This window comes from Juglans microcarpa x Juglans regia, chromosome 4D (genome assembly GCF_004785595.1).
Source record: "Juglans microcarpa x Juglans regia isolate MS1-56 chromosome 4D, Jm3101_v1.0, whole genome shotgun sequence".
Lineage (NCBI taxonomy): Eukaryota > Viridiplantae > Streptophyta > Magnoliopsida > Fagales > Juglandaceae > Juglans > Juglans microcarpa x Juglans regia.
The window spans coordinates 29,491,738-29,563,826 of record NC_054600.1 but is presented as its reverse complement, the minus strand read 5'-3'; the positions used below and the strand labels follow the sequence as shown (position 1 = coordinate 29,563,826).

At 35.5% G+C, this 72,089-nt stretch overlaps 5 protein-coding genes across 8 annotated transcripts in view; 3 read left to right on the top strand and 2 right to left on the bottom strand.

Moving 5' to 3' along the window:
- LOC121261337 (amino acid transporter AVT6A-like) overlaps positions 1-6,647 on the bottom strand; it is a 7,716-nt gene extending 1,069 nt beyond the window's left edge. The window contains exons 1-4 of the mRNA XM_041163659.1: positions 6,130-6,647; positions 2,365-2,517; positions 1,403-1,606; positions 278-743 (exon numbers count right to left, since the gene is read on the bottom strand). Of these exons, the coding sequence (XP_041019593.1) occupies positions 278-743; positions 1,403-1,606; positions 2,365-2,517; positions 6,130-6,529 (1,223 nt within the window). The 5' untranslated portion in view covers positions 6,530-6,647. The remainder of the gene's footprint in view (positions 1-277; positions 744-1,402; positions 1,607-2,364; positions 2,518-6,129) is intronic.
- A 17,433-nt stretch (positions 6,648-24,080) lies between these two features.
- LOC121260665 (squalene monooxygenase SE1-like) lies at positions 24,081-28,987 on the top strand. The gene is given in 9 exon segments (XM_041162611.1): positions 24,081-24,470; positions 26,341-26,452; positions 26,565-26,739; positions 27,116-27,284; positions 27,487-27,705; positions 27,950-28,097; positions 28,100-28,224; positions 28,345-28,623; positions 28,738-28,987. Coding segments are annotated over 9 exon segments (1,602 nt in total). The 5' UTR covers positions 24,081-24,233; the 3' UTR covers positions 28,876-28,987.
- Positions 28,988-34,264: 5,277 nt separating this feature from the next.
- On the bottom strand, positions 34,265-41,189 carry LOC121260637. 2 transcript variants are annotated; one of them, XM_041162578.1, is made up of 7 exons: positions 40,741-41,189; positions 39,527-39,568; positions 38,373-38,501; positions 37,072-37,307; positions 36,030-36,066; positions 35,145-35,202; positions 34,265-35,043 (listed from the first exon to the last, which is right to left on the bottom strand). In XM_041162578.1, exons 1-7 carry the CDS (start codon positions 40,870-40,872, stop codon positions 34,967-34,969), a joined length of 711 nt encoding a protein of 236 aa, XP_041018512.1. In that variant the 5' UTR covers positions 40,873-41,189; the 3' UTR covers positions 34,265-34,966. The 2 variants fall into 2 exon arrangements, with proteins under 2 accessions (XP_041018512.1, XP_041018513.1); XM_041162579.1 differs by lacking the exon at positions 39,527-39,568 and having other exon boundaries at positions 40,741-41,184.
- A 1,367-nt stretch (positions 41,190-42,556) lies between these two features.
- LOC121260647 (probable pectin methylesterase CGR3) lies at positions 42,557-47,366 on the top strand. Of its 3 annotated transcripts, none has more exons than XM_041162593.1 (7): positions 42,557-42,718; positions 42,910-43,076; positions 43,217-43,256; positions 43,436-43,477; positions 44,516-44,890; positions 45,520-45,575; positions 46,838-47,366. In XM_041162593.1, the coding sequence occupies exons 2-7, from the start codon at positions 42,960-42,962 to the stop codon at positions 46,988-46,990; spliced, it is 783 nt and encodes a 260-aa protein (XP_041018527.1). In that variant the 5' UTR covers positions 42,557-42,718; positions 42,910-42,959; the 3' UTR covers positions 46,991-47,366. The 3 variants fall into 3 exon arrangements, with proteins under 3 accessions (XP_041018527.1, XP_041018528.1, XP_041018529.1); XM_041162594.1 differs by having other exon boundaries at positions 42,594-42,788; XM_041162595.1 differs by having other exon boundaries at positions 42,594-42,817.
- Positions 47,367-70,074: 22,708 nt separating this feature from the next.
- On the top strand, positions 70,075-71,995 carry LOC121260651 (1-aminocyclopropane-1-carboxylate synthase 3-like). Its single transcript, XM_041162598.1, has 4 exons — positions 70,075-70,221; positions 70,434-70,565; positions 70,679-70,839; positions 70,970-71,995. Exons 1-4 carry the CDS (start codon positions 70,081-70,083, stop codon positions 71,946-71,948), a joined length of 1,413 nt encoding a protein of 470 aa, XP_041018532.1. The 5' UTR covers positions 70,075-70,080; the 3' UTR covers positions 71,949-71,995.
- The last annotated feature ends 94 nt before the right edge of the window (positions 71,996-72,089 follow it).

The window sequence follows — 72,089 nt, the reverse complement described above, 5'->3', positions numbered from 1 at the left end:
AGAGTAAACAACCAAATTGAAAAAGCTTATAGCATGGCTATAAATATAAACTAGATACTCCTTTCCTTTTATCTATGTGACTGAAAATAAGCACAAATATTTATTATTAATATTATCTTTCTAAAATTACATATTGTTTAGTCATAACGTTAAACCCGACAGTCTTCAATTTTTGGTCCATCTATTAGCTAAAAGGCAGCAAGCATTTGGATGATCTTCAGTCAACCACTGCTTCATGTGATGTAATAAGCAAATCAACATGGTTCCTTTTGCTTACCTAAGAGCAACTGCGGCTGGAAAGATGAATCCAACAGAGATGGCAGCTGTGGCTCCAGTGAACTGAAAGGCATCCCAAATACTAGGCACAAAGTTGGCTCCAACAAAGATAAGACCCATGAGAACTGCAGTTACTGAGAAGAATCTCCGCTTGTCAAGTGAAATGGGAATGGCATAGGGAAAAAGGAGACCATCTAGGTTGAGGCGAAGAGAGAAAAACACAATTGGAAATACAAGCATCAGGTGGATGCCATAGCTGACCCTAACCACATCATCAAGTAATGAGCTATATGGTATTCCAAGATCACCATCAAAATTGGCAAGAACATCATCTAATGTGTGATCCCCAAAAAGAAGAAATCCAAAGAAGCTGGTAGCAATGTAAACAGATGAGCATAATGTGAGTGACGCTCGGACTATTGACTTCATTTGGGAGGGATCCCTTAGCTCATTCTCTATTGGATGAACTGCAAAATGCATTTGAGCAAGTAAACAGCCCAAAGGTTAACACAATGACGCAATAAATTAACATCAATTAGATATCTTCTGCATATTGCTTTCACAAAAACAAGCCATATAGCTTTCACCACCTTTTTGTGTGTTTGAGTGGTGCTGTTGACAAGTCAAAGTTATAGACCATAAGGATGAGTGGTTATGGTTGTAAATGTCGTAGGAATGGCAAACCAAGCCAGGCACATCATCTCATGTCAAACTATTTGAAAAACCATTGTTCCCTGAAATAAAAGAAGTGTTTTTTTCGTCCTTTAAAAAAAAAAAAAAAATGGAGGAGTGGGATATCATTTTACACTCTATATAAACTCACATGAGCCTTTTTGCCATTAACAGGTTGACATGCCTTCTCAAACAGAATGCATCTAGAAATCTTTTGAAAATCCTTTCAAATGATATTAATGGATTCAAAACAATTCTATATTAGCTAATAATAATTTTTTCGTCCATTATAGTGTTAAAAACATATAGCCCAGGAGTCTAGCTAGGAATGAAATTTGAGTAGTTAAGAAGGTAAAAAAAGGAAAAAGAAAAGAGCAGGATCAACCCCTAATATTAGTTTGTATTTTGAAGGCAGTGTTGAGTAACTGCTATAAAAGTTATTGTCAAAACTTACTATTATGGTGGCAGATATAGGCAGTGACAAGAATTGGGATAGTTGTAAAAAGCTTCCAAAAGGATGCCTGGTTAACAAGTTCAGGCATCATACGAGGCATTTTCATGCTCCCATCCATTATTTTAACGATTGCTACTCCCGCTGTGATTGCCACAAACACAATGGCCAAACCCACTGACAAAGCCGAAGTGTATCTCAAGGAATCTAACATCATCAATAAGATATAAACGCACAAAAATCAATAATATTTCTCACAATTGTTAGAGCAGCTAATAACAAAACCAGAAAGGTGACTGCACTCTACACCCAGAAATAATTCTGCAAATTTATATAAGCATGTTCTACAATCATATATCATATTGTAGGAACAAGTGAAGAAACTAATGCAACTCCCTTTAACTGTGTACTCTGTCAAGTTTAGTAGAGTTATAAAGGAACTCTATTGGCAGTTCTACTTGTGCACTTGGATGGGAGTGATACGAGTATGATAACTATGTAACATATGTCAAAAGATTTTGACCCAATTGTAAGGCTAAGGTTGTGTTTGGATAGACAGTTCAGATGAGATGAGATGAAATGTTTTGAATAATAGTTAAATAAAATATTGTTAGATATAATTTTTATTATGAGATTTGAAAAAGTTGAATTGTTTATTATATTTTTGTATGGGAATTTTGGATGAGATGAGATAAGGAGGTTTGTGTATCCAAACCCAGCCTAAGAAGCCAAAGATCAGCTAGCCAGTGGCAAATTTGCTTTATGAAGAACAGGGTAGTGTCTAGCAATGGCCAGGTAAAAAAACACCACATGAGATAACAAGAATGCACGCTTTCATTCAAGAATGGAAGCAAATTAGTAACATATCAGGCATAGCATACTAAAAGGCGTCGAGAATCAAGTGCCAAAGATGAGAGAATGTAAACAAATGCGAGCATGGTTAATCATAAAAGGTGGAGACCCACCAACGCGCTTGAATGAAACGAGAGGAGCAAAGACAAAGAGCGTAGTGACAAGCAGTAAGGAGAAGCGTGTGGTCCACCAATGCTGACCAAACCATTCTTCCACCAAACCCAAATGCTTCACCCCATCTGACCATGTCCCAGATAACACATCACCTGCACATAAATGCATAATTACTAAATGTATATAAAAATGAAAAACAAATTTTTCCTTAGTGATTATTTTATATGCTGATCACATTCAGAACAGATATGACACTGATGAACTATTGACATGGTATACCATGAGGGGTTTAGAGCAACTGTTTGGAAACATGTTAACCAGCTAGGCTATTGCACCTGGCATAAGTTAGCATTGACCTCCAGAAGCTTAATTATAAAACTAACCTAAACCTGTTGACGACATGTGAGATGCTTGGATGGATGGAAAAAGGGAAAGTGGAGGTAACGCCTTAGCACTGGTAGTGGCTCCTCTATCTTCATCTTCATCTTTAAATTTGAAGAATATGTCTTTAAAATCTTCCACATTGGTTTATCTATCTTCATTTTTATCCATAGCTATAAACAGTACTTCTTCAAATTTGAAGAAGCACTGTTTTAGGCTTCAAACATTAAAAATAATGTTTTTTCTCTCTCTATCCGAACGACTCCTCTCTCTCTCGCGCGTATTTCCTTGAAAAGTCTCCCTCATTCCTTTCTCGCTCTCTTCTCTTCGAAACCCATTTCAACCGAAAGTCTTCCTCCTTCTCTCTTGCTCTCTTTGCTCTCTTCTCTTCAACAAACCCATTTCCCTCGAAAAGTCTCCCTCCTTGCTCTCTCTGCTCTCTTCTCTTCGACAAACCCATTTCCCTCGAAAGTCTTCCTCCTTCCTCTCTCTTCTCTCTGCTCTGCTACACCATTGCCCAAAACAAAGCTCAAGTGCACCACGGGGCTGTTCCTTCATCAACGACGGCCTCTTCTCTTGCCTAGTACTTGATTTCGTGTGGCTGTTTGGAAACCCTGGAGAAGGTGATTTCGTGCAAGCCCCTTGTTTTGATTTCACAAATTGTTTTGTGTGATTTTCCCTCATATGGAATGTGTGATTTTCCCTAATTAGAGTTTTTTTTTAGGGTTTTTTGTGTGATTTTCCCTGATATTGAACCGAGAATAGGGATACATAGAGTCGTGTAACTTGGTTCTTGGGTTTTTTAGATTGTACATGTCTCTGTACATGCTGGTTATTTCTCGTGAAAAAAACTCATGAGTTGTATATGCTGTCTCTAAAAATTTGGGATTTGCTTCTTGTGGTTTGCAAATGAGAATGTATGCTAATTACCTACACTGATTGATATGATTTTTTTTTGTTCTCTGCCCTTTCATTGCCAAAATAAAGAAAACTACTCTGTATAATGTGTCTATCATGAGAATGTGGTTTTTTAGATCCTCCTCGAGCAAAACGCAGCCTTGTTTCATGTGGGGTTGGTTGGTTTATCTCTGAAATTGTGGTGGGGGATAGCCTTTTGCTTTCCTCTTTTTCTTGCATTGACTTATTCTAATCCAAATTCACACAAATAAAACGAAGGCATATTTAGACAGATTCACTTTTTCTTGCTTTCACTTTTTCTTTCTTCCTCTGTTTATGTATGCCTTTAGACAGATTCACACAAATAAAACGAATGCATATTTATGTTTTTCCCATGTGCACTGCATACATACTCTATTTTTTTCATGTATTTTGTTTTTTCCATGTTGCATACATACTTTTTCTATTGTACAAAGAGAACCAAAAACATAACTTTAACATGGATCATTGTTGGAATTTATTGAGGCACCAACCGAAATGGCAAACACACATGGACCTCCTAAAAAGAAAAAAAAAAAATGGGACAAGTTCAGGTATTACTCCAAACTCAATACCTTTAGGGGAAGACATGGAAAATGTGTCCGTCGATTGTGAGAGACCTCTGGGCAAGAAGGTTGAAAAAGTAAGAGAAAAAAAAGAAAATGTAACGAAAGACAAAATATAGTAATTAATGAGGCTTTAAACCAAATGAAAGATGATAGGAGGACTTCTATGATGGAGAGAAGAGAATCACAATTGAAGTATGAGAATGAAAGATCTGAGTTACTACTTCTTAAGAAGAGAAAACTTGAGTTGGAAATTAAGACTGAAAGAGAGAGATCTGACTTTAAAAAGAGAAAAACTGATATGGAAATTATGAACTTGGATATTGATTCCATGAATGGTTTGCAGTAAGAATATTTCCATAATCTTCAAATGGAGATCATTGAGGAACAAAGGAATAAGGCTATATCTCGTACATAGTTGTATGTTTGTACGATGGTATTTTGTAATTGTTTTGATTGTGGTGGCATATTTTGGGTAATTTTTGTATTGCTGGTTGCACCAAATTGCATCATTTTTTTGTGGAGCTGGTGGTTGACATATGGAGCTGTCTAAGTCCAACTTTATGTTGTTCAAGTTGTATTAAAATCAACTTTGTGGATTTTCTGTTAAGTTGATTTTGATACATGAGGTTTAAGGATAAATCTGTATGGAATTTCTTTTGGTTGGAAGTTAAATGTGTATGGAATTTATTTTGGGGCAGTTGAATTTGTATGTAATTTATTTGGGTAGTTGAATTTGTTTGGAATTACATTATATTAAGTTGTGAATTTGTATGACATTTATTGGACTTGGAGTTGAATTTATTTGAGTTGGATGGTCTATTGAGTTTTTTTGCCTTCGGGTAGTGTAATTTGACTTGAATTTATTGGACCATCCACATTAACAATAGACCATCTAGATGCACAAAATAAACCATGCAGATTTATAGGAAAAAAATTATAAAATAATGAATATTTTACTATTATTTGATTTAAAGATGCATAATCCAATGTGGGACAAGTTCTTCATATGCAAAATCAATCTTCAAAAGATGTAATTTTATATATGAAGATGCATAAACCACTACCAATGCTCTTAGCCATAATCTTTCACACACTGATATCAACCTATTTCTATTCTCAGCGATACATATAATGTGGTCAAACGAAAATGTGAAATCATGACACATAGTCACAATCACCTGATCAAGGGTGGGGCTTGTCATGATACTTGTCAAATAGTAACACCTACCATAAGACTCAACATACTTATGAAGCTTCCCCTATAACACTGAACCGGTAAAATCAATAAGGCCAACTAGGAGCTCATATCTAAACCGATATATATATAATAAATAAATAAATAAATAAATAAAAAACAAAACAAAACTAGGAGCTCATAATTCAAGAAGGCTATATAGATGAGTTGAGATGACCCAGTCCAAACTTCATAATCTTCTCGAAGGTTGAGTAGACCTTCTGATATTTCCTTGTTTTTTGATTCTTCTGATCACTCAGATTATCATTTTTGTCCACAAGCAACTTACTCCTTCGATACATTATATTTTAACAATTCTCGGTTACGCCCTCTACTGGCACGTATGGGTAATTGCATTTATTCTATTCTTGTAGCTAAAGTCCTTACAGGTGGTTCATTTATGCGGTTGATGCCCCACTACTGACTCTCTGTTCAAATCAATTCTGGTTTTACTTAAGACTAATTGCGAATCCCAAAACATACCGTTGAACAGAATTTCCGAATTTAGCGTCGATACTACCAAGCCAAACCCTCCAGGCTTTCGAAGTCAAAGGACCCAATTCGGAAACCTAAAGCGAAGATTCAACAAAAAAGAAATGTCTACAATCACGAAAGAAAATCAAATTTAGGACAAAGGTCCGTACCGATTATGATCATGTAGACAACGAGCATACCGATATTGTTAACCACAATGCAGACCTGCAAGATAGTCCGCCCGGCCACGCCGAAGGCGTCGCCGACCACACCCGAATACGTGGTTGACTTGGAAGCTCGACTGAACCTGAGGATCATTTCGATGGACGAATCCGTCAACATAGCACCCAAGACAATCATGATCAGTCCCGGAACCAGCCCTAACTGCTTGACGGCGGCGGGGAGAGCCATGATACCTGCCCCGACGATGGTGGTGGCGAGGTTGAAGACGGCGCCGGAGTACGACGCACCGTTGAAACCGACCTCGTGGTCGTCGTATTTCTGTGGGGAGAGGAGAGGTGTACGAGGGTTGCGGCGGTGCTTCCGTTCCGAGGAGGGTAGAATCGTCATTTTCTGACGGATTAGCCGTTCTCAGAGAGAGAGAGAGAGAGAGAGAGAGAGAAGGTGGGTACTGTATTTTGGGTGGAGGAGATTTGGGAACGGACTTTTTTTTAACGTTATTGAAAGGGAAAGATGTTCACGCGGGAGCCGGCGTCTACAAACGACCGTCCTTTAACCGTACATTACAAGCAATCATGGGAACTAGACGCGTGGATAAAAAACAAAAAAGTTGATATAAGCCAGAAAAGGTAGTTGATACAAGTCGTTTTTGGGTTGGGTATGGCTTCGAGGTTCCCGTCAGTTGGAGGTCCGTTCGTGTTGCTCACGACAAAAGGATAGCCCTTCCTACGTGACCAAGCTGTCACTGTAGCATAAGGAAATCCCATAGGGATGTCAGATGTGGACACCTAAGACCTAGCCGTCAGCATTGTGTCCGACTTCAAAGGTACGATGATGCTCGGTCGCGGGTGCCTCATTGTGTCGATTTGATGTTTGGGCTCCCACATTAGTACAAAGACGATGCCCCATCCCTTCGAAACCTTCAAAGGTCAGCTGAAGATATATAGGAGGCAACAAAGCAAACCTTAGGGCTTAGTATGTTACGGAATGGTAGGCAGATATCCTATTAATTTAGATATAACTAAAAGTACTTTTTTAAAGGTACCATAAAGAAAATTTAGATATCCTATTAATTGAAGTGGTTCTTCGAATAGGGATAGAGGGGAAAATGCAGCGACGTGATCTCACTTAGATGGGCTTTGACTAATGAAGCAGCACTTGAGGCCCAAACCAAAAAAAGTAAAAACATGTGGCTCCATACACTATATAGATGCCAAGACAAGTGATCCCAAGCATATATATTATATATATATAAATGTATAATATATATATATATATATATATGTATGAATAATATTACATACAATAGCATAAATGCAGCACAATCATTTCAAAAAAAAATGTGATATATTATTAAAAAATTAGTTTTTTTTTTCATATGAATCTCATATGTATTTACTTTTTTTAAAGAGATTGTATTGCACTTGTACATTTCACGATTGTATCATTTCTCATACGAGATTCATGGTGTTCACGTCTGAAGATATTGAACATTTTTGCATGAGAAAACCCTCCACGAATATAAGAAATAAAATGGGCAAAAATAAGTGGGTCGATTGATGGTAATTTGCAGAAAATGATGGCTTCTTAATGAAGTTTTGTTGTCGGGAAGAAGGGCCTTAAGCTAGTTATAAGAACATATACGACTTACAGAGAACATAGTCAAAACTGACAAGCATTGTGATCAACTTCCTCGTCGCTAAACCAAAAATTTCTCTCCCTCATTATTAATTAGAGCTTTTACTTTGATTAAATCTAGCTTGGAGCCCGGATCTGAATGTGAAGCTTGGCCCTTACAGCAACACTTCGCAGGGGCATTTCTACACACACACACACACACACACATATATATATATATATATATGTATATATGATGGAGTGAAGGTGTCCCCTTCTGCTGCATATATATGATCTTCCATCCGATATCAAAAAGACCGCCGTCGTCCATAAAATTGTGGATCGAACATTCCGAGTTTCCAACTCTGACTACTTGAAAACAGTAGGACAACGCTTCCGGTCTTTTCAGGCCTCAAACAGATGATGAATATCTAGTTAAACAAGCAAGAGACATTTTCGGACCTTTGCTTTAATTTGGAGTTTAATGTCAAAGAACAAGTAACGCTTCAGTGGATGATGATCTTTTGAGTTACCAAGAACCGCTTCCATAGCCTTTACAATTTACAACTAATGATAATCGAAACCTTTAAGCCAGTAGAAACAGCAACGAAAACGACGTACTATAACAAGTTTGTCCCTATAGTGACGCTACATTTAGCTCAATAATGTTATATCGTCGTTCTTTATGACTGTTCTGCTCCCGTTGTTAACCACTCGCATATGAAATATCATGCAACGGCAACGCAATAATATTGACTAAAATTAAATAGACTTTCCAATCTTACCTCGTTGGACATGAACGGAGCCAAATCCGGCGCGGAAGCGGCCAAAATTGCGGAGGCTGTGGCTGGACCGACGCCTTTGGGCACCGGAAGCTCGAACTCAGCCTCTGAGACATCAGGAAGAGATTGAAATGCCTTTCGGAGTACCGATTGGGTTTCGTTCGTGGAGTATTGGTATTGGAAAGAAATTTGCTTTTCGACCGGCCCTTTTATTGTTGGTCCGAGTTCTAGCTTCCAAGGCCATAAAACGCAAACCAACATGGTCCAACTCTCGAGCCTTGACCCCTTCCTCATCGTAAGTAAGCCTTCGCTGAGGATCATTCGCTTTTTATTCTCTTTTCAATTTATCCATCAAGTTGTTTACATCTTTATGAGTAACTAAAATTTGAATCTTATAAATTAAATTAAATGATGAATATAGATAGTGTATGGTGTAATGGCTTTTAAATAATATTACTACTCATCTTTATAATTCGGATCCTAGAGCGTCTTTGATCTTATTTGTTGTACATAGTTTTGGTACTTAGATTATTATCCAAATAATACAATATTTGCAACTCTTCAAAACATTGGGTAAATTAAGGTAGCTGTCACGTGTTTTATTTTGAAAAAAAAAAACACTTTGATATCTCTTGATATTGTAAGATGAATACAGTTAATATAAGATCATTCAATAAATAAATATAGATTATTTCAAAAGAAATAAGGATAGAAAAATTTGTTTCTCTCATAATTTCTACTTTTATTCCATCATAAAATAAAATTTCATTGAGATTCAATTATTTTGTATTCTTATTTCAAAACCATTGTAATAGAATATCACTTCGATCATGAAATAATTTAAGCATGTATTAGGTCGGGGATATCTTGTATCAATCATTTACTCATATAATCTAATCGTTAGATATTATAGATAGAGTACATTGGAAGTGATATTAATTTTAGCATCAAATATTGGGTTTGATGAGGTGGTTCTACGGACTTTTCCGTCATCGTTGTTCATCTCATATGGTAAAAATTGAAATAACATTCATATATTTTACAGTTTAAATACTGAAAAGATTTGAGAAATAAATTTCAATTTTTATACTAAATCCAACCCACTCTAGGAGGGTGGGGATATCAATATCGCCCCTACAACTGCAATTCACGACTGGCCTTTTAAAGCCGACCATCAAAACACTCGAAAGTTTTCATACGTGGGCATACAAAGATACAAAGAGGTGCCCATTATGCACGCTCCTTTTACGTAATATATATCATGATCAAGCATAGGGCTGTACAAGAACTCAAAAAATCGATCGGGATTGACTCACACCGGCCGTTGGAGCTCAGAATTGATCGAAACTAATAGGGAACTGGCCGGCCGGTGGCGGTAATTTAACAAAACCGACGTCGGCCGGTTCAGTTTCGATTTAAACCAAGAAAAAATCGCTAAACTGACTGACGTTATATACTTATTTATTTTTTCATATATATCGTTCTGAAACAATGTCGTTTTGCTTCTGTAGTTTAAAAAAAAAAATTAAAGGGCGCCGTTTCTACTTAGGGTTTAAACAACTCATGCTCCAGTCTCCCTCTCTACTTCTCTTTTTTGAGCACTCATTTTCATACTTCTTCAATTTTCATTATCTCCACTCTCCAACGGCAGCGGCCCAGCCTTCACATCCCTTCGACAAACGGTGTAATCTTAGTGTTTATAATCACACTCTAATTCTGTCCTCCTCACAGAGTCCACCACGTGTTAAAATAAATCATTCCGGAGTCTACCGTATTTCGATATATTTTTTTTTTTTTAAGGTATGATTTTCAATTTATGTAATTTTATCAATGTTAAACAGCTTAGCAATCGATCCGGTCACGGTCGGAGGGTTTCAAAAAATAAAAATAAAAAAAATTCCCAGAGAAAGAGAGATGGTCGGTTTTTATTTTTGTACAAAACCAAATCGAGGGGATCGGTTTTCAACCCATCAAGCAATTAATAAATTTCCTAATAAATTATACCGCCGTCTACTTCAAGATTTCCATGTAGCAGCTGGCAGATGCGCAATCTGGTGTCCTTTACATTTTTTTTTTTTTCCCCCAGATGTTTGTGAAGTATTTGGTCTATAATTGATAACGATCCGACGGCAAATAGCTGTGACCTGCTATGGGATACAAATTACAATCCTGAATCCCGGGACCATGGGCAGATCCGTACTCACATATTAATTTTAAAAGGTACATATCGATAAACTTTCCCCCATTGGCAACCAGCCTACGTTTTCTCACAGTGTTGTTTTTGCATACTCTCGTCTCGCTTCCAAAAAAAAATAAAAAACAACTGGACCTGACGTGGATATCACCCACACCGCACCAGTCAATTCGGGCAAGTTTTTGTTTTTTCTAGATATCATTTTCGTTATAATTTTAATTCAGACGTTACATAATTTGAAGTAATTTATATTGAAGATATATAGCGTGTGATATTATATATTTGTTTACACTTTACACCTCCTCTGGGATGCAAGTAATTATGCATTATGCATGCCCGAGGAACGTATAATATATAATTAGGTTCAAAACCAGGTTTTGAAAAATAGTTTTGTCACAATAATATTATATAAAAATAAACTAATAAATTGAAGTAGATTGATGTAATACATTAGATTATAAAATTATTTTTATTATCAAATAGATTTAACGTATCATATGAAATTATGTCAATTTATAAATTTTCTTTTATAAGATCTATTTGTAGTTATAGCACTCTAAATTTTATATAAGCTTTTTAGATTCAAGGACGTACGCCTAATTATGTCTTACATACATGATCATGAAAATAATATTCTCTTAGGGTGGTATTCTACATACCCAACATAGATTAATAAGAAGATTAAAAAAAAAAACGTAGATTAATAAGAATGACAACTAAATGTCGCCTCTGATGTCTCTCTATTTTAGAAGAGAACTCTGGTGAGGAATATGCCTATTGCAAAAGCACCAATCAATTGCATGGGGTTTTGGACAAATATTGATGTTAATGTCACTTTCTCTTGGTCTATGTATAGATCTAGAAATTAAAAGAACAAGGGAAAAGGACAAATGCATAGCTGGGAATATGTTTATATGAATGAATTGCCTTTTTTGTTTCTTTTCTTAAACTCTCTTCATTCACTTGCCTTCATGCTATATATAAGCGCCTATGAATGCAGCTAGAAAAATGTTGATGAATTTATTTTTTTCATGAAAGATTTCTATTCAATCGTACGTCGTCCATAACATTGATAAGTGTTTGAAATATTGCATCAGATTCCATAATTATAGGCTCCTAAAAATCATTGTTTTGTACGTTTTGAAGGGAACATGTGAGCTGCCACGATAGTTCCTTTTATCCCACCCTCCAATTTTGCCTAGTGCAAACTCTGGTTGCATTCTTCAGCCCTCTCATAAGAATGGAAAATATTATTATTCTTCCTAAATAATTATATATTCATGTCTATATATCTCCTTGTAAGCCTTATTTTTTATTTTAAAAAATCAGTACCCTCCCAATATATATAGTGCCTCCAAATTAGTCCGCGAGTCAGTTGACCAAATACAGAGATGATATTGGTTGGGATATGTAATGGAACTATCTTAATCGCCAAACAGTCTCAACGTTTTCCGTCGGAACATGCGTGCACCAGCATCAATATTCAATATTTCGTGTACTCCGCGCGGAATGCGCCCCTAACCAGCACGCGTGATGCGTGGAATGCATGGACACGGCATGTGTGAAAACAGTGAGAAAACATCTCCGAGAGAGAGAGAGTAGGTAAGCTCGATCGCAATGTCCTTCGCTCCATTCAAACTTCTAGATTGGCTGGTACTGCTTTCATCACCCTCTGCACGTTTGACCAAAACAATGAAAAAAAAAAAAATAATAATAATAATATTATTATTGATGTTATATTTTGCAGACCTGGATAACTTCACACTCTTGATATACAATGTGAATTATTTAGAGTCCCGATAGTATTCCAGTACGACTGTAAGGTGGCGATTCGTACGTTCGTGGCGATGAATGGAAAATAAGTGCAAGAAAACTAAAGAGATATGACACAAGATTTATGTGGTTTGACAATATGCCTACGTCACGGGGTTTGTGGAGAGAAGTCTCCAATATAATATATATCTATTTACAATCACTAGTAGATCCTCATGTCTCACTGTCTAGAGAAGGTTGTACCTCTTTCTCAATATATTTCCATTGATTCTCTATTGATCCGTCTGTTCATCGTCCCAATCTCCCTATTTTATTAGCCTCTAATCACTAAAAATCCCTTCTCCTCTATGTTGTCTGAGCCTCTTCTTTTATAGGCTTGCCTGATTCTCCTACTGTACATGCCAACCTGCTATGAGTTGGCAGATCTCCCTTACGTGAACACTCTTCTTTCTTCTTCTGACCATCTGCCACTTTACAGCCTTAATATCTCTCTTGTCTCCCTATCCCCACAGACATTTGCAGCCCTCATGTCTCACTCATGTCCCTTCTTATCTCTTCATGGTCTCCCTTTTTGTCCTTAGTAATGACTTGATGGGCTGGGCCCTAATTTTATGGGCTATGGATATTTTTTTTCCCCTCACAGAAGCCTGCTAATTTTTAGCACCATTTTGGGGCTGAAAGTTATAAAGAAAAATTACTGTCTCCCTTGATTCCTCAGCTTTTCTTCACTCCTATTTTCATAATATCTTTTCGCTCCTATTTTCTCAAATTTTTAATGAGAATTTCTTACCTGGATGGGTACGTTGAAGGTGAACGAGTTTACGAACTTATATCCAGCGTTTTAATGAGTATGCATATGTTGTGAGCGCCCAAATGGTGCAGGAGATGGACTCGACCGCGTAATAGTGCGAGCGTGGAGCTCGAATAGTGCAGGAGATGGACTCGACATCATAATAGTGTGAGCGCGGAGCTTGAATGGAGCGGGAGGGGACTCGACCGCGTAATAGTACGAGCGCGGAACTCGAATGGTGCAGGAGATGGACTCGATCGCGTAATAGTGCGAGCGCAGAGCTCGAATGGTGCGGGAGATGGACTTGACCGCGTAATAGTGCGAGCCTAGAGCTCGAATGGTGCGGAAGATGAACTCGACTGCGTAATAGTGCGAGCGTGGAGCTCGAATGGTGCGGGAGGTGGACTCGACTACGTAAAGCGCGAGTGCGGAGCTCCAATGGTGCGGGAGATGGACTCGACCGTATAGTAGTGCGAGCGTGGAGCTCAAATGGTGCGGGAGGGGACTCAACCGCATAATAGTGCGAGCGCGGAGCTCGAATGGTGAGGGAGATGGACTCGACCGCATAATAGTGCGAGCGGGGAGCTCCAATGGTACGGGAAATGGACTCAACTGCGTAATAGTGCGAGCGCGGAGCTCCAATGGTGTGGGAGTGGACTCGACCGCGTAATAGGGTGAGCGTGGAGCTCGAATGTTGCGGGAGGTGGACTCGACCACGTAAAGCGCGAGCGCGGAGCTCGAATGGTGCGGGAGGTGGACTCGACCGCATAATAGTGCGAGCGCGGAGCTCCAATGGTACGGGAAATGGACTCGACTGGGTAATAGTGCGAGCGCAGAGCTCCAATGGTGCGGGAGATGGACTCGACCGCATAATAGTGAGAGTGCGGAGGTCGAATAGTGTGGGAGACGAACTCGACCGCATAGTAGTGCTAGCACGGAGCTCGAATGGTGAGGGAGATGGACTCGACCGCATAATAGTGCGAGCGCGGAGCTCCAATGGTACGGGAAATGGACTCGACTGCGTAATAGTGCAAGCGCGGAGCTCCAATGGTGCGGGAGATGGACTCGACCGCATAATAGTGTTAGCGCGGAGCTCGAATAGTGTGGGAGATGAACTCGACCGCATAATAGTGTGAGCGCGGAGCTCGAATGGTGTGGGAGTGGACTCGACCGTGTAATAGGATGAGCGCAGAGCTCGAATGTTGAGGGAGGTGGACTCGACCACGTAAAGCGCGAGCGCGGAGCTCGAATGGTGCGAGAGGTGGACTTGACCGCGTAATAGGGCGAGCGCGGAACTCGAATGGTGCGAGAGCTGGACTCGACCGCGTAATAGTGCGAGCGCTGAGATCCAATGGTGCGGGAGATGGACTCGACCGCATTATAGTGTGAGCGCGGATCTCGAATGGTGCGGGAGATGGACTTGATCGCGTAATAGCATGAGCGTGGAGCTCGCGATAGTCTAGTGACTCTTTTTGTTTGATGGAGATTCGATCTCTGATGGAGATTCTGTTTGATGGAGATTCTATCTCTTATGGAGATTCCATTTGATGGAGATTCTGTTTGATGGAGATTCCATTTTATGGAGATTCTGTTTGATGAAGATTCTATCTCTAATGGAGATTCTGTTTGATGGAGATTCTATTTCTGATGGAGATTCCGTTCGATGGAGATTTTTGCACGAAACTCGACAAGTCATTTAGACTGCGTTGAGTATAGTTGTTAGCAGGTCAGAGCTCATGGCTCGGTTTTTGTGCTTTTTACTTTGTGGATTGACACTTATAGGTTGGCAGAGCCCGATGGCCCTACTCCCTCACCAACACGTTCCCTTTTTTTTCTTTTTACACGAAACTTGGCAAGTCATTTAGACTACGTTGAGAATAGCTGTTAGCAGGTCAGAGCTCGTGGCTCGATTCCTGTGCTTTATACTTCGTGGACGATTTAGAGACTGGACTTGTTTCTGATAGGTCAGGCGGTTCTTGACCTTTCGCTCTCGACAGTTCGTTCCAATGATAGAAATAACTTTGTTAGTATAAACATAATTTCACACAATTTTTTTGAGTAACGAACCTGGAATTGTTGATTAGTCAAGGAGTGTCCGTGCTCGCCTACGCAGCAGTGCAGAGCAGAATAGCGCAGCAGAGCCGAGTCGAGCAGGAAAACTAATCCGAGTAGAAAATCTGAACTGAGCAGGAAATCCAAGCCGAGCAGAATAAAATAGTGCAACAGAGCAGAATATTCGAGCTGAGCAGAGAAGCCGAATCGAGCAGGAAAACTGATCTAGCAAAAAATCCAAACTGAGCAAGAAATCCAAGTCGAGTAGATAAAACGAATCGAGCAAAAAAATCCGACCCGTGCAGAAAAATCCGATCCGAGTAGAACATTAAAGTCTCCTGCCAATTTGTGCAATTTCCTCCAGTACATGATAGATGTAGCTGTGTGACGGTTTTCAAGTAGGTGCTTTGTGTAATGAAGTGTATGCTCCCGCATGGTGATCGCCAAACAATAGTTTTCCCGAGCTAAAGGATTTGCACATATATTTACCAAGCTGGGGGAGTCCGTTCATGTAGCAGCTGAACTGAGTAGTTCGTGCATGTGGTCACCTCTGTTTACGTAGCTTTACCGAGCTAAGTAACCCCGTGTAGGTGGTTACTGAGCTGAGGAGCCGAGCAAGTTGAAAGACCTAGCTGAGAGACACGTGCATATAACTTCCGAGCTGGTGGGCCTCGAGTAAGTGGTTCTGTTTTGAACTGGTGGGCTGCTGGAAGTTCCCGTGCAGGTTCTCTTCGTGCAGCGGTTTCCGAGCTGAGGAAAGTCCGAGTTGGGGCTTCACGTGCAAGTAAGTTTCCGAGCTGAAGAAAGTTCGTGCATGTTATTTCCTCAGTGCATGTATGTTATCGAGCTGAAGGATCCGAGTAGGTTCTTCCCGTGTAGTTCTTTCCGAATGGTTGAACCCCTGTAGGTGGCTACCGAGCTGAGGAGTTCGTGCATGTGTTCTCGAGCTGAGAATTTCCCATGCTGAGTCTGCCGAACTGAGTTTCATGCAAGTTTTGTTGCCTCTGTGCATGTATTCCGGGCAGGTGGGTCTTCATGCTAGTGAGTGATGCCGAGGAGAGGACTGCCATGGTTGTGGTGGATCATGCCGGTGGTCATTGTGGTAGTTGGTTGTCGCCACTGTCCCCTATGCATGGGTTCAAAACCATCTCGGGTGCACCAAACGGTGTATCCGCAGGGTTTTTTTGCATGCGGCTATTGCTGGAGGTGTGGTAGGACCCCATGTTTTGTAGCCCATGTCAGCCACATGTCTGCCAGCCGTGCCAACCATGCCCATAGCCCATGCCATGGGCCAGCCTAGACCACCAAGGGCCAAAACATGTCACTGGCCACATTGGCCATGCAAAGCCTTATCATTTTATCATTTTTATTTATTTATTATTTATTTTATTTAATAATATTCCAATGGACCTATTGAGGGTTTCCACTTTGTAATCTCTATAAATAGGACCCTTAGGCATTAAGTTAAGAACTTTTGATCATTTGACACTTTTTCCCATTGTGGATGGTTTAGGCTTGTTCTTGTGAACACTTCGGTATTTTTACACTTGGGCTACTTGGGTGACATTCATGAACCCCAAAGAGAGGATAATCACCTTGCAATTCTTTGAATAGGTGTTGTTTCATCTATCTATCTTTTGATTATTATTTCATCATCACATTGAAATCCGTTGATAGGTGTGATTCTATTTTTATTCAATATTTGAGGTTTATTCAACTCTTGTGAAATCCGTTGATCAATTGTTGAATTATTATCATTTGATTCATTTAAGTTCTTAAGTATTATTACTTTTGTTCTTGGATGTTCTTCATTGAGTTCTTGATGTTCTTTTCATTGTTGCTCTTCCAATCCATCCAAACCTAATTTTCGACCAACCCAAGTGTTTGTCCATTTTCCATAAATCATTTGCTCCATACACTTTGCCCTAGCCGTAACCCACTTTCCTTATTAGTCACATTCAAATTCGGCAATCACTTGCCTTATTGGAATTGCCCTAGCCGCCCACTTCACTTCCCATATTAGTGTTCCTATAATTTAGGAACCTTAATTGCCATCATCTTTTCATTCTCTTATTTACCATATCCGGCCATCATAAGCCTTCCCTCCATCAAACCCTAACCGCCCACCTCAAGGACTATAAGGAAACTCATTCCTTTTAGGAGTCTTGACTTCCTCACATTCAAATTCAAATTCCAATTCAAATCCCTAAACTCAAGGAACCACTCTTACCAAATTCAAATTTAAATTCAAATTCAAATTCCTAAACTTAAGGAACAATCTTAGACTTATTCAAACTCCATCTCATCTCCATAATCCAATCCCTTTAATCTCTCAACTTCTTCCAATCCTTCTAGTCAACCAAAATCATCTTCCAAAACTGAACCACCCTAACATTAAGGGTGAACCAAACCCAAAGTCGGCCAACCCTAGACACCAAACCCTAGTCCCATTCATCCACATCATCCTCAAACCCTAGCAACTCATCCTAGACTCCAACCCTAGTCCATCTCTTCCAATCTCGAAATCCTCCATAGTTACCACACAAAACCTTAGCTGCACTACTCCATTAAAACCCTAATCATCATTCAAGAGGCCCCAACATCAAGGGCAACCTTCAAGCCGTCTACATTGCATCAAACACTTATAATAATTATCCTTTAGAACACTCATTTCATCATCATCATCATCATTCCATCACTCAAACACTAAACCTTCATCAACCTAGGAACTCTTCATTGCTATTATTGTTCAAAGACCAAGCAAGAGGGCAAGGTCACTCGGTCATCATCCTCACCAAGGCGAATTCGTGGACTTAGTGTTTAGGAACCGGACCGGGGTCCCTAACAAGGTGGCCGCTGAAGCTGTCGCGGAGGTGGTCAGCAGACCACCTGGTTGCCGCCGTAAATCCCTTTGTGCCATGACAATTTTTGGGTTGTGAGCCCCTTGTCCCGCGCAAGCTGCCCAAGTGGTCTTTTTGTCGGAGCAGCCGGTGACTCTCTGGAAAAGACAGTCGGGGCCGGTGAACCACATGGTGGGCGCTGGCCCCGCTGTGTCGCGACTGGGCTTTAGCCTGCTCTCCGTGTGCATGGCGTGGTGCGCACGAGAGCACTGTTCACAACCCCCTTAGTGGGGGCCGTGGCTTCTAGAGCCAGAGACCGCCGGCAGTCCAGGCGGCGACCACCGTCAGGTGACTGGGCTCGTGGCGCCACGTCGCGAGCTATGGGAGCGCTAGACGTCGGGCCTTGTGCACACACACAGTGCATGGTGGCCTTGCATGCGAACGTACTTGCATGCATGTGGACGTGTGCGCTCATGCACTGTGCACTCAAGTGCACAATGTTTTATCTGAGCACTGTGCAGGTTTGAGGAGTGTTTGTGTGCTACTGTGCATTAAATGCACAGTATTCACTTGTAATGTCCGAGCAAGTAATTTCTACGCATTTGGTATTTACAGGGCGTTTTAATCTTGCACGGTTTATTGGAATGAACGGAGTGCAATAGAGCTCCGTTCTTCACTAGGGCATGTAAAGATTTACTTGCCCCTTTATAAATGTAAACATTTAAAAAAGTTGAGAATACTTATATGGAGGAAGCTTCCTTCATTATTTGAAATTTATTCAGTGCACTTCATTATTTGAAATTTATTCAGTGCACTGGAAAATCATCATTCTTCCACCTTTATTGCATCATTTTTCTGTGTTATCATAGGCCGTTCGTTAGCTCTTCCTTCCATTGCTTCAATTTGTTCTTCTCCACATCGCGAACTCTAAGAGTGTGTCGTTGCCGACCTACGAATGACACATTGGTTATGGGACAACAAATATCCCACAGACGACGCCACTATTGATGTCGTGTTTCGCGGGCCTAGGCAACTTCACACTCTCGGTATACGATGTGAATTATTTAGAGCCCCCGGTAGTGTTCCGGTGCAGCTGTAAAGTGGCAGTTCGTACGTCTATGGTGGTGAATGAAAAATAAGTGCAGGAAAAGTAAAGAGATATGACACAAGATTTACGTGGTTCGGCAATATGTCTACGTCTATGGGGTTTGTGGAGAGAAGTCTCCAATATAATATATATCTATTTACAATCACTAGTGGATCCTCATGTCTCACTGTCTAGAGAAGGTTATACATCTTCCTCAATATATTTCCATTGATTCCCTATTGATCCGTCTGTTCATCATCCCGATTTCCCTATTTTATCAGCCTCTAATCACTAAAAATTCCCCATCCTCTATGTTGTCTGAGCCTCTCTTTTTATAGGCTTGCCTGACCCTCCTACTATACATGCCAGCCTGCCATGAGTTGGCAGATCTCTCTTACGTGAACTCTTCTTTCTTCTTCTGACCCTCTGCCACTTTACAGCCCTAATATCTCTCTTGTCTCCCTATCTCTCCTGATATTTGCAACCTTCATGTCTCACTCATGTCCCTTCTTATCTCTTCATGATCTCTCTTTTATCGTTAATAATGGCTTGGTAGGCTGGGTCCTAATTTTATGGGCTATCGATATATTTTATGTATCTTGACTTGATCACACGCAAATGACAAATGCTAGTATCCGTCTGAACCGATATATAGTTGTGTGTGGAACTTCCGTGAACAGATCACAATAGACAGCGCTGCTTTCAAGAGGACTTGACTGCAATATGCTTGACAAAATGTGCTTGTGGAAATCTTCATCGTGATCATCATCATCGCCGTTTCAAAAGCTTAATTAATTTTTAAGTGGCTCTTACCTACCAATTAAGTCCATTACTTTATTGAGCAGTCAACTTCGTGGAAATGGAGGTAACTACTTTGATCATTGACTGACTCATCAGGGCATCTACAGCTTCCCCACGGCTAAGTCAATTGCGGTTGCTGTGAATTAAAATTGGCATCCAAAACTTGAAGTCGGCCCTGCATGCATGCGATATTATTCACATTATATATATGGGGGAATGTCAATTTCCTATATATATATAATTAATTAATTAATGACCCTGTGAGATTCACCTTGTTGATTTATTATTATTAACACGTGACTAGCTATTGCAGGTTACAAAGTCAACGATGAAAAATTACATTCTTCATATTTCACAAGATAATTAGGGGATCAATTAAAAATGTTACGCATGTTGTTTCTGATAAACGTGCTCTTGCTATAAGTTTCATGTTATTAGCCTTCTTAGCAGTGCATATATATTAGAAGACTAATGATACGCGTACAATTTTTATTATTATTGTTTGTATAAACATATTTTAAATTAAAAATATTTCTATAAAACGAGATTATAACTTTTATAAGTTAATTTATAAAAGTGTGTCTCATTTAAAATAATGTTGTAAAAATAATTATATGTGTATCGTTAATACTCATTGTAAATGGCAAATGATTTATTTCTTTCAATGTTGTTTGCATAAAATTTTAAGAAATAAAAGTTAACGGTTGAAAATGAATAATATTATACATAAGGAGATGAGACTTTCCAAAATCCCTAAAATATTATACCATACACATTAGAATCTAAGATCACCTAAACGCTGACGGTTCATCTCCAAGAAATTTGCTTGCATCGTGCCAAGTTGCATCCTAAATGTTAAGCATATATATATATATATATATCTAACAATGCAATTAATGAGTAGAAACGTCGACCCTGTTAGATCGAGACGTTTTCAACCGATCTGAACTCGCAATGGCATTCAATGCAAGTAATCTATGGGCGCTATCCATGCTATCCGTTTAATTAAATGAATCGGATTAAGAGTCACAACTATATATACAACAAGTGATACAAAATTAAAGGTTAGGACTGATCGATTTGAGTTATTTAGTTAGATGAAATCAAATTAAGGCTCGTTTGGATAGTGAGATGAGAGAATTTAGATGAATTGAATAAAAAAATATTATTAGAATATTATTTTTTAATATGATTATTCTTGATGTCGTGTTTCGCAGCCCGAGCTGTACCACGGCAACCAAGCCCACAGAACCTGCATCTGAGGGGAAGAATGGGCTCTAGTGACTTTTGGGATCACTTCAATGCCAAAGTCAGTAAAGAATACTTAGGTGATGAAGAAAGCTTAGAGAACTGGGAAAATAATAAAAGGTTCAAAGAGTCTTCTTGTGGGAGAGATGACTGTTATTTATACCTGGTTTGGACCAGACTACCGATGGAGACCGTGGGGTGTTAGGTCATGTTTGGGTCAGACTTGCTACCACTCTCATGTCATGACAATGTGTCAGGTTGTGGCTCAAACTATCAAGGGAGATTGTGGCGTGTCAGGTCGTGCTTGGGTCAGATCTGCTGCCACCCTCCGTCCTACTTTGGTAGGGTGTTAGGTCGTGTTGTGAGCCATCCTACGGTACCTCTGGCAGTACGTTGTTGCTTGCTGGGTTCCTTGATATGCATTGAATGCGACGTGTCTCGAGCCTAGCATACCCACGATCGGACATGCCTAGCTGTCTGAGTCTAGCGGCGATAGCCTACAATGTACTTTATGGCAGGGCTCGGCAGTTTATCGAGTCCCAAGGCGATCACTACCCTAGGGTGGGCTTCTTAGCGTGGCCGAGCTTGATGCCAAAACTTTCCCTAATGGACCTATGGCTGTGGACTCAGTGCTCGATTTCCCGGTTTGAACTTCTGGCCTGCTTTGAGTCCCCACGACTCGATCTCTTTGAGCCTGAGTCTCTCTCTCAGAGGAGTTCCTCACAATTATTGTTTTGGAATTTGAAAATTGAATTGTTTATTATATTTTATATGAGAATTTAGAAAAATTGTAATGCTGCGATGAGATGAGATGGGTTGAAATTATTTTTGTATCCAAACGATTTTCAGTTTGCAGGCCAGTAGTTTTGCAACGGGCTGGTTCTGAAAATAAAACCCAACAAGAACAAAATCGTGTTGGTAGTTTATTTGGGCAGCACTACCAGCTAGGGGTGTAACCGGTCCGGTTCGGTCTGGTTTTGGACAAAATCTAGGACCGAACCGGTATGTACCGATTTTTCATTTTTTAAAACCGATTACGCCCCGGTTACCCTCCTAAACCGATACATCCGGTTTCCGGTCCGGTCCGGTCCGATTTTCCTGTTTTTTTTAAATGTAAAAAATATATAATAAAGTGTTACTTCTTATGATAAAATGTTATTAATAATTTAATATATATTATGTTTAAAACATATGATCAATAAAAGTTTAATCTTAAATTTTCATCTTTAAAATTAAACTATTATTTTATAAATTATAATAACATTATCTTATATATAATTATATTAATAACATATAATCAAACAAATTATAAATGTTCATATTTGAGATTAACATTTTATGTTATAATTTAAATTATAATATGAAATTATTTCATATATGATATATAATTATATATTATATATAAAACTTATATATATATATAAATATTTTGTATAATATATACAATTAATTTATATATATATATATTTTTTCAACCAGTCCGATTTCAGAAATTACGGAATCGAAACCGGATCGATTCCGGTCAGTTTTTATAATATAAGAACCGATTTTAGATCGAATCGGTTCAAAACTAGACTTATCAATCCGGTCCGATTCAATTTGATTCAATTTTTTAATTTTTCAATTTAAATTTACGCCCATGCTGCCAGCACATGACCATATTATCTCCGCCTCTTGATTAAACACCCACGGTTTTCTTCTCTGCCCCTTGATTAAACACCCGCGGCTTTCTTTAAATAAAATGGAGAAACCTAGAAAAGTTGGTTTTCCATGAGTCAAGTATCTGTCAGATCACCGGGTCATCATGATATTGGGCAAATGTCCAAACACTAATTAGGTAGATATTTAAGTCAAAAATAAAATTATTATTACAACGACATGACAAAATGTCAAAAATTATGTAATCATCTTACAATTCTCTTAATTCCAGAGTTGGAGAACTTTTAATAAATCTTACATAAATTATTATTAAAAAGATAAAACCTCATTGTGGACGTCTTGTCACATGCTTGGAACACATTTGGGTTTGAGTTTAGAATTTTAAAAATACTTTTATCAATCTAAAAGTTATTTTTAAAAATATTATATTTATAAAAACGCCTTAAGCATGTAAAAAAAAAAAAAATTCGAACTCTACTTTTTAAAAAGAAACTAAAATGAAGTTTTTATTAAAAAACTTATACAGATAATTGTATATTTTTTTAAAAATTATTGTCACTAATTTTAAAAACGCTTTAAATGCATATTTATGAAATAGTAAACAACTTTTTCATGGTAGAACTTTATAGTAAAACTCTACCATTAAAAGAATTATTATAAAAAACTCTATTTACTACAACAATACCAAACAACCACTTAATGAATTTATTATTAGAAATACAGCAATGAACCTCTTACATTTATATTATGTAATAGAATAATTGGTCGTATGAACCCGGGACTTTGCTTGATTCTTGCTTGGGATAGTATTTATTTATTGGGTAAGGGAGACTCGTATTTTATTTCGTGGCTGCTAGGGGGGGGGGGGGGGGGGGGGGGGGAAAGTCACGTGCAGTAGTAAAAAATAAAAATGGGCCATGCCACCCATTTTGTGGGGGCGCATCTTAACCCAAAACACCGGTGTGGCGCAATTTAGCAGAGAGAGCAGACGTTGAGCTGTGACCTGTCCTCGTGAGTGGCATGTCCTGTATTTAAAGACGCACATTTGTCCTGAAAATTCTCGTGTTCTGTTGATTAAAGGGGAAAGACAGAAAGCACAGCCAGCGAGGGTAGAGAGGAGAGCATCGAGCAGGGAGGGAGAGAGAGAGAGAGAGAGAGAGAGTGTGTGTGTGTGTGTCTGCCGTATACGTGTGAGAATCCTGGTGTTGTGGTGTTCGTGTCCGAGAGCTCGCCTGGGTTCGCATTTGGAAAATGGTAGATCAGTACGCGCTCGGGTTGATCTTGGCCTCGGTGTTGGGGTTCGTGGTGTTGTACAATCTGATGGCCAAGAAGAACCGCATCAGAGTTTCTTCGGAGGCGAGAAGCGAGGGCGTGCAGACCGTCACCACGACCACCAACGGAGAATGCAGATCCATTGAAGGCGACGTCGACGTAATCATCGTCGGAGCCGGTGTCGCCGGCTCTGCCCTCGCTCACACTCTCGGCAAGGTGATTATGATATTTCTAATTCTCAGATTTATTTTCTCATTTTTTTTTTTCATTTGCTTTCGTGCAGTTTCTTGTCAACCAAACAGAGTTTCTTGACTATTTACGAGGAAAATCGCTCTTGAAATGTGCCAATAGTTTCGGATTCAGATTTTCTTAATATTAACGTTGAGGAATTCGTTTCTCTAAAAGAAAAAAGATACAAAAAAAAAAAAAAAAAAACTATGGCCTCTTTGTATTGTCCTCTCCGATTCGCAACTCGTACCTTGCGTTTCTCTTTTCCGATGGTTTAGCTAGTTTACAGATACAATACGTTGATGAATCGGTGGTTTTTTTATGTGACACTCTTGACTGAATTATAATTTTCTAGACATGTAGCTCTTTAGAAAAATCATAATTTGTAGTTTTCACTTCTTATGTATGTTCTTCTTTCATTGGGAGGGAAATTTCAATATTTAGGTTCTATATGATCAAAAAAAAAAAAAAAAGGTTCTATATGTTCGGTAAAATATGCTTCAAGGTATGCGTTCTGATTAATTAAATGAATTAAGTGATTGCAGACATGGAGTCTGTGTCGTGGCTTCCTATTTGTTCTCTCAAGAGTTTGTTGAGTATTTCCGTCTCCATCACATATATTTATTGCAGTTATTTTTGGCTAGCTCGTTCCTTTTCCGTGTGGTTGAAAATTTCAAATCTGTGAGAGATATGGCTTTGAAAATTAGAATCGTGCGTTCATAGACGTAATAAGTTTTATATTATTTCTTCGTTGATCTGATCAATTCCACAATTTTATTGTAGTTTATATTCTCAAACCTAAAAAAAGAATTAATCTTTTGAGTGCAACTTTTACTTGGTCGGAGTCCAGTTTTAGGCTAAACGTTATTTCATACACACAGGGCCGTGAATCTGCTGGTTATCAGTGACTAATAGATTTTTTTTTCTTGGTGGGGAGTGGGGACTGACTTGTCCGAATGAACTATTAATGGTAGAAGACACTTTGTCTCATTGCGGTAGATTTGAATTTGTTATACTTCGAAATTGGAATGCTCTTCAAGAGTTTTTGTTTCTTCGGAGCACAAAGACAAATTGGACTTCTAATGCAGGAGCCATCTTTCTGTCTCATTCAGTCACTCTTCTATTTCGCCTGCTATTATCTGAGATGCTGACTTTACAGGGCTATATACATGTATACGACGTGAATCATGCTTTGAAATTAAGCTATGTATTGTTTTCCACGGATTAAGATATCTCAGAGTTCCTGAACTGTAGGGGATCCTAATCCGATATCTGTAACCCACTACTTTCTTATACGTATCAATAGTTCCTTATTACCATGCAACTAACAGAGTACCCGTGTGAAGTGCGGGTTAAATAACAAAAAAGGTATTTGATTTATATATTAGAAAAATAGTCATTGAGAATTGTTGAAAATTAAAAAGTATTGATTTTTACATGCTTATAAACAAAGAAAAGTTGGAATAAATAGTATTTTAAATTCCTCGGTATTTTCAATAACCTAGTGCCAAATAAATTATTAGAAGCTAAATGACGATTTGATAATCATATGAAAAGAAATTTTTTTATTAATGTTGCTAAGCATGAAAAAACCTCAAGGCCTCCCAATGTAAGTGTTCTATTTTCATTATATGCGCCCCTAAGTTGGTCTCCACATTCATGCTAACATATCTTGGTTTTTTACTCTAGCCATTAATTATACATGGTTGAATGTAAAATACCTCAAATTGGATTGCCTATTGTCATAGAATTTTGCGCAATAAGAACATCCAATCATAGATAGTTTTTCTTTTTAACCAATAAAAAGGTTCCCCAGCAAAGCAATTTTCCGGTATTGATTTGTACTACAAACTTGCAGGATGGACGTAAAGTTCACGTGATTGAAAGAGATTTATCGGAGCCTGACAGAATTGTTGGAGAATTGCTACAACCTGGAGGCTACCTCAAGTTGATTGAGTTGGGTCTTCAAGGTAGATTTAATTTAAGCTTTATTGTGTGCAGAAATAAGTAGTTCTCCTCCAATTATTTTCCTCCAATTACAGAGGAAATCAGTTATTGATCACGTATCATTTCTAACTGCAGACTGTGTGGAGGACATTGATGCTCAACGAGTGTTTGGTTATGCTCTCTTTAAGGATGGGAAAAACACCCGACTCTCTTATCCCTTGGAGAAATTTCACTCGGATGTTTCTGGAAGGAGCTTTCACAATGGCCGGTTCATACAGAGGATGCGGGAGAAGGCTGCATCCCTTCCCAAGTATATAACTCATAATCCTTTAGAGTTTTGCACAAGATGTTTATATATTTACTCCCCTTCTTTCAAATGGTTGCTGCCCATTGTGTATTAAGAATTGGTACTAAGAAGTTTTGCATGCCTATGGCATTGAGGATTTCAAACACATCTGTGAATTTTCTGATGTGACTTTTTAGGTTTTCTAGTGATTTGTTTTTCCATTTGATAGTTCACTTGGTTAAAGTTTGCACTGAGCCTTTGTAATAGATTGTATGGTCACATTTCGTTGCTTTGGTGTCATGTTATAGTAACTATCTAACATGTCATTGTGTTAAAGGATCATTCAGGTTATCATATTTTGTTCTCGTAAATTCATGCGTTCTTTTTCAATTTTTTCCAGTATACGATTGGAGCAAGGAACCGTTACTTCTCTGCTTGAAGAAAATGGAACAGTTAAAGGCGTGCAGTACAAGACTAGAGATGGAAAAGAACTGGCAGCACATGCACCTCTAACCATTGTCTGTGATGGCTGTTTCTCAAACTTGCGTCGCTCACTTTGCAATCCTCAGGTATGGTTTCTTATCACTCTTACCTGTAGAGCAAAAAGACACACCTGTAATTGGAAATTGGTTTACATTTTCTGTCAATTAGCTAACATCTTAAAATTAAGTTATCATTGTCATATGCATGCGTCGCTTGAGAATCCGCATCATCCTGTTTATAACAAGTAGTTTATAGAAACTTAAGTCGTGTATCTCTTTTCTTCTGCAGGTTGATGTGCCCTCTTCCTTTGTTGGTTTGGTTCTGGAGAATTGTGAACTACCTTATGCAAATCACGGGCATGTCGTGCTAGCAGACCCTTCCCCCATTTTGTTTTATCCTATTAGTAGCACAGAGGTTCGTTGCCTGGTTGATGTACCTGGACAGAAAGTCCCATCTATTTCAAATGGTGAAATGGCAAAGTATTTGAAAACCATGGTGGCCCCTCAGGTACATAAGTGCTCCACTTGTTTCCATTTTTTTTTTATCAGCCTTTATATTGTTATTGGGTGTTACATTGCCAGAGTTTTACTCTGACTTGTTCTTGATGTACGTTTAAGAAGTTAGATGCTCTGATACTTATAAAAAAAGAAGTTAGATGCTCTGTCACTTATAAAAAAAGAAGTTAGATGCTCTGTTACTTATAAAAAAGCAGTTAGATGCTCTGATTGACCAAGTGACATTTATATTGCAGGTTCCCCCTGAAATATATGATTCTTTTGTAGCTGCCGTTGATAGTGGTAACATTAGGACAATGCCAAACAGAAGCATGCCAGCGGCTCCACAGCCTACTCCTGGAGCCTTGCTGATGGGGGATGCATTCAACATGCGCCACCCGTTAACCGGGGAGGAATGACTGTGGCATTGTCAGATATTGTTGTGCTTCGGGATCTCCTCAGGCCTTTGCGAGACCTAAATGATGCACCCACACTCTGCAAGTATCTTGAATCCTTCTACACCTTGCGTAAGGTTAGTTGTAATGATGTGCTGCTTTTAAAGGGTTTTTTCTATTTTCTAGTTTTTTTTTTTTTTGGCCCATGGAAGTTACTCCCAAGTGAACTTATCATCACTTTATGTTTCAATTTGCAGCCGGTAGCATCTACAATTAATACTTTGGCGGGGGCCTTGTACAAGGTCTTTTGTGCTTCACCTGATCGAGCAAGGAACGAAATGCGCCAGGCTTGCTTTGATTATTTAAGTCTTGGAGGTGTATTCTCAACGGGACCGGTTTCTCTTCTCTCGGGGTTGAACCCTCGCCCATTGAGCTTGGTTCTCCATTTTTTTGCCGTTGCAGTTTATGGTGTTGGCCGTTTATTGGTGCCCTTCCCTTCACCCTCACGCATGTGGATTGGAGCCAGATTAATTTCGGTTAGTACTAGCTTCTACTCTTTCCTATATCTACTCTCTCTGTGCACAAACACATATCTGAGCGACTAGATTGTATTTTCTTCTCAGTTCTGAAAATTGAGTTTTCTCTTGCAGGGTGCATCAGCAATCATCTTCCCCATTATCAAGGCAGAAGGAGTGAGACAGATGTTCTTCCCTGCGACCGTTCCAGCTTATTACAGAGCTCCTCCCGTCAACTGTCAAGCGAGATCACTAAAACCAGATGCCATATAGGGAATTGTAAGCCAAAACTAGCAAATTTGTACTAGAATGTGCCTTCCCTTCTTCAAAGTTGAGGGGAGGGTGAATACTTTTGCGTACGATTTATCGATCCACTTTTTCGTTTTGTAGGACTTGTCCTTTTTAGTGTCTTCAACTTCAATTCCTCAAGTATTTATATTATTCGTTTATAATCTGTTGAATTAGTTCTTTGATGCTAAAGATCATCTCCCTGCTCATTCCAATTGGGTGGCTGCTACTCCATTCATTTTACAGTCATTTGTAAAATGACAAGTCATATTTGCATTCTTAGAGTGCACAAACGTGCACATTTCTTTTGATGAAAAAATTAAGTAAATAAGAGATGAAAAAATTAATTATTTAATGGTCGATTTCACACTTTTTTAAAAAGTATGTAATACTTGTATAATTCATAATTATATCTAATCTTACTCTTTTGTAAAAAAAAAATTGTCACCTAATGAGAGCTGGTTAAATGGAGTAATGGCCGGTTCTTGGACCATGCCTACTTGTGAAGTAAAGAAAAATATAAGAATTCTCTCACCTGCCGCGACTGAAGCCAATATTAAAATTAATACAACTTTTACCAACTTTAAAATAAAAATTATATTTCAAATAATTTTTTAGATTTATCTATTCACTCTTGCAAACTCTAATACAATACTTATTTTGAAAAATATTTTTATTCAAAATTTTCATATTTCAAAACTTAATAAAAAAATTCAATTCAAACAATTTTACTACTATTTACAAAAATTTGAAATACTCTAAGCATGTAACGATCTGGTCCAATAATTTTAAGGTCGATATATTAATAATTTTTATTAGACCTAAATTATATTTAATGGATTATATTGGATAAGTTCATGAACGATAAATTGTTGAGATTGATTTGAGAGTTTTAATTAGACTTAGTAACTAGGTTAAATCTCACTTCGTATTGAACGAGTTAAACTCATTTTATAATTTAAAAATCGGTCATTAGAAATTTTTTTCAATTTAAGATCATCACTGGTTGAAGTCTCCTACCCAATCTCAGTCATTGTCAATCCTATATTGAATGAATTATTAGATTATGTTTCTAAATTCAAACTCTCTTCTTAGATGATCACAACTGAGTGTTCAATAGATAGTGTCACTACATATATTAACTGAGTCCAGCTCAAACTCGTTGGCACCTTATCCCAAATCTCTATAAATATCTCTTCCGTGTTATTTGGAAAAAACCATAAACTTTCATAAGTGCAACGACCGAACTCAAGATACCCAGTCCAGCACTGTGATCAATTTTGTGTCAAAAAATTTAGGAATCAACACTACAAAGCAAGTAGCTTAATCATAAATTAGGATTAGCATATGTTAGTTAGTTATATATATATTATTATTAAAGTCAATTCTTTGAAAGCTAGTGTTTACGTACCACGCATGTCATGATATTTGCAAGCAAGTCATTCATAATGTTTCATTTAGCATATTATAGTTTATGTATGTATTATGGATCTTACATTGCATAAAATACGTGAGTTTTCATAAGATCAAGTGTAAAATAAAATCAAAACAGTTTCAGGGTGGATGTATAAGCCATATACTCGAGTATGGTCCACCATAGTATGCTAGAATATTATCATCGACTCCCCTTGCAACTGCGAGACGTAGGATCGGTGCACAATCTCGCACACAGGATTAAATGTGTTGGTCAATCATTTCAGTCAGTTAATTCAGATAAATCAATCATACATAACATAAGTATCAGTATGATCATTTATGATTTTAATTCTCAGCATAAAATATTTTATGAAAATCATATATTAAGTATTGACATTATGATGAGTTTCTTACCAAGTCATTGACTCATTTTAGTTTGTTTTTATATTTTTAAACCACAGAGGTCATAATATTTATGAAAGCAAAGCTACAGAACGAGACTTAGTCCAGAGAGACGTGACAGTAGCCTAGATCATGCACATGAATTTTAAGTTATGAATTTTATGACACAGATTTTGAAAAATTTTAATAAATGCTGCCACATACTCTCTTGTGATCTCAATATTTTTAATAAAGAATGATTTCAATTATTATATAGAATCTTTGTATTTGACAAAGTATAAAAAAATATTTTTTTAAGTCAAGTTCAGTAATAACATTCTGACTCTTTGAGAATTTCAAATATAAAAATCAATACAATTTTTACAAACTTTAAAATAAAAATAATATTAAAAAACTATATTCAAACAACTTTTTAAATTTATCTTTTCTCTCACAAACTCTATTACAATACTTGTTTTAAAAAATATTTTTATTCAAACTTTTTCTCATTTTTCAAAACTCAATAAACAATTTTCACTCTAACAATTTCAGTATTATTTACAAAAGTTTAAAATACTCTAAACATCCAAACATGTCCAATCTGGCATTTTGCTAGCTCTATCTAAATTCCAAAGAACTACTTTAGTACTTCAATAAATATTGCCAAAAAAAAAAAAGATCATAAAATATTAAGTTATGCTACATATAATCATTTTTGCATATTCTTTGTGCACTCCACTAATGTAATTGGCCAAAAAAATTATTTTATTCTAAAAAAAAGTGACAGCCAATCACATTAATAGAGTGTGTAAAAAATACACAAAAATAACTGCACATAGATTTTTTAGTAAAATATTAGCCTCAACAGTTGAGACTTCTTGTTGGAAGAGAATATCGTAATGACATTAATAGCTCCTCAATCGTTAGAAGATGAAAGAGGTCGTCTGTATTAGGAAACGACTAGTGCATAGGATCCGTGTTTTGAATTTGACTAGGCTCGTTTGGATAGTGAAAATATTTCATCTCATCATATCTCATCATTACAATTTTTTCAAATTTCCACACAAAATATAATAAATAATTCAATTTTTTCAAATTCTAGAATGATAATAATATTAAAAAATAACATTCTAATAATATTTTATTCAACATTCATCTAAAACTATATTATCTTATCTCATTATCCAAACAATACCTAAGAGGTAGGGCTGTGACCATATCCAACACACCTTCAGGGGGAGGGAGTTCAAGAGTGCTCCGCTTCAAATAAAATAGAGAAAGTCTATTTGTAACCGACCAAGGAAACCGCATCTCACGTGGCCAAATAGAAACGACGATGTTTCTTCTATTCTTCCTCTTCCTCTTCTTCCCATTTTTTCTCATTTCATAATCACGACTGCCAACCTCATTGTTTTCACTTCTTCGTTTGGATAAACCCCAAAATCATTGAAAATTTTCACAAAGAACTGTGTGGTTTTGACAAGAATAATCATTACTTTACCATTGCCAATTGATCCATCAAAAGTAAACACCAAGCTTCTTCCAAAATCGCAAACCCAAAATCGCAGCTTTTCTTTCAGACCCAGACCAAACGCGATACTTATTCTGAAAGTGGAGGATAGGAGTTCTAAAACCTAACTTTCTTAACCGCAAACCCAACATTTCAGACCTATCCTCCGCTTTTATATACTTATTTTCTACTCTTTTTTTGTAGTGCTTAACGATTTTCGTTTCCATTTCTGGACTTTTCGAGCTTTGGTTCATTCCGCTTTTCTTTTTTCGGAATTCTTAAATTTCCTTTTCCATGCTTTTCGACCCCGTATAATAAGGTTAATGCTATCGGATCTGTTCGGTGCCTTTCTCATCTGTACAAACTGTTTGGTTGCCAAGAAAACTCAAGTAAAGAAAAGGCAATAATACTTGAGATTTTTTGTTGTGTTGCAATGAAGTTTGATGGTGGAACCATGCTTTTAATTAGTAAAGGTGTTTGTTTACTTCAATGTGGAACAAAAATAATTTTGAGATTCGATTTTCGTTGTTTTCTTTCTTTCTTCTATTTCCCCCATTTTCTCGGCAATCACTCGGGACAATATTAGATAGTTGGGAGTGATATTTTCTCTAAATATCTGATTACTATTATGACAACATCAGGAAAAACGAAGAAGCTAAGTTGGGAGTGATGTATAAATCAGAGGGGATGAATCTGAGTTGGGAGTGTGAAGTATAAATCAAGTTTCTTCCAGACCCAACATCGCAAACCCAACATTTCAGAATCACTACTTTCTTGTTCTAAAATCTGACTTTCTTAAAGCTACATCAGCCGATTCCTCCACGGTTTTGCACGTCGGTTGTCCTAGCAATTTTGAAAAACAAAAATGTTGGTTACAACTGAGGGGAGGAACCGCGGCGTAACCGCGTCCCATGTGGACATAAAATGAAAACGGTGTGTTTTCATTCCCCCACAAACCAGAAAACAAGCCGCCCCTGCTTCATCTTCTCCACAGAACATTCTTCCCCAACTTACAGACGTCTTCCCACCTTCAAGGAATACCATCAATCATTTACTTTTTGTTTATTTTATACTCTGGCTATGGAAAAAGCCCAGGTAGAGATTGAATGCTGCCTCTTCAAAATTCCCCTCCCTCTTCAAATTTCAGAAGCCAAAGAAAACCAAAAGGAAAAAAAAAAGTTTCCCCAAATACCTCCTTAAATTTTGCTGGGTTGTTAACTGCCTTTGCCATGAGTGCTTCATCTTCATAAACATCAAACCAGTACTTATCAAAAACAAAAAATAAAACTCGAACCAGTCCTTTTTTTTTCTTTAATTTTCTTAAGATTTCTGCTGTACCGTATACTCTCCCAATGCACTTAGGACCTCATCTTCTTTTGTGATATAGGCGCAAATGGTATTCCAGGATTTATATATAGTGATGAAGAAAGAGAGGAAGATAAAAGGATGCAACCCAGAACCAAATCAAGAACTGGTTTTGTGATATAGTGATGAAGCAAGAGAGGAAGATAAATGGTTTTGTTGGCTGGAGAAATGGTCCTCTGGGGAAATTGGTTTCCGATGAAGAAATGTAAAGAGGTGCTTTGAGAGAGGGATGAGACTGTTTTGGGTGATGTGGGTCTGAGACGGCATTCCTACTGCAAAAGGCAGAAGGGGAAAAAAAAGCCAGCTGGGTAGTAGAGAAGTGGTAAGGAGTGGCTCTGCCTTTCTTTCCTCTCAAACCGCCAACTGTAACAAGGAATACCTATTTATCTTCCTGGCTTCCATTGTCTTCCCAGCTTCAAGGAATACCATCAGGGAAGAAAAAAAAAGGAGAACAATATAAAGAACAAGCAAAACCAAGAACTAAAAGAATACCATGATTTTTCTTCTTATTTTCGTCAGTTTTGTGTTTTTTTTTTTTACTGACATGGCTTTATTCCACATCAGCAGATTACCCGGCGGTTTCCCACCGCCGGTTGTACGTAGTAAAACCCTTATAAAAATACTTAAATAGTTTAATTGCATTTCGAAATCTTGCATGGATTAAGAGATAAAATTTAAAAGGCAATAACCTCCACAGGTTACTTGAACATTTCATCACAATCATAAAGGATAATCCGATCTTTCTATAACACTTAAAACAACTACACAATACTTGGCAAGAATTTGTTGGGTCACCACAAACATTACAAATTGAACAACTCCACTTAGTGCCTGCTAGAAACGTCACAATTCAGAAATAGGAGACATTACACACATTCTTCAAATTAAAGGAAGATCAAATGAGATTATAGTTTAAATAGGAATGAATATTAGTAAACAACACCACGCTTTTAGCCAAGTTGTTCTCATTGCTGTAAAAAGTTCCCTTCACGACTGAACGTAAATTACATCTAAATCGGGGAACTCCACCTGAAGTAGATTATCATTCTTTATCGATTGTGTTAACAAGTAATGAGCAATACAGATGTATCCGAATTGAATTATTTGTAATTTACTCAACCACAAAATCGAACTTGGCGACATCATATATTACATGGGAGACACACACGGTGGTATGCTTTATAAATACGTAACCCACCCTCTTATGTGCAACTCGATTACTCAAAAGTCATCATTCATACCTAGATAGCCTGTCGTAAAATATTATAATCTCACTCAATAAGTCCAATTAATCACTTTTCTGGTTACAGCTCTAATACCGTTAAGAAAAAGGTTGAATTGAGCAGCTGTATACCACAAAATACCAGAGCATTCTTCTAGGTCTGACCAGTTTGTGTGGCAGAGTCAAGAAAAATTCTTTCTTTCTTGCTTTATGGCCTCATAGGACGTCATCACCTCTTTAAACTTTGCCTCAGCAGCATCTGAAACAAAACACGGGCAACAAAATTGAACTGGGGACAAAGGGGAAAATGTTCAAATTAATAGCTTCAGATTACTATAGTTGCATCAAGTAATGGCCAACCTTTGTTATCCTGGTTCTGATCTGGGTGAAACGCCTTTGCCTTGGTCCTGAATGCTGTCTGCAAGGACAAAACAAATATTAGCCCTTAGTAGTTTCAAATATCTAATTAAGAGATGTTATCTGGTTTATTAAAGTAACCACTACAGATAAGTAATGAATGTAGACGTGACATGTAGCTGGGTTATTATAAACAATATCACATGCTTAAAAACTCATCTCCATTCCCCCCAACTGGAATTAGAACCATTTGATACAAAAATTGGGCTCTAACACAGCATTCAAAGGCCCATCACCCAAATCCGGCATGCAATTATAAATGAAAAAGAAAAGAAAATTACTGATTATGAACATTATCACGAGTTGATCAACATCACACCTTAACAAGATAAACATGACACAACTGTTTGTTGGATATACAACTCAAGAACAGCTTATAGCTTGTGAAGTAGCCACACACCACCACATTAGCTAGCATAAAAAACTATTTTTTATTTTTAAGGACTGAGGTCGTCCCATAGTAAGCAGTGTGTTTTTACACCAGTTTGCAAGTAGCAGAATCCTTTTAGTCAAAGTTTCATGACACTGTATCCAAGTACCGAAGAAAGAGATAATAATACCATTAACAAATATAAAGAATGATCATCCATGAAGAATTACAAGAATAACAAACAATGGCAATTTGATATTAATTCAATTTGATATTAATTCCATATCCCTTCCCCCTTCCCCCCCCCCCCCCCCCCCCCCCCCCCCCCCCCCCCCCCCCCCCCCCCCCCCCCCCCCCCCCCCCCCCCCCCCCCCCAATGAAACAGAGAATTAAAAAAACTGTAAGATAATGCATCCCAACAGAGATGCCAAAAAATACCGCATTGATTCGAAGAATACCTTAATCTCAGCATCAGTATATGGTGTTGTTCTGCACCTGTTCCAAAGAAAGACAAGCATTAACTTCTTTTAGTTTTTTATCTAATTACAAGAATGGATGTCCAATGCATTAGCTTTTCCTAACACGGCTCAAACAATAATATGATTCCATGAAGCTCATTCGCATGCATTTCACATATAAGACTATCAAGAAAAATCACTTCAGCTTAAGAGAATGGAAACTCAACTTAGTGCATCAGCAGCATTTATGCAGAAGCTTAAAAAAAATTAGGGCTCGTTTGGATACTTAGAATATCTCAGAATTATGTGAATTGTGAATAGTAGTGAAATGATTTGAGTTAAGATGTTTTATTGGGTTTTGGCAAAGGAGAGTGAAAAGGCTGAATAAAAATATTATAAAATTAAAAAATTGTTTGAATATTATTTTTGTTTTCAAATTTAAAAAAGTTAAAATGTTTTTTGTGTTTTGTTTAGAAGTTTGGGAAAGTTGTATTCGGTTTTGTGTTTGGATAATGATTAGGTAATAATTAGATGAAAAAATTAAAGATTTAAAATTGAAAAATGTTTCATGTTTGTGTGATGTTTGGGAAGGAAATTATGAGAAGTTTTGAGAATATCTTAGAATAATTCTTTACCCAAACAAGGTCTTAATCTACCCATGCAAATTCCTGTAATTTTCTGCCCACATGGATGCCATGCTTTAATGGAGGTTTCTTCTTTTTAAAAGATTTGGATCTACAATATGAAGAAAGTATTGTATTATGATCTTATTAAAGAGAGTTGAAACAAAATAGCTAGAGTTTAAACATGCTAAGAGTCAATTGATAAAATTTTCAGTAAAGATGTTTTGATGTCTAAGAAAAGGAAAAGATACATCTTTCAATGATGATGTGATAAAATCCCAATAGTTCTTGTTACTGACAGCTTGTTAGGTGGGATGCATACCATTTTCATTATAATAAAATATTAGTATTATAATAAAATAAGTCAGTTGACATAATTCCCGGTAGTCATTGCAACTAAGTTTCTGTAACACCCTCACCTGTCCAGACCTAAAACCGAATAATGATGCGATAATGAATAACCCGCACTTGCTCTTGGAGTTTCCCTGTAATTAGTTCTGTGATCTTTATAGGATGAATCAGTTTTCCAATACCAGTCTTCTCGCTGGAAATGTTGATGATATGCCCCTGGACCACTTTCCTTCCAGCTCTCATAGCTCCTTTTGTATTTGTTCCTCTCTCTATTAAACACACTTTGCATTCGCCTTATGCGTTCCTACAAAGGGCAGAAGTCGTGTACAATAATAAAAGAAATACAGACCAATAAAACAAAAATACAATGAACAGGATTACGGGTTTAAAGCTAACCAGGCAAGCATGGAATTAAAATAAAAATTTAGCCAAGCGGACAGCATGTTGACATACAGGAAAAAGCTAGCTCCGATGGTAATATATAGCACACATGGAAAGGCAGAAATATCATTTTTTTTTCACCCAGGGGAAAAAGAAGAAGAAGAAAAAAATATCATTCATCAGAATCCCAATTATGGTGACAAAAATGAAAAGTAGGCAACCCTCGAGAGTAATGAATTACAGTACTACCAATTCCAAAGAGGAAACCTGTGAGTGATGAGAAACTCTGTGTATGTGTGTGTGCACACCCACACGCACATGCACCCACCCACCCACCCATGCACCCACCCACCCACCCATGCACGGCCGTGTATATGGAACCACCAAGGAACTAACTTTATGAGTTTTCATGTTACACACATGTATTAACCTAATAAGATTAAGATTGATGTTAATGACCACCCATTTTAAAGCAAAATCACCAAACATCCCCAAATACCATAAGCACATGAAGTGCTTCAGAAGATAAAGGATAAAGCATAGCATGGCATATCATTAAACGGGTCAAGTTTATATCTTTTTGTATTTATTATTTTGTTAAAGCAGGATCAAGTTCATATCTATATGACATTTCAATCTCTACTCTTTTCCACTTTGCTGGTCCTTGTAGAAAAAGTAAGGACTAATCTTTCATTGGTAGTTCATTATTTTGTGAAAATCTTCTAAAAAAACAACATTGTTTTAAGTAAAAATTTATTAATATCAATAGGTGTAACCAAGTATACTAGGTGTATACAAGAGAGAACACCTTTAAAAAAAAAACAACATTGTAAATATTTAACAAGGTAACTTCTACACCCTTTATCATCACGCTTTCCCACAAAGAGATTTAAACAAATTCTAAATAGTTTTACCATCACACTTGGCTTTAAAAGAATTTTGGCTACAGAAAAAACTAAAAAGTGACAAAATGGTTGAAAGAACTCACTACTCTCTCCATTTCTTCTTCATACTCCTCTTGCATGCGGCGATTATACCTTTTCCATGCTTCCTCCTGAAAGCTTGACCGAAAAGAACTGCCAGTTGCTCCCTTCCGTGATGATTGCGACCTGGCCAACTTTTGTGGTGCAGTTACGCACAATATCAGCTTCACCAGTACATTAACATTCGAGGGAAATAAACTTTCACCCTCTAACTAATAGGTTGATTACATTTTGTATCCCAAATTAACAAAACTGACATGGTATCCTTCAACAACCAAAAGCAACAAATGACCCCAATCCAATAATGGCCGTCAAGATAGATGAGAAATAGGTGAAAAAAAATAGGTGGCATGACACAATCGACTATTAGATCATAATGAATGGTGCACATCACAGTTTTCCGGTAGTTTAAGGGTGCAATGCGTCAATTTTGATGGATTGAGATGCAAAATGTAAAACATCTGTTAGCGGAAAGTGTATTGTTTTACTACCATATCTATTTTTCTTGAGAGCAAACCCCTAGATGAAACCAATCCTCTTTCAAATACAGGTTATCAACAAGATCCTTGTAGAATAAGTAGCCTAAATGATAACAGTATGTTACAAGAAACAACCACGCGTGTAAGATGGGTAAGGACAGATAAATAAGAGTCTGACTAGAACCCATGGGTGCGACTTTTACTGCACACACACCCTTTTTTTCTGAAGTCAGGCCTCATATAAGCTGAAAAACCAGCAAGCATAATCCTAAACTGTTGAATTAAAGATTATTTTTCTACTAGAAAATAAATTAAGAATCACTGCCATTTCTAACATAGAGTTCACTTCAAGTTCAAGTAAAATTCAACATATCGCACCTCAATAATAAAGTTCTTACTTACTGATAAAAAAAAAAATCAGTCAGCATATTGCACCCACAATAGATACTAATGGGCTGAGCTTCCATGACTTTCTTGTATTTCTTTCTAATTTTAATTACGTTCCTATTGTATATGTCATGTGTACTTGGGCTATGCCCTTTCAGCTTTTAAGTAATACCTTCGATTATTAAAAAAATAGCATATCGCGCAAGTAGGACTTTGAATTCAGGAATTTGGACTAAGAAACACAAGAAAAGGCCTGGAAAATAGAAAATTGGGAAACATAGAATGTGCACCACCTGAACATAGAACCAATCAACAGTCCTTCGCAGTTGGCCAACCTGCCAAATTGCTCAAGGATCAAAAGCAACATCTAAAATAATGTAAGGAGAAAAGAACACAAAAAAGGCAAAGTTCTCATGTAGCAGAGATGCCTCAATTGCTAAACTTTAGAGCGCCTTGTAGAGACTTGAGATGATATCTACTTTCTATCAACCGTATAATGAAATTGTACAGTGAAGCCATAACACTAATTAGATCGGAGCACTGTCCCTTGTATCCAAGAGGTTAGCCTTTGTTCCTACCTAATAAGATGTATTTGGCAAGCAAAACAACGATAAAGTGAAAGAACCGCTATCTGTTTAAAAGCAGCAAAAATAGTGAATCAAGATGGCAATGAGAGTGTTAAAAATAGTTAAATGTGAACCTGTTACCCTTCTTGTTTAAAATGTAAATATAAGAACCCATTTCCTGAGTTATAGTTCAAGCAAGCGTCTAAAGCATATCTTGCAAACGTCAATATTTACACTCCAGGAAGAAAGGCAATAGCTAGTAATACTTCTAGTTGGAAATTTAAAAATAAAAACTAAAACATAAATTGAAAGACAGGCTGCTCAATCGTCACTGCACCATAGTATGCGGAATGCTTTATAAATTAAATTAAGAAAAACTCCGTTCCAAAATTAAGCGACATGTACCCCTATAACAATTATATGTTCACATTAGTTAATTCACTTTCTGCTCCTCATTTCTTCAGTTATCCATGAGAAATTTCATTGCAAATAATTCTCCACATCAGGTACATCAAGCATACCTTGACAACACCTATAACTACACTAATAAATTTTAAAACACGAGTGGCTTGCACGTACGCCGAAAATTAGCTTTACAAGCAGACAAACTAATAACTGACTTTGTACACGTCGCAGATTAGCAAACCATAACAGTACGATCTGATTTGTCTGAAACTGCAATAGAGGGAAAAAATACGGTTTAAAGGTTAAGTCATGCAATTTCGCAATTAATCAAATAATTCTGCAGATTGTATTTAGGTTCACTCAGCATCTCCGTGCAATATCCGAATTCCACTAAGAAAGCCTGTTGTATATGTTCGATTAAGAAACATAATTCCCACTTAAGAAACATGATTATTCGAAAAGGAAGACCACTCGAAAGCATCAGGAACCTGTCCAGCCAAAACACAAGAAAATAGATGGAATTATATGTTACTCACGGCGAAAGTGGTGGCAGTGGCACCGATTAGCCCGAAGAGAAAAATCCCCCAAAGCTTCATATCTTCCACTTTTTCTTGATTTGGAGACGGACATGGATTATCCTTGTTCGGCTTATCACCGTCGCCGGCCATGTTTATCGGAAATTACAGATTTTGTATACTCAGCGATTGCTATTAGCAAATGATGCGAATGGATACCCTAAACGCATGTTTAGGGCTTGTTATTGTTTCTGTTTTTTCTTGTTCTCTCTTTTGGCTTGAGGTCTTCTTCACACCGCCTTTGGATTTGTTTCTCTGTCTATCTCCCTTCCTATGTGCGTGTGAAGTGTAATGTTCATGCGAGCAGGAGTTCTGAGATAAATTAGAACAGAATTTTTTTGAAGGAGAACAGCGTGCGGTGCGAATTGGCAGAGAAAGTCTCCTGGATAACTCGCACATCAACCTTTATACCTGTAAGTACGTAATTTTGGATTGCGTGGCATTAAAAATGATCTTTCTGAACAGGTTTCGGTGGGACATTGCCAACAGGAGTCAGGGGTACACGGACTACCAAAGTATACGGTGCTCATCATATCTCAGAAAGAAGTGGGCTCATCCTGGCCCATAAAAATTCAGAGAGCCTGTAGATCCGGTTTGGATTTATAATCTATTTCAATTCATCTCAACTTATTTCATTATTATTTATTATTATTTATTAATTTTAACTCATAAATTTTATTATTATTTATAATCTATCTCATTATTATTCACAATTCATTTCAACTCATATTCGAATCCAAACGAAACTATCTGATTTAATCATTTAAAAATATTGAATTGAAGAATTATTAGAACTCAAATAATAAATTCTCAAAAAATTCAATTTGCACACAAATTGAAGGAAAATAAAAAAGCAGAGCGCGGAGGTCACCCCAAGCCCAAGGTGGAAGACCTCTTCACGTTATTATATAAGAAATAAGTATTAAGTAGGAGATGTAATTGTAGAGGTAAGAGAGCCTCTCCTTTTATCACGGAGAGAGGATCTTCTCTACCCACAAGTGATACAAGGGGGATCACTCCCACCTTTATCACTAAGGTGGAGATATTTTCTCACTTATTTAAAGAAACATTATCATCTAAAAAGTATCTTATGATAATTACATCACTCTTGTATTGTTCTAAAATGATTAATAGAGAGTATCTTGCATATCAAGATAATTGAAAAAGATAATTTGTGAAGTTTGGACATAGCCTGGATAGAGAGGAAAAAATTTCAGGGTATGTTTCGATATTAAAAGGATATTAGATTATCTGTGAATAATAATAAAATAATATATTAATAATTTGTGAATAATAGAGAATTGTTTGTAAATAATAATGACTAATATATAGAAATAATAGTGAAATAATCTGAAATGATTTCAACGATCAAACACAGCCGGTCTCCCTCCTTTCACCGACGGTGTGACCCTTCCCATTCTAAGAAGTTTATTGGGGACATCTTGCATTATCATGGAGGATTGGTGGCGTCTGGACAAGGGCAAACCTTTTGACAACTTACTAAAGAGAGACTAATGAAAGTATTGATTTTGAGTGCTTTTAAAAGAATACTCCATTAGTTCAAATGAAAAAACCCATGGATCAAAGGAGTGATAGAATAACGAGACATAAACCATCTATGCATTTTAATAAAATGGATTAAACGGAAAAATACGATAATTAGCTATGGATAGAGTCATAGAGCAAGGGAAATAATTAAAAAACATAATTAATTATTTATCAAAAATCCCATTGTCCATCGAAACCGTTGGATCGTTGCAACCGACACCAATTGCCCTCCAACAATAAAGTGCTTTATCATTCATTTGCTAGAACTGGCGACAGAGACGTTAACGTAACCCCGGAATCTCTCTCTCTCTGTGAGTGTTAGAACAGGGAGAATTCAGATCTAGCCCCGTCTTAACGCTCAAAATGCGGGTTCTCTAGTGACTCTTCTCAGGTAATTGTCAGTCCACTAATCACACTTAGAAAAAATCCATGTACGGATTAGTCTGGGTAATATGCATTTTGTAAGTTCGCCGCATCAATCTCCAGCTTCTATGCTTTATAATTCTCTCTTAAACTTTTAGCTCTTCTTGCTCGGTCTCCTCGATCTGCATCAATTCTCATAGTTTTTGTTCGCTTGGTTAGTTTTTAAACCAGTAAAAAATATCGCATAGCCATTTGTTAAGTTCGAGACCATGTGGAGGAGACCAGTGAATCCATCTCGAAGACTCGGGGACAGCGGGGGAGGCGGTTTGCTTGCCAATTCCAAATCGCGGTCTTCTCCGATTTTATCTGTTGGGCTTATTGTTTTGGTAAGAAACTGCGTTTACCGAATCCAGACCCTTTATATTCCAAATAATGTTAATTTCGGTACTCTACTTTTTCCGCTCTTTTTTCTTTTTGGTTCTAGTGGTTTACGTTTATTTCATTTCTTTGTTGGGGAATATTTCAGGGAGCACTGCTTTTTATTGCCTATTCATACGGCAACTCAGGTAAATATGAGTGTTGTTGTTAGCCTGTTTAAATAGCTAGAATAGCCTAATAACAAATCTAATTAAAATCTTTACAAAATTACAACTACTAGTTACGTATATTGCAATTTATGGGCGTGTATGTGGGCGTACCTGGACTTGTGCCTAGACTGAACAACATTTTTGTTTTCATATGATAGGTGCATCTGGCAACAATATGGAAGCTATAAGCAGGGTTGAAGGTATTGCCTTACTTCCAAAGTTTCACAGTTTGACCATTTATTTCAGTTTTATTTTCAATAGTATCACGGTGGTATTGTCATACACCTTAAACCGATATTTGATAGCTGCAATCGGTTGGTTTCACCATGTTGCTGATGCAGAGTTCGCTTATATTACCTAGCGCAGAAAATAATTGAAATGCATCTGATGAATGAAAGTGAAATCAAATAGATGGGTACTATTGTCACAGTTGAAATAGAAGACTATTTAGTTGGAAATTTCTATCATTAATGAATTTGTTAGAGATCTATTGTGAATCTTAGCTTGTCTCCATGTAACTTTCCTTGTTGTCATCGCTCCTCTCCCTCCCTCCCCCCCCCCCCCCCCCAATTTATTTTACTGGTCTTCTGGCACTTGATACGTGCTTTTAGTACCACAATGCTTCTTATAATTTTCATGGCTTCTAGTCACTGCTTTGTGCCCACCAAGTATATTTAGTTTTGGGTGCAAACTAAAGTTTTGTGGAGCCTACAAGCTCATTAATTTGCATCAATAGAATTAAGAAAATGCCTCAGCTGCTCATTCTGTTAGTTTCCTTTTCAAATTATGGAATTTTGAGGTGGTTATAATTTATATCATCTCAAAGTTTGCTTCACTTTGCATCAAGATTATATGTTGTAACTAGCCTTGTTTTACGCTACATAAAATTCCTGCTAACCGAAAGTAATGCGGAATTGATAAAAAATGAATTTGCGGCTTCTCATGTGAACATGATTAAATGTTGGATACTCAGTTCCACAAGCAAAACAATCCACTTTAGTTACCAGAGTATAATAATTCTGATATCCTGGAGAAATTTTCTAGAAAATGATGTCCTTAAAGAAGGGCCAATTAGAATGGAGCAAACATATATGCTGCCTCCAGTGAATATCAAAGCTTGCAATTGGGATGCTTGCAATTTTATTGATAAATATCAAAGCTCCAATATATATAGTTGGTCCAATATTTCTTGCAATTTTCCATCATTTTAAGAATTCCAAATTTCTCCACACATGCAGGTGATTACTCATGCACTGCAGAGGTCCAACGAGCAATTCCTATTTTGAAGAAAGCATATGGAGACAGCATGCATAAAATTTTGCATGTTGGTCCGGACACCTGTTCGGTGGTTTCTAAATTGCTTAAAGAGGAGGAAACTGAAGCCTGGGGCGTGGAACCATATGATATAGAGGATGCAGATACTAACTGCAAAGCTCTTGTCCGCAAAGGCATTGTGCGTGTAGCTGATATCAAGTTTCCTCTTCCATATAGACCAAAATCGTTTTCCCTTGTAATTGTTTCAGATGCTCTGGATTACTTATCTCCAAGATATCTCAACAAGACCCTTCCTGATTTGGCAAGAGTATCAGCTGATGGTCTTGCGATATTTACAGGTAAATCTCCAAGAGAAGTTTATCCTCTCTCTCACTTTGCATCATGGGTGCTTGAGTTTGGATTTAAAATTCTTTTCTCACCCTCAATATTTTCTCGTACAATCCATTACCTGAAGCAAATTATTTTTTCCATTATATTAGCAAAAGGAACTAGGTGTCCATGTGCTATACTGCTATAAGACTTTAAAAAAAATGAAATGTGACCTTTTCATCTACTGTGATGGCTTAAGATGAAATAAGTACCACTTCACTAGCAGTTTTTCAATCTCATTCATTTTTTGCTTTTCCCATTGTTTCTGTAACGGTAATAAATCTATTTGACTTCATATGTAGCCAGTCTGTTGTTGGTTGTTTTTCTTTTTCTACCCACCCTGCTAACCTGCCCGCAACTTTGAGTATGTGCATTCGTACATTCATTCCCATGTACTCGAGATTCATATTTTCCACAGATGCCAACTTTTTCTTTTGGGTTTTTCACAAATTTGTTCATTTTTCCTCGGCAATTTAAGCTTTAAAGACATTGTTTCTGGTGTCTAATTTAATACTTCAATTGAGAAAGGTATATAAATAGTTTTTTTTTTTTTTTCTAACTTTTTGGTGACTTTTTTCTTTAAATATTTGCCATGTAGGCTATCCTGGTCATCAGAGAGCTAGAGTTTCTGATGTGTCCAAATTTGGAAGGGCGGTAAGTGGTGGTCGCTTTTACAATCATAGCATTTTCCTTAATCGCTATGCATGTGTTTGTTAAACCTTGAACTTGGATGTCAAATGGCCCGTAGTAACCCTTATATTGATTTCCAATGACAGTTTATATCCTTGCGTTTTGTGCGTATGCGCAGGCTCGTGTGTGTGTGTGTGAGAGAGAGAGAGAGAGAGAGAGAGAGAGAGAGAGAGAGAGAGAGGCCTTTCTTTTGGGGGATGTTATGCTTTGCAGTCTGTTCCAGATACCTTGTTGTGAATATGTGTATGTAATCTCTATCTAGGTTTTTCGGTTTCCGACAGGTAAGAAAAATAATATGGTTATAGAATGTGAAAAGTAATCCAAAGGCAAAATGACCCAGCTTATGTAATTACAGTTGGGTACCTTGCAATGAGCCACCCAATTAAGGCTATGTTCTAAGAGAATAACCCCTACAATAAGTAAACCTCTGACCTCTAGATGCCTTGAGCTTAGGCCACCTCAGAGTTGAATGTTCTTAGCCGTTTGAATTGTGATGGAAAGTATAATGAGATTAGTAACGTCTATACCATTTAAGATGCTCCTTTCATTGTATTGAATAGAAGTTTTCCTTTTTTTATTTACTTCCCTTTGAGGATTGTATGATGCAACCCTATTGAAGGTGTGAGATAGGAAACCTTAATGCTTGGGGTTCGTCTATGATTTATTTTTCCTGTTATTCTTTGATATTCCATTCTTATAATCCCAAATTTGAAACCCCAAACCACCCCTTTATAAAAACTTCCATTGTAATCCGAGGAAGTCCAAATACAAATACCAACTCACTGTTATACAGCACTAGAACAGTCATCTGAACACTTTAGTTTTCCTCGTTGTTTTGTCTCAAAATCCTATACTTTCCTTACATAAATCATATATTCCCTAATACTTTCAGTTTGCCTTCACAAAAGATTTTTATCACTAGCTATCCGGAAGCCTACAACCCCTGCATCCAGATAAAATTCTGCAACCTATTTGGTATAAAAGCCTTTGTCCTGCGACAATTTTCATAAGAGTGCCAGACCCATGTCATGGAGGCTTTTCTGAAAATTACATTTCTTTCGGTGATGGCCATGCCTTTTCATGTGCTTACTTTGAGGCAGATGTTACCTCTTACCACTTGTTCATCTTCCTGCAACTGGATAGATGTTGCTGCCAAACTGAATGTTAATTTCTATATTGATGATTTGGTTCTCATCGGAATAACATGCTGACTTTTTTCTCTGAAGGCTAAATTGAGGAGCTCTTCCTGGTGGATACGATATTTTATTCAGACTAACTTAGAAGAGAATGAAACAGCCGTTAAGAAGTTTGAACAGGCTGCAACAAAGAGATCATACGTCCCCAGCTGCCAAATATTCCACCTCAAGTCATTCCATTGACATCTTGCTTCCTTTAACCTCTGGTCATTTGGCCGACATCTTGAAATTCTTGGGTCAGTGATTTTGAAGCTCCAAAGTGCAGCCAAATCAGATCTTTGGTTCTCAGCGGTAACAATTTCTCTGGAAAATGATTGTCATTATAATATTCTGTATGGTAAAACCGCATAGTTATGTTCTTCGTATTAAATTGTTGTATGGAATGAAGCATGAATCAGTAATGTATCAGCTCTTTCCAAGCTCACTGATTGTTGTAACTCGAGTAGAGTTTTGGTAGACTGTTATTCACGTGTAGCGTGTTATGATGTGAACCAAACTAGCACTGGATTGTCAGTGATCGTTGGAAAGAGGGAGCATGAATGTCATTGTCTTGCATAAATTTTTACCTATGTTTTTCGTTTTAGTGCTGCTAGCTTGGAGTAGAAATTCTGGAAATACTTACGGTAACCATCATAGTAATTTAAGCGTGCAAAATGACTGCATGGTGGCATAAACCATTAAGCAACGATTTTATGATGTCAAAAATAACTATTAGGGGTTGGCTCAAGTGGTAGAGGTTTTGGGCTTGGGGTATGCTCACCCGGGTCTACGGTTCAAATCTCTTTGGGTAAATAATCTCTAGAAACTATTAGATTATGAGATTTTTTTTTTTTTTTTTTTTTTTAAATTATCAAAAGTGCACTTGCGAAAATTTTTTTGTCAAAGGCTTATACACTCTGCGATCAGTCAGGATGTTGTTCTTGGACACTCAGTGTCAATAAAAAAAATACAAAAATGCTTAATGATTAAGAAAATATTTTTTCAATTATGTATTTTTTTAAAAATGTTTAAGGATAACCAAAAAAAAAAAAAAAAGATTTTTCTACCCTTATCCACCCGTCTCGTGCTACACCTGCTCATTAAAAGAAAAACAGTTAGTAAGATGGGGCTCATGTCTGTTGTTTTCTCAAGCGCCCTTGTGGCTCTGGATCCTAGTAAACAAAAGGGTAAAAAGTAAAATTTCAAATCATTGAGAATATCTTTTAGGATATAATTCCTTTTGTTTCTTGGTATTTGGTCCTCGAAACAGAGAAAAATGTTATTTCACTTTTTTTATGACACATTGTTTCGTTTGCCACCTTCTTAGCCAAATGTTAATTATAAGTCTAAACTTTAATTAAATGTGAGAAAAAATTTTTATATTAGACTAGTCAAAATAATCTAAAATTTAAGATTTTAGTTACAGTAATCTTAATTCCTCTCCAAATATGATTAGCTACTATTCACAATAGAAATTAATATTTTATTATTTCATCACTTCTCTCTTTGAATAGTAAAATATGTATGGCATGTACATTATTTATTCTACTGATTGTGAATATTGATAGAGTAGATACATTATTTCTACAAAATATAAATATTTAGGAAATATATGAATTGTATTTACAAAAAAAAAAATAATAATAATAATATTATATTATTATTTTAATTTTAATATAGCTAATCCAATACAGACTCATTTAGTCAAAAATTGATACTATAGCCAAAAGTTAAGATTCTAACTAAATTTTAGACTTAGCAATGGCCATTGCCAATGCTCTCACTAGCTTCTCCTTTCCTTCTAACGGTACGGTTTGGATTATAAGATGAGATAAAATAAATAAATTTAGATAAAAATTAATTAAAATATTATTTTTTTAATATTATTATTATTTAAAAATTTTAAAAAATGAAATTGTTTATTATATTTTGTATAAAATTTAAAAAAATCATAATAATAAGATGAATAAAACATTTTTACTATACAAACTTAAACGGGCCTAAATGTCTACAAAGGAGTCCTGCTTCCCATCTCTCAAATTAAGGCCACTTGACGCAATTATGAATGGCTGTCGGATTCAACAAAAATATTTGAGAAGGAAGATCAGCTCAAGAATATCAAGAAGCAGTAGAAACTCCCTTGAATTGGGGGCATTATGATGCGTGACATTGTTTTGTTCATAACTGTAGATATATTAAAAAATCGAGTAGAAGATCCCAATTTAGAACGCTCTTATTTGCGTGCATGCCGTGATCATGATACTACACTTAGTCCGTTTTGCTTCGGCCAAAAGTTTCCTTTGAATTTTGGATTGAATTGGGATCAAGTATATTTAATCTAATTTTAAGTTGAATGTAACATCTAAAATTTAACTTTCAATTTAAAATTTCTTTACACGTGAGACTCACAATTTTTTTTAACTTAATATCTCTTTACACGCAAGATTTACGATATTTTTTAACTTTCTATAAATACATCTAAATTTATTTTAACACCTAAACTCATATTAAGTAGATTCTATAAAACTATTATACCATTATAGTTTATTACTAATTATAAAAAATTTAACTCATTTCTATTTAGCTCAATATTCAAAGGAGGCCTAAATCAATCGTGGGCTTTTTTTATATCTCTTCTTTGAAGTCCTAATTTTGCGATTCCAATTTCCTGAATATTTTTCTGTTATCAATTCGTCATCACTGGTAAGAATTACGCGCTAATTGTCTTTGATGACACCATTTTCCTTCAAAAGTACTCTTATTCGATTAGTCAAAATTAAAAGATATTTTTAATAAATATAAAAAAATTTAACTTTTAACTATTTCTATTTATATAAATTTTTATATTATAATAACTATTTTTTCATTATATAAAAATAAAATAATATAAGATAAATTTGGTATTGGTTATTTACATTAAATCTCCACATTAATTTATACATTTATTCATTATATAGTAATAAATAATTAATAATTTCAAAAATATTTCATTTTTTAATTAATAATTTATTTTATTTTATCATATTTTACTATTCTACTTATTATATATTAATTAATAATCATATTCTTATTAAATTAATATATCATTAATTCAAATTAATATATTAATTGTGATAAAATATGTGATAGAAATAAAGAGAAAGATAAATAATTAATAAAATATATATTTAATATATATACAATAACTTTTAAATTAAATTTTTTTTTTAAAATTCACTATAGTTAAATTTTAAATATTTTAAATTTAACTAATTTATTATAAATATATTTTATTTTTTAATAGTTAAATACTCAATAGGTTAGCTAATCTAACGAGAGTCTCTAAGACGGTGTAAGGTCCACATCCTGGCATTATTCCAAAAGTGCCTCATTGATTGCTTACGGCCCTATTCCGATATACGGTTAACTACTTTCTGATGTTAGCTAGAATGGATAAAAATGTCAGCGGGTATCATTTATGAAGCTTTGAAAAATAACATTTCTACTGAGCTAGGCTTTCTGTGGACTATCACTGTTAGCCTAACTATACTTTAAATATGTTTAACTTTCATTGAATTGTTTATAAATAATATTTAATTGAGATGATAGAATAAGTTTTATAGAGTCAATCTAAAATAAATTTAAATATATTTCGACGTTAAGATGAGTTTATATGTTTATAGAAAGTTATAAAATAAATTAATGTCATTATTACATTCAACTATTCATTTAACATATCAAAAATACTGTTAGTGTCAAATGATAAAAAAATTTCTTCAAGCTGCACTTGTAGCCATCCACGTCAAATTAACCAGAGATAAAATGGATAAAATATTACTTTTTATTTTTCTCAGCCACCGATTTGTAGATATCATGTGTCCATGCAGAATTTCTACTATTGGTCAGGGCGGTTATATCAAATAATATAGACTTACTTAACTTCTTTCCAGATGCAGTTTAAGTAGTTGTTTGGATGGTAGAAGATGTTTAAAAATGAATCATATTGAGTTGAGTTTAACATCCAAATGAGACCTAAAAAGCAATGTCAAATCAATTTCAAATCAAATTGATCACTAATGTATTTTTATAAAATGTTCAAGTTAGAATGAGATTTTAATAAATAAATTTATAAACTGGCATAATTTCATATAGTATATTAGATTTATTTTATAATAAAAATAAATTTACATTCAACGTATCACATTGATCAAGACGCGTCAATTTTTAATTTATTTTTATAAAATTAGAATCTCTTTATAACTAAACATTTATCCGGAACTAATACCCACACTAACTACGATCTCTATTACTTTTCTGACTTGGTAGTCAAAATAAGATCACAATATATATATAGAACATTTTCAGTGAAAAAAAGAAAAGAAAAATAAAGATCAGAACTAATTCCATCGTTTGCTATATTTTTTGGAACAAAATTCCTTGCTGCAGTTTCGTGAACGTCCAAATTGTTAGTTGTGTCAAGATATATCTCTAATTAAGAGATACAAAATGTACAATGCTGCGCTGCATGTACGTGTAAGAGGTAGACGTAAAACGAGTTTCAAACCAATTAGGCTGGGGACAAGTCCCTCATGGAAGGCTCTGAGTAAGACAATGTGCATATAATAAATATATATATATATATATATGTATATAAAAGAAATGATAGTTACAGTTATGAGAGTGTAAGTATCGTGTAATTATTTTTTTTTTAAAAATAAATAATAAATTCATGTAAAAAATAATAATTTTTATTTTTTTTAAAACGATTATATAGTATTTACATATTCTATAATTACATATAATATTAATATATATATGTATATATATGGCCTGAGATTATTGCTTCCTCGTGCATTGTTTTGGCTAATAATTCGAACGCGCCCATACCAAAAAGATCTTTGACTTGGGTAGACCAAGTTTTGCCTGCTATACGCGTTTGTCCCCCTCGTATATGATGGAGACGACCCAGGTTACGTCTACCTGCTCCGATTGCGACGAGCAGAGCATGCATGCTAACTCAATTAATGCCACCCTTGAAATTTTAGCATCTCTCTCTACATATGTATGTGTGCGTGCGCGCTGTGGGTGATTACCCTCGTGTTTTCTAAAGCATGCAGTAAAACAGTTCCCTTCTCGTTTTGCGAGTAAAGCATAATGCTGAGCAGCGTACTGCAATAATTTCTTCCAGTTGACAAAAAGAATAGTACTACTGTCTCCTTTCCGTCTTATTTTATCGCCTCCTCAATTGTTACTGAACTGTATCGGACTAGCTTTTTTTTTTTTTTTTTCCTAATCAAACATGCTTATTATAGATAAAAAATAAAATATTATACAGACTACTAATTGAGGGACGGTCCTCTTCACTGCCTATATATAAAATGGACGTTGCTACGTCAATTTCTACTGAAATTTTCTGCCGAACAGTTTTAACTCTTTTTTTTTTTAATGAAAAATTCTATTATGTCATCCGAAATATACTGTTTAATTTTTTTTACCGAATAATAAAAAAAATAATTTTAAATGTATTGATATTTTTTTTATTTTTTAAAAATATTTAAATACATTAAAAAATGTGAATAATAAAAAAAAAACTAGTTTTACAACTAGCAATAGCACCGAGAGGTGCTACTCGGGCGGCAGAGTAGCACCGTTCTTTTTTAATTTTTTTAACATTTTCTTTCACCATTTTTTAAAAGTATTTAGATATTTTTTAAAAATAAAAAAAATCGCATATTTATTTAAAAAAATTTACTTAATCATTAAGTAAAAAAAATTTAAACAGTAAAAGATTTCGGTACGTGGGAGTAGTGTTTTCCATATAAAATACAATCAGTAACTTATGATCTACGAATATGCGGTCAAAAATAAAGTTGGTCGCTATCATTGTATCAATGAATGCGCATATTGATTTTAAAATTAATCTATTTTTTTAGTTAATGCTCTAGCCTATTTGATTTTTTTGCATTGGTGCGATATCATCAACGATAGGTCTTATTTATGTTCAAATAAAAAAAGATAATAGATCTTTTTTTCTAAACTTGATCTTCACCTTGAATTATTGAGATTACAAGCTATGAGTCTTCTTTTATGATTGTGTAAACTTTTTTCAAGTGCTCTGTCATTTTTGTTGCAAGGAGAGCTGATAGATTTCTGCAATTGTAGGATTTGTAGAATGATTTCTTTCCGTTCAAAATTCTAGAATGATATCCCCATTTGAATTTGGGTTTAGTGCCGATGATGTGAAGAATGTATCCCCACAGCTGCGTGAAAGGATATGCTTACGTGCCATTATGGTGGATTTTGCCATTTCATGATCATTTTCGCAGAGTTTGACTTGATTTTCACGCCTGTAAATTATGTGCCCACCGGACTAGCTAATTAGTTGTTGTTTGTTGTTATTGTTGTTTTTTTTTTTTTTTCTCTCTCTCATAAAACAAAAAAAAAAAAAATATCCATTTTCAGGCCACATTTTAATCTGGACTTGTTTGGTAGGACGGTGGAGCTCGTGGCATGCATTGAATATTGCTGCAGGCTGCAGCTATGACTTTTCTTTTCTTCTCCTTTTTTTTTTTGGTCTGTGCAGCAGCTATATATATATATATATATATATATATATGAGATTGATAATTGAGCCTTCGTCCATGTTTACCTCATGCATGGCCCATTTTCAACAGTTCTAGATTCGGAAGAAAATGAAGGATCGGAAGTTTAGCTGCGTATGGAAATATAATTCTACTTTATTATTATTTATAAATAGTGATACTCTTCGCATATAAACGGAGCACTGTCTTGGATAAAGAAAGCCAAATATATATATATATATATAAATTTTTCTCCATTGGTCGTCTGCAGGCACATAATTACAAATCGTACAAGCTTTGCACTGTCAAAATAGACGACTTGAATTGCTCTCTCAACGAACTACTGCACGCACTAGCTGTCCAATCTTTTGACCTTTTGCTCTGCAAGGCCATAGCTAGTTCTTGCTAATCTCAATTCCTAAAGTAGTAATTAAAACAGTCACAAAAACGAGTTTAATGAATCTGGGAAATGGAATTTTGACCCGTTTCTGATCATGATCGAGTTCAAATTATTGACCAAATTTATAAACAACTTTGCAAAGATTGTACTACAGACATTTGATGCGGATTTGTTGCGTCTCCGGGACGACTTGCAATTTGTGAGTTGTGATTACCAGCTATTTGCCAGGGATCGATGGATCGTGATGATCATCATGACAGCGAGTAATTATTTTATACTCAAAACTTCAACGTGCATGGTACATGTGTGCAAGTTAAAAGTCTTTGGGGGTAATTAATTCGTAGGCTTTTTTTGAAGTCAATCTTTACGAGCTCGAGTTTCGGTCTGTAAATATAGAATGTTTCTATTTTTATGTATCCGCCATTGTTCTTTCCAGGCTGGTCATGTGTAAAGATATATATATATATATATATATAGCGTACATGAACTTACATACATGATCATGTGATCAGTGAAAACTGAAATGTTTACACATATAATTAGCTTTCTCTAAGGCATCACATATAATACATATATATATATATATATATATATATATAACCTACGTATAATGAAACCTATGATCCATGAGTATATCAGAGAATAATGTTGATGTGAAAATGGAACAACTACTCGTACGTGTTGTTGGAGTTTTAGCTGTGAGTAGTACTTCAGAGAAAGAGAAAAAGAAAGCAAGGGGTCCATGTTGTCGCGGCAGGGAGGCAAAATAGTCCAATGTTTATGTCTTTAGAAGGTATTGCGCGTGCTATCAATCAATGAAGCATGGTCTAACATGGGTGTCATGTTGGTTGTCACAAACAATTAGGGTTTTTTTTTTTTTTTTTCTGCAAAACATTAAAAAAAAAAAAAAAGAAGACCTTTTTATGAGTGCTTGCCCCAGGAACCTCCTGCTGATGAGGGCCGGCTTTCAGATGACCTAATAAACCTTCTACTACAAACCACGTGCCCCTACTTAAATTATTACATACGTTCTCTCTTTAGCTCTCTCGCTCTCTCTCTCTCTGTCTCTCTCCCCCACAGACTGACGCACACAGATATACATCATGACATACAGTAATGTATGAGTCGAACGCAAGATGAAATGGAAATTTATGCTAAAAAACGGTGCACACAGATCATATATAATTTCTGCTATGCATAGTTTTTATTCTCACTTCATTTTAAATTCTTTTTTAAACTATCTACTTATTCTTATATAAATTTGGTGGGATTGTATTTTTGGAATCAGTACTCAACTTTATTTATTCTTTGAAGAGATTCGTGGAACATGGATTGACATTTATTACTGACATATTCCACGTTTTCTTAAGCAGGAGATGCTTTCCTTTTATTTTTAATTTTTTTCTCTTTACTTTTCTTTTCTTCTTGGATCTGATCATCAAATTAAAACACGTGGAATGCCTTAAAAAACCGAGGTTTTGTTAGAAGGGGCCGTGCATTAATGAACGAGTAGAAGTCCTGCCATTTAAAGCTTAGCAGGTCCGTCCACAAAAAGACTGCAACCCTGAGAAGTCTTTCCACAAAAACGAATAATATGTTGAATTTGTATCCTCTGGAAAAATTATAGTGTCCATATAGGCATATTTTTAATTATGATCGATCTTATCCTTCGACTTTTTGGGCAGTAGTACTTCCACTTCGCCTGCCATTCTCTCTCCTATGTTGGTGCTTCTACTCCATTAATAAGATTGACTACAAAAGAGTGACTTCTTTATCAGTAAGTACAAAACTCCCCATGTCATGATCGTTTTGAGCTTTGATTTTACATGGCAGATCGATGTCACTAAAAGTAATACAATTATCGTATGAGTTCTGGAGGCCCCATATATAAAATATTTGATCCAATATTATTATTCCCACCAAACTTAGCTAAAAAAGAGACATATCCAAAGGATCGATCGAGAGGCTGAAAAACTCGGAAATCCATTTTATCAAGAAACAAACAAGAACAACCAGCACCACCAAAAGGCATGCAATAATTGCCGACCCGAAATGATCACAGATATATAATTTAACAAGGTGACAGCATTTATTTATTATTTAATTTAAATTTTAATATGACTTGAAAAAAAATCTCCATCTTGTCGTGTGACGTGATCAGAGAAGATTAACATTACTTGTTTAGTTGTATATATATCCCCCCTACCACTACCACTAATAAAGCAAGTTTGACTGCAAATGTTTCATAACCGGCATTGTTTTTAGTTGAGTCAGGCAGCTCATGATGATGAATGTTAAGTACTGCAGAAGTGATGTATAGTTGTTTCTTTTCGTAAACTGGAGGAAGTAGTAGTACTCGATCAATATCCAAACCAAAAAGCTATATATCCCCTTTGGTGGAAATTTCGTGCAGTTTAAAATGTCAGAACAAAATGAAGAGACATAATTAATGCAGTATGAGCTGTAACTCACTTTGCAATGCAGGGGGAGAAACTGCGCCCAATATTGGGGGGAAGGAGTGACTCTATAATACACTACACCAGCTACTTCCAATTTCTTGGTTTTGCCTATGCTTTACTACTGTACTTGCATCCAAGACGTACAATTAATATTCTGTGAGCAACTATATAGGTATAAATTCAGAAGGATGGAAAAGAAATAAAGCCAATCGAATATCGTGATCAGTCAAGAGTAGTGAATTGTAACAAACCGATCGAGTACATTCATAGTGCATGCATGATGCATGGCTTTCACTTGTTTGATCAGTCTTTTTTGAGCGGATAAAGTTCTGCAGGCAAGATGACGTTGAAATTAATAGCAATGCAGATGAGATCAAAAAGCCGGAAATATTTTTTATAGCTTATAATCATGCATTATCTCCAGTTTGTTCTATTTTTAATTAAGTTAGTGCATACCATTCATATCAGTTAAATGATAAAATTGATTTATACGATTTATATTTTAAAATTTATCTTTTAAATTAAATTATATATCTAATATAAATACTTTATTATATGTGCTCTACGCTTGACATGAATATATAATATAATTTTTCTTGACAGGAAAAGAAGACTTTTTAGGCCGTATTGGAAGTTAATTTTAGTTGTTTTTATAAGAGTTCTCGGTTGGTAATTAATTAGTACTCTTGTCGCGCTAGCTGTTGATTGATGCTGATCTAGTTGCCTTGCACAGAAATAATTATCAGCACAGTTTGATTCTAATTAGAGGAAAACGTACACACTAAATTAATATTTATTGGAAATCACATTTTGTTATAAAGAAAAAAACAACATTGATTCATGATCAGTATCTTCTTAATTTTCTCAAAAGCCAAAACTGAAGTACTACTCACGGATCTTTCTTTAAAAAAAAAAAAAAAAAGAAGAAGGGATATATCGAAGGTTGATATATATTTTACAAGGTTGGAACTGCTGGTTTGTGTTGCATTAAAGTGAAAAGAGACAGAGAAGATGGCCGACAAGGATTCAAGGGGTAAGTGGGACATAAAACCAGTCGGACCTTGTGCCCCCGGTCCGAACTTTCACTTTCTGAGGATACTGATCGACATAAGCTATGAGGTTGTCCATGGACCACCAATATATATTCTCCGATGCAGAAATGAGTCCACGTCGCATAACAGCCGACCCCCCTGCATTTTTAGATTCCATATGGTGATCTATATATATTATACTATATAAATTTATAAAGTTTAATTTAATAATATGAATCGATTTATAAATCTTTTTAATTGGATTTCAAATAGTTTAAAACTCTTGTTATTGATGATTTTTACCATTTCTTATTTAGTAGAATATATATATATATATAAATATATATTCATCTTAAAACATGGCAGTGCCACGTGTCATTACCTTGACACTGACTAATAAGCACGTGTGCTTAATTATCTCTGTACATATTGTAAGTCCCATGCATGCAGGTATATATCATTAATATTCCAACAATTCCTTCATTTTTAGTTCAAATGATCATTTGTCTACAGTGTTTTGTTTTTGTTTCTAAGCTAGATCGAAGTATAAATTGACAAATGGAATGGTTAGAACGTACACTTCATGTTTGACATCCTCTCATGCATGTCAATATCTCATTACAAATAAAACAACTCATCATGTATTTAATATTAATGTATCCAAAGGAAAATGAAGTTTATCGATTTTAAAACATGAGAGATGTCAGTACATATTGACTGATGGCAATTGATATTTTTTTTTTTAATCCTAAACTACTCTTATTAGTCGTTACATATATATATATTCATTATGTATATTTTCAACGCATGGTACTCTAATTAAGTACGTACTTCATGTATATATATGTGAATCTACTCATTTTGCTTTAGATTTGTGTCTCATTTTGCGGGATGGGGGACAGAAGTACTAATTGTTTGCAGCATGCACTAAATGAGTGGATTAACAGCTAGAATCGGACGAAATTGGTACGTATTTCATGACATGGTTAATGGTACGTAATTGGGTGGTGCAATGTGACATATATACGGCCTTGTACATTCCAAAATGTGCATGTTTGCTAGTAATACAAATTAAAAGTTTATTAATTAGTCTATTCGTGTCGTCAATAATCAGTTATTCGCCGTCTCAATTATGTATATAATAATACAAATTTTTAAGGAGAACTAATGGATCTTTTTGTAACGTCGTGATTTTTTAACATGAAATGATGAAGATGACCGGCCCTATGTTCTTGTTGGAAAATAATTAACAAGTGCAGCAGGTAATACAATGTAATACTCCGAATAAGTGCAGAAAGATAGTGAATAAGATCAGAGAGAGAGTTTATGTTCTTTATAATGATGTAAATTACTTGATTTATAATATTTAATATTTATTAATCATTTTGAAATAGAAATTCAAATTTCATTTAATTGTTACAAAATATGGTCTAGAGCATAGTTTTCAATTCCACTACATGCATTTTGGTCATTTCGGCCGGAATATTCTGTTCCAGAGTAGTCTATGGTATATATATTATACATCCTCATTCCGTTTCATTCTAAATCTCGGCCTGTTTCGACCATTCAAGTCAAATTCCAACCATTTCGGGTCCTATTCCATTTCGAACTATTTTAGTGAATAATAATGAAATAGTTTGGATGCTAAGAGTAAGAGTATCTCATCTCATTTGTGAATATTAGTGAACTAGTCTGATAATATCTGAGAACAATTGTGTTTCCAAACAGACCCTTATAAATGATAGTTTAATAATTTTCTTGAGTTTGGATGACATTTTTATAAGTTTTAAATCTATATGGTATTTAATTAATTTTAAAATCTAAAAGGCATTAATAAATTTTAATTTTTTTTGTAACTTTAAGATGTGGTTGAGATAGTGAGAGAAGATAAGATGGTTTTATATGAAAATTGAATAAAATATTGTTAGAATATTATTTTTTAATATTATTATTGTTTTGAGATTTGAAAAAATTGAATTGTTTATTATATTTTGTGTGATAATCTGAAAAAGTTGTAATGATGAAATGAAATGAGATGAAATACTTTCACTATCTAAACGGGGCTAAAATATGTCCACTCATTTATCTTTTTTAAATATCATTATTTTTAATAATTTATTTGTTCTTTTATTTTTTTTCTTTGTTGTTTTTTTTGTCTCAACTCAAGTTTGTATTTTTTTAATATTATCTTTTGGCACTAGTATCTCTACATTTTTTAATATTTTCAACATATATGCATTTTATAAATAGTAAATTATTTCATACACACGCACATACATGATCGATGCACACTTACATAATATATTTATATATTTATTCTATTAGTTATCAGTTAATATATATATATATATATATATATATATGTAGATCATATAGTTAATCCTAAAATGGTACACCATAATGCATCAATATCAAAATATTTCATTCTAGTACTTAAAATTGAATGATCACCGAAACAAAATTTAAAACATTGACATAAAGACAATCTAAGACTTTGAGTGACACCACTACAACAGAAAGGGTCTTTTGGGACGAAAATTTTCGTCCCAAAAGACCCCAATTTCGTCCCGAAAAAATTTTTGAGACGAAAAAAATTCGTCCCAAAGTCGTTCCAATATCACTGTGCCAAAAGGTATTTTGGGACGAAAATCACCATTTCATCCCAAAAAATTTCTTTTAGGACGAAATTGAAGGAAACCGTTCGAACACGTTCGAACGAAAATTTTTTTTGTCACAGTTTAAATTCGTCCTAGAAAATGGTTTGAACGGAAAAAATTTTAAGTTCGAACAGTAGTGACATGTTTGAACGATTTCGAAATATGTTCGAACACACATGAATTCGTTCGAACGTTATGAATTGTCTTTGTGTTCGAACGTTAAATGGTCAGGTCGAACGGTATATGGGTTCGAACGGTATAGGCTATGTTCGAACACGACTGAAATTATTTACGTTCGAACGTTGTGTGATCATTCGAACATAAATTTCGTTCGAATATTACGTTTACGTTCGAACGCTATTGTCGTTACATAGAGTTCGAACGTTTTACGTTCGTTCGAACGATATCTCTTTAATTTAAATCAATAATAGAAAACCAAATAGACATTCATACTATTTGAAAAAATACATTAGAAACTGTTTAACACTCACAAAAGTGTTAAAATAAGCGCAAACTAAATAAATAACAGTCGAGACGGGCATTGTTCGTACATAAATAGATAATCCCAAAATCCATCAGTTGCTTAAAGGCATGTACTGTTGCATAAGCTGCTGCATTTGGAGTTGCATCTGTCTTCTGAACTCTTCTTGTTGTTCTTCATGTTGTTTGAGGCGCATCTCCATATCTGCTTGTTTTGCCAATTGAGCCTCTAACTCATGCTGTCTTGCAGTCAATTCTTCGATTCTGGAATTCGCATTCTCTAGCGCTATAGAAGTCATAGATGCATTCCCAGAAGAAGAGGAAGAGGGACCAGACTTTACACAACGACCCAAACCCCTCAAATATCCTGAACGTTGACCCAGGACTTGTGTAAAAATCTCAATATCACTTGTTGAGGAATTTTGATCTGACGCAGATTCAGCACGTAGGGCAATCATTTTATCCTAGCCATATATAAGATAAAGAATTAATATCGTCGTAAATATTCTAATATATTTAATTAAAACAGGTTATAAAACTTACATAATTTTCATGGGCATCAGGATGAGTCCACTCTCCATTACGATCAGTGTGCGATGCAGCATATAATTTTGTCAGATCATAATTAGTATCCGAATCTTGCTACAATAAATGTGTTAAGATATAAAGTCATTATGATTCATCCAAATAATTAACTATATCCAATAAAAAAAATAGCAATACCAGAAAGATCTTGAGCCTGCATGATGATTAATTTTCAATTTTGATCTATTTGTTTTGTTTATAGAACTTCACTCCTGCAAAGAAATTGAAAATATGATGAAGCGAAATGCCAGATAGGACAAGTAAAATAATTAAATTTCATTATACCTGATATGATGGATCCTCAAACATGTCACAAAGTTTTTTCCACTCAGAAGGTCGGACATCCTGGAAAGGATGTTGGCGTGCATCTTCCTTCTTCTCAAACTTATTATAATACTCATGACACATCGCCTTATATTTACGAATGCATTACCCATAAGCTCTTCCACAGTCTTACGCTTCTCTCTCCGACTAAAATTTAATTCGAAATCATCCTTAAAAAAATAGTCACAAACACATTATCATTTATAATATTCTAAATTTAAGTAAAATATAGAAATTTATTCTACTAAATCAATGTTTTAAACATTACCAAACAACGCTTCTTGATAAGCTCTTTAACATCTTGGGGGACTTTCTTCCATGAAGTCGTTGCCAAAGGTGCGTAAGTTCGTGTAAGAGCACCCACATGTGATGCAAGCCAAGCTGCTGGTTGTCCTTCGCCCCCAGTATGTTCGTCAGAAATGTTAACCTTGATCTTACCCACCTTCCGATATTTTTCCAACGTCACCCCTCTAGTGGTGCCTCGACCTTGACGAGATTGTACTGTAGATTCTATAAAATATAACATTGTAATCAATTTCATTTATATCTCTATTATAGGATCTTAATTAATAACTTTTATGAGTATTAGATTTTTACCTTGTTCTGTAAAATCAATCTCTAATGGTGACAATGAAGGAGAGCTAGGAACAGGTGGAGATGGGTTGCGAACTTCCTTCCTCTTTGGCGGCATAATTTCAAACTACTGATACATTCAATAAGTAAAATATTTGTCATCAAGTGTAATGTTAACACATAATTGGTCAATCAGAATCTGTATCAGTTTCATTTGACAATTCGCTCTCATCATCTGTAGATACTTCAGATGATTCAACATTTTCCTCAACTGTCGCATCAATAATTTCAGCCTCAATATCTTCTCTATTTAATGGAATCATCTCATACTGGCTCAAATCCACAAACAAATTTAAGGCGGGTTGACTCTCTTGGTATGCTTCTTGAGTAGAAGAGTCATCTTCTTCTTCATCTTGTCCTTCCGCCTGAGGGATAACATCATATATATTTCTTGGAGAATATTTTTGAACTACTCGCCATTGATTTCCTAACTTCGGGTCATCTAAGTAGAATACTTGAGATGCTTGAGAAGCCAAAATAAAAGGATCATCTTCATACCATTTTTTTGATGTATTAACACTCAAAAAATATTCATCATCACGGACTCCAGTACGAGGATTGCTTAAATCCCACCAATCACACTTAAACAGATACACCGCAAGCTCTCCCAAATATTTCATTCCAATTATATCGACAATAACCTCATAGAAATCAATATTTTCTCCATCATGACTTCCTTCGACTAGGACACCACTATTTTGGATTTTCCTATAACAATCTCGATCCAGTGTGTGATACCTACTTTCCCGAGAAATACATGCAGAAAATCGAGCAGCGCGTCTTGATGGGTCATCAATCAAGCATTCATCCGGATTGATAATTCTCGAACGGGTCTAAGGTTTATTTTGATGAACAAACAATGCAAAATATGCTAATATATGTCAAACAATAACAACATATTATTTATACAACAATACAACAAAAACTTAATTAGTAGGTATTATTAAATCTTAACTATTTATATTTTAATTTAAAGATTTAGTAGTATTTTAATTTGAATATTAATTTTATTAATTTATATTTAAGTATTTAAGTATTATTAAATCTTAACTATTTATATTTTAATTTAAAGATTTAGTAGTATTTTAATTTGAATATTAATTTTATTAATTTATCTTTAAGTATTTAAGTATTATTAAATCTTAACTATTTCTATTTTAATTTAAAGATTTAGTAGTATTTTAATTTGAATATTAATTTTATTAATTTATCTTTAAGTATTTAAGTATTATTAAATCTTAACTATTTCTATTTTAATTTAAAGATTTAGTAGTATTTTAATTTGAATATTAATTTTATTTATTTAGAATTAACAATATTAAATGGTAGTTGGTCCTAATTATTTGTGATTTAGTAGTACATATAATTTATAACAATACCAAACCTAACGTATTCTGTATACGTTATTGATGTAATGTCATTATCCGTTCGAACTATGAGAACCTATGTTCGAACAAAATGAATACGTTCGAACGGTAATCCGAACCCATTCGAACGTATTCATTCCAGATTCCAGTCGCCTTCAACAACGCCGAAAACTCCATTAATCCCAAACTCTAACAAACACAAACAACAATCTCAAAGCATACAACTTTCTAACATTGCAAAATATAAAGTTCAAACCATACATTTCTATTTTAAAAGAAATACCCGAATTTTTGAAGATGAAAATGAAATAATCCGAGAATAATCCGAGAATAATCACAAACTATCCTACAAGTAATAATCCGAGAATAATGGAGTGAGATGAACAATTTTCTTGAGCTTAAGGGCTAGTTTGAGAAAGAATACCTCTGATATGCGAAGGGGTAATCTTCGGGCGACCACACGGAGCGACAGCAGGAGGAGAGAAACAGAATTGTGAGGTTCTGTCGTGTTTTTGAAGAACATTTCATGTTCGAACGGTTATTTGCTAACCGTTCGAACGTGAAAATATTAAGCGGGAGAAAATTCCCTCCTAATTTTCACGTTCGAACGTTAACATATGTGTTCGAACGTTATTGATTTATTACCGCTCGAAAATTAACAGTTCGAACTTTAATTTCTAACTGTTCAAATGGTATTGTAAATGTTTATTTATATTTTTTTTTCATTACACCTTTTGAATAAAAGAACAACATTAATATATATAGACATATTAGATGATACTATAGTTTAATTGGCGGGATATTTTCCTACCACTGCAATAATTCGTTCGAACTATAACAAATTATGTTCGAACGGTAATCCAGCTGTCTTGTTTTTGGCGGGATGTTTTCCCGCCATTTGCCTTGTCCGTTCGAATGTTTTTTTACGTTCAAACGTTAATATATGTGTTCGAACGGTTTACGAGTACCGTTCGAACACATATCCTTTATGTTTAAATATAACTTTTTTCATCATTAAATGAAAAGTACTATAACATCATATGTATTAGTTATATATACTATCATATATAATGTAATATATACTATCATATATATAGTAATCTATACTAAATATATAGTATATATATATATAGTAATATATATTATCATATATGTAGTGACCTATACTATCATATATATTATTAAGATCATATGTATCAGTAATATATACTCACATATATATAGCCTCAAATATACTAAGGTCACATAATAAAGTGTAGAGAAATTTATAAGATGATAGTATATTAGTAAGCTATACTCTATATATATATGTTGTATAATGTCATATATAACTTTAGTAGGTAAAGTATAATGGAATATATAATATGACATATATTAGTTAAGTATAAACTCATACCATATAGCACTACATGCTATTATGTGGTACTATATACATATTAATATCTTATATATAACACTTTGATAGTAAAGTATTATGATATATTACTATTATATTATAAAAAAATATTTTATAAGTTATTATGCTTTCATTTAAAGTATTCTACTATCATAATATATATTATAATATTACATATATATTACAGTATATATAATCTACTATAATAGTATATATATTATAACAATTTATAGGAATATAAATATAGTATACATTTAATATATTTTTTAATAAACTTACAAAACTTCTGTTCGAACGTGAAATAGTAACGGTCGAACGGTTTTATATTAACGTTCGAACTTTAGCTATTAACGTTCGAACGGTTATGCTCGTATAAGTTATCGCAGGCAGCTCCTTCTCTCACGCCGCCGTCCTCACCATTTGAAAAAGCGAGAAAACGTTTAAACGCACTACATTCACCGCCGTCTGCCGTCGTGATCAGCACATACGTCAATCACTTTTCCTCCCAAGTAAAGGTATGTATTTCAAACTCATTTTACCGTTTATTTTATAATTTTATGGTTTTATTTGTTTTTTTTTAAATTGTATTTTTTCATCAATAATTACCGTAGAACATCATAAATCTATCGTAGGATGTTTAGAAATGAAGAGTACTTTGTTTTTAGTCGAAGAAACCACGGAATCGATTAATTTTTGAGTATTTTCATGGCCACTGAGTTGACTCAGCCATGGCCGAGTTAGATCTGTTTTACGTTCGAACGGTATTAACCAGTCCGTTCGAACGGTAAACCTGTACGTTCGAACTTGAGCTACACGTTCGAACGTTATTAATTGTCCGTTCGACCATATATTTAGACGTTCGAACGCTAATTATTAAATTCATTCCATTAACATTTTATTAGCTTATTAAATTGTTTTCATCGTTTAATTGATTATATGTTCTATCAATTAATTTATTAAATTGCTATTAGTATATAATTTTGTAAATCTTTTAGTCGTAATTAGATTTTATCACTAATCTTGAATGTATATTTTATTTTTAAAATTTCAGGATCATAATAATGTCTTATCGGGGCCGTAAACGTGGTAGATCAGGAGAACCTTCCATCCAAACAGTTCGAGAGCGGACCGTTTTACTTGAGCGACAGGTAAAACTGTCTGATTTTGTCGCTCTTATATGGGAGGGTCATTCCCTCCCATCAGTATTCAATGATCGTGGTTGGGCACCAATCTTAGATCAGCGAGAAGAAGGAATGGAGCTCGTTTCCTTCATTGAGATCGTTACTGAGTTCTATAAAGAGCTCGGTGCTGCTAGCCCAGACGATGGAGGGGCATATAGGATCTGTGTCCGAGGAGCTCCTGTTATATTTTCAGCAGACGGACTCGCTGTATATCTGGGTATTCCTAGACTTCTTGATGCCTATCCAAACTTGCCGCCTAGAGAGTCTGGTCCTTCAGGTGATGCAGCTATGTCTCAGGACGAGGGACTAGATTACACAGATGAGATCGATACACTTGCTGATCACGAGATCAGAGACTTGATTGTTGGTCCAGATGCTCCAGTGTACGATGGCTCCAAGAGTATTAGGCAGGCAGATTTGTCTTCATTCTTCAAGATTATGAATTTGATCATTGCCAATAATATTGACCCACGGCAGCATAAGACGGAGGTCGGCATGGATCGAGCGAGATTTATGATACGGGTCGCTCGTGGCATCCCGATCGACCTCGTTGGTTATATATTTGAGAGAATCCGATCAGAGGCACGGTTCATTACGACAGATATACTTCTGTTTGGGATCCTCATCACTCGATTTTTGCTACATGTCGGGGTTGTGTCCGAACCTGCCGAGCGTTCCCGATTTTCGATGGCACCGATCAACAGCACCACCCTATCACGGAGCACGGGACACTCTAGATTTCGTTTTCGTGGGGCTGTTCCTGACAGGGCTGAGATTCAGAGAGATGCGCAGCCGGGAGATACTGGAGTATCGGCTGGTGAGACATCTACACAGGCTGAGACATCACGCACATATATTCGCGAGGAGATGGCTGACATAATGCGTGCTGAGATCAGCGTACACACATCAGCAGTGATTGATGCAGTGCATACTGCAGTGCATACTGCCATGTCTGAGTTGCGTACAGAGATTATGGCTACCGTCTCTGGGTTACGTACAGAGGTTAATGAGTTACGTACAGTGATTAATGCTAATAATGCAACTCAAGTCACAATTAGTACTCGACTGACACAGGTAGAGACACAATTAGCTGCAGTTAAGGATATGTGTAGAGACCTCGCATCACAATAGTTTTTATCTTTTATTTATATTTTCTTTTGTTGTAATTATGAACAATATATATGGCATTTTGATAATTTGCTTTATTTAGTTGATTAATATATATGTGGTTGATAATATTTATTTAACTAAAAATCTTATTTAACGTAAAAGAAATTATTAAAATATTTTAAAATTAATTACATAAAATTAATTAATGAATTTGTATATATGATATATATTTTTTATATTTTGAGTTTCGTACCGAGATTAATATTATACCTTCGAATGTATAAATGTGGTGCTTGAATATGTTCTAACTAAATATATTCCATTCGAACGGTTTAGAAACCTTCCCGCCAGAATTTACCACTAAATATTTTCCGTTCGAACACAACAAATTCTCGTTCGAACGTTTTTGAACTTTTCCAGCCATAATAAAGTAATTATCCGTCAAATTTTACTGTTCGAACGTATTTTTTCACTTTCGAACGGAAAATTTTTTTGAGACGATTTAATTCGTCACAGAAAATACTGTTCGAACGGTTATTTTGACGTTCGAACGATTTTCTAAATTCATCGATTTTTTGGAACGAAATTTAAATTTCGTCTCAAAAAATGACTTTTAAGAATGAAAAAAATTTCATCTCTAAATAATTTCGTCCCAAAATCTCAAATTTGTTGTAGTGACGTGCTCACCACCACATTACAAGATCTTGTACAAAAACAAATGCATGTAAAAAGAAAACCATCTAGAGAAGATTAATTAAGCAGTAACTACAATATGCAATAACCAACACAACAAAAGATAAATGCCAAGATCATACCCCGTCAACCATAATATAGCTGCATCGCAACCAACACAAGTTAAACTGGATGAACCATTCAATCCAATTAATTAACAGATTCCTTGTAAAACGACCGACACTATAAGAAAAAAGGCATGTCCAGACGATTTATTGATTGCTGCAAAAGAAATCGCTGTAGTAGATTATATTTTGCGGTGATTTAAAACTCGCCGCTAAATTTTGTTATGAAAGCATAGAAAACTTAAGTTGGTCCCTATCTGTATTTGTTGCAGCGAGTATATATGTTTTTACAACGATTTAATTTGCCGAAAAAAGAAAATACATGTTGCAATGCATAAAATCGCCGTAATTAGGACGTACCCTTCTGTCAAAGTTAAAAGTTTTTCAAGAAAGCATGAATCCATAAAGCTGGAAGTACTTTATCTTAAAGCAAGCGGACATTATTCATTATCGATCTCCAAAATTAAGAGTAGATATTAATGTGTGAAAAAATTTCTTGAAAGCTTGTCAGTACGTAGTAGAGCAGAAATATTCGGATTATGCAGAGGAGAGATAGGAACTATTAGATTATCCAAGCAGAATTTTTATTTATTTTAAAAACTATTTTCTCCAAACAGGGGAAATGTTTGTCGTTTTTGTTCTTGCATGTTAATTTTTTATTTCATGAGCAACCTGTCATATATAATTGACAGCTGATATTCCATCTATAAAGAAAATAATAATGTAGCCAATCGTCTTTAATTCCAGCCGGCAACTTACTAGCTAGATGAGCTAGCTAGGTTTTGATGTGAACAATGAAATATGCATGGAAGCTGATCTATAATTTGGATGCATAAGTCATAACAAATATTATATATATAGTTTAGTTTGCGTATTTCACACACTCTCCTCAAATTTTTCCTCAAATTTCAGAAAGCTGGTCTCGTCCGTATAGTTCATAATTTCCATGCAAAATGGTATCTCAAACGGAATATCCTAACTAGTGACTTCTCGTGGAAGAGTACAAGTGTACAAGATGCACACTGCTTGACGTAATAATGCCATTGAGAATAATGGCTATTTTAATCATGTTCTTTTTTTTTTATCAGAAAGGCTCACAGTGCCACTTTTGCCCGTCACATCACACTTGTAAATTGTCGTAGAAATTGCGATAGATAAGAAAATTTACCTTCCAGTTAGCATACTTCTACAGACCTTGCGTAAATACAGTTGTTCTATATATAGTCGTTAAATATAATTAATATGTAATTATTCATGCTATATTAGATTTAAAATAAATTCTTTTTCTTTCATCAGTTTGGTCTTTTTCTCTCACTAGCTCCAACAGCTCGGTCTGTCCCTCTCATTAGCTCGATCTCTTTCTCATCAAGTGTCTCCAAGTCAGCTACGTTTCACGTCGTTTGTACCAGGCATTTGCAACAAACATTTTTCGTGCAAATATATATATATATATATTTTAATTTAAATTGAGAAAAAAAACTACGATAAATTTAAGACAAAAAGCTATCTACAGATTCCAACAAGTTCTTATTTTCTTCTGTAAGAGCATTCTCATTAGATTAGTTAAAAGTTAAATCCATTGAATATTTAACTATTAGAGAGCAAAACACGCTCACAATGAATTAGCTAAATTTAAAATATTTGGAATTTAGTTATAGTGATTTTCAAAAGTTTTTCCAAATTGAAAGGTTACTGTACATACATCAAATACATATTTTATTAATTAGTTCTCTCATTTTCTTTTTATCACATATTTTATCACAATTGATATATTAATTTGAGTTAGTGATATATTAATTTAATAAGAATATGATTATTAATTAATATATAATAGGTAGAATAGTAAAATATGATAAAATAAAATAAATTACTAGTTAAAAAAATTAAATATTTTTAAAATTATTAGTTATTCATTATTATATAATGAATAAATATATAATTTAATGTAGAGATTTAATGTGAATAATCAAAACTAAATTTATCTTATATTATTTTATTGTTATATAATAAAAAAATAGACATTTTAATATAGAGATTTATATGAATAGAATAGCCAAAAATTAAATTTATCTTACCTTTATCAAAAATATCTTTTAACCTTGGCCAATGAGAGTACTCTAAGTAAGTCAACACAATTATACATGTCGGATTTAGGTCATTTTCTCACTATATAAATGCATGCAGCCCTCTAAAATGTTAGACATTGCTAAGCCTCCCAGCCAAAGTCCTCTCTCTCTCTCTCTCTCTCTCTCTGAGCCTTTCAAGTTTTGTATACCCGGTTATACTAGATATATATAGATCAGTAGCGGCCACCATGTTGTCTAGGAAAGCTAGTTGTGATTCTCATGGACAAGACTCTTCCTACTTCCTAGGGTGGCAGGAATATGAGAACAATCCTTATCATGAAGTTCAAAATCCTAACGGAATCATTCAAATGGGACTCGCAGAAAATCAGGTGAGCAAAACAATTCTTCTATTGTTAGTGTCTGTACTAATTACTGATATCACAATATTCCGACAAGATCACAAGACACATATACTGCATCCACTTCCGTGTCCATTTAATTAATTCCGACATCACATACATGCATAATCATGCCTACATAATCTCATTGGGTCTATAAGGAAGGAACCTCATTTCCACCAACTGAATTTTTCTTGCTGCAGCTTTCGTTTGATCTTCTTGAGTCTTGGCTTGCAAACAATTCAGATGTACTGGGGTTGAAACGAAATGGAAGATCAGTATTCAGAGAACTGGCTCTCTTCCAAGACTATCATGGCTTCCCTGCTTTAAAGAATGTAAATCTCTTTATAAGTCTCGCATCTTAATTTGCTAATGATCTCTTTATATAAAACTGCATGCACTGTTATTGCAGGTTCCTTATTAATAACTTGAACATTAACTTGTGCAGGAATTGGTGGACTTCATGGCAAAATTAAGAGGGTATAAAGTAGCGTTTGATCCTAACAAGCTCGTGCTTATGGCGGGTTCAACTTCTGCGAATGAGATTCTAATGTTCTGCCTTGCTGAACCTGGTGAAGCTTTCCTTCTTCCTACTCCATACTACCCAGGGTAACAATATATATATACTTCTCTTTTTATATCTTCTCCAAATCATCTACTGCATATCAAGTTTATTAATGGCCGCTCCAAAACAAACCTGATTCTTGCATTCTGTTTTGATCACTTCTTTTTTGGGCAGGTTTGATAGAGATCTTAAGTGGCGGACTGGGGTTGAAATTGTCCCGATACATTGCTCGAGTTCAAATGACTTCAGAATTACTGCGTCGGCTTTGGAGGAAGCCTATCAACGAGCCCAAAAACTCAATTTAATAGTTAAAGGTGTGTTGGTCACAAATCCTTCGAACCCTCTGGGCTCGACCATGAACCGGGACGAGCTTAACCATCTTATTGATTTTGCTATCAAGAAAGAAGTCCATATAATAAGCGACGAAATTTATTCAGGAACCGTCTTTGACTCTCCCTCCTTCATAAGTATCACAGAAGCTGTAATGGAGAAACATGTTGATCACGAGACTGACTTATTGGGCCGCATTCACATTGTTTACAGCCTCTCAAAGGATCTTGGTTTGCCGGGATTTCGAGTGGGAATGATTTACTCTAACAATGAAACAGTTGTTGCCGCAGCTACCAAAATGTCGAGCTTTGGGCTCGTTTCTTCTCAGACTCAGTTTTTACTCTCCAATATGCTCTCCGACAAGAAATTCACTAGCAAATACATAAAGGAGAATCAAAGGAGACTCAAAAAGAGAAAGGATATGCTTGTTTCCGGCCTTCGGAGTGCTGGAATTGGGTGTGCAAAGAGCAATGCCGGATTGTTTTGCTGGGTGGACATGAGGTTTCTATTAAGGTCCGACACATTTGAAGCAGAAAAAGAGCTTTGGAAAAGAATTATTTTTGAAGTTGGGTTGAACATCTCTCCCGGGTCTTCTTGCCATTGCTCTGAGCCGGGCTGGTTCAGGGTGTGCTTTGCAAACATGTCCCAAGAAACATTGAAGGTTGCAATACGACGCATCGAGGCCTTCGCAGAATCATCGAGCACAGCCTCTGGCAAAGAAAATCTCAGCCAACAGAGAAGTGTTCGTAGTTCAAGAAGGTCACTTTCCAAGTGGGTTTTTCCAATATCATCATATGATGATCATGAACCAGCCGACCGTTAGAACTATATATATGTTTTTTTGACATAAGTCAAATCTGTCTTTTAATTAGTTCCCTCCTCAAATGGATACACTTCTCAAAGGTGGTGAGATCATTATCAACTAATAAGATCAGCTATGAGCTAACCGTAATGTTCATGTTGT

Bases quoted from the DNA above. Each gene is read 5' to 3' on its own strand.
- LOC121260637 (XM_041162578.1), bottom strand. From the start codon at position 40,872: ATGGCCGGCGACGGTGATAAGCCGAACAAGGATAATCCATGTCCGTCT. The intron at 38,502-39,526 runs GTGGTGCACATT...GCACCACAAAAG, and splicing joins TTGATTGGTTCTATGTTCAG to TTGGCCAGGTCGCAATCATC. The intron at 36,067-37,071 runs GTGAGGGTGTTA...TCTTTGGAACAG, and splicing joins TCGGTTTTAGGTCTGGACAG to GTGCAGAACAACACCATATA.
- LOC121260647 (XM_041162593.1), top strand. From the start codon at position 42,960: ATGTGGAGGAGACCAGTGAATCCATCTCGAAGACTCGGGGACAGCGGG. The intron at 43,478-44,515 runs GTATTGCCTTAC...CCACACATGCAG, and splicing joins AGCTATAAGCAGGGTTGAAG to GTGATTACTCATGCACTGCA. The intron at 44,891-45,519 runs GTAAATCTCCAA...TTTGCCATGTAG, and splicing joins TGGTCTTGCGATATTTACAG to GCTATCCTGGTCATCAGAGA.
- LOC121260651 (XM_041162598.1), top strand. From the start codon at position 70,081: ATGTTGTCTAGGAAAGCTAGTTGTGATTCTCATGGACAAGACTCTTCC. The intron at 70,222-70,433 runs GTGAGCAAAACA...TTCTTGCTGCAG, and splicing joins TGGGACTCGCAGAAAATCAG to CTTTCGTTTGATCTTCTTGA. The intron at 70,840-70,969 runs GTAACAATATAT...TTTTTTGGGCAG, and splicing joins CCTACTCCATACTACCCAGG to GTTTGATAGAGATCTTAAGT.